This window comes from Elephas maximus, chromosome 3 (assembly GCF_024166365.1).
Source record: "Elephas maximus indicus isolate mEleMax1 chromosome 3, mEleMax1 primary haplotype, whole genome shotgun sequence".
Taxonomy (NCBI): Eukaryota; Metazoa; Chordata; class Mammalia; order Proboscidea; family Elephantidae; genus Elephas; species Elephas maximus.
Genome location: NC_064821.1, coordinates 7,975,727 through 8,039,094, shown reverse-complemented (window position 1 = coordinate 8,039,094; position 63,368 = coordinate 7,975,727). Strand labels below are relative to the sequence as shown.

The following is a 63,368-nucleotide window of genomic DNA, read 5'->3' as shown; positions in this document are numbered from 1 at the left end:
ACCCCCAAGGGCCCCTTGGTCAGCAGAGCCAGAGCCCAGCTCATGACCCCGCCTCATCCTTCACCTGACCAGACAGGCAAAACATGGAGCCAAGAAACATCTAGTGCTGTACCAAGTTTCCCCTCCTGCTTAAGGGTAGGTCCACTACATAAGAAATAAGGATGGCTGAAAAGATACATTTTCTCATGTGTTAAAAAATACATTGGGGGAGAAATTCTAACATTCCATCTGACTCCAAGCAAACTTTGCTAGACACACGTGGGTATTATGTTCCACACTGACACACAGATATATGCAAGTATGCATCCACCAAGACCACAGGTCACGTCTGTTTGCAATGGTGCTAGACAATGTGGCTACTTAAACATTGTATTCAGAAGAAAACAGGGCCCAAAGTGGCATATATAGTCCCACCCTCATTTAGTCCTTCGAATCTAAATATATAAAACAAGTACATGGAAATAATACGGACTTTGGCTTTGCCACATCCTTAGGCAAACCACTTAACCCCTCTGTGCCTCAGTTTCCTCATCTGCAAAATGGCCGCCGCATCATAGGTACCTAACAAACACTGACTCATATACAATAAAACCTGAACAAAGGTACATCAAAATGTTAACCCTCTGGGTGGCAGGATTGTGTGTTTTGACTTTTTCCTTCACATATTCAGTTTCCAAGTTTTCTAAAAGGAACATGCATTCATTTGGTAACCTGGGAGAGGTGGAGGGAAGGAAAAAAAATTTACATTAAAGAGTCAACCAAGAGAATAAAATGTGGAACACCCATACAATAGGAGCCTTGGTGGCATGACGGTTAAACGCTTGACTACTAACCAAAAGGATAGCGGTTCAAACCCACCCAGCAGCTCTGCGGGAGAAAAGACCTGGCGATCTGCTCCTGTAAAGATCAAGCCCAGGAAACCCTATGGGGCAGTTCTACTCTACCACGTGCAGTGGCTGTGACTTGAAATCTACTCAACTGCACCCAGCAGAAACAGCAGCCATACGATGTGATATTATTTAGTCATGAAAACTAATGAAGCACTGATACACGCTACAACACGGAGCAACCTTGAAAACATTATGTCAAGCAAAAGAAGCCAGGCTCAAAAGGCCACATACTGTATGATTCCACTGATATGAAGTGTCCAAACCAGGCAAATCCGCAGAGACAAAGATGAGCGGTTCCCAGAAGCTGGGGGTACGAGGGTGTGGGGAGGGACTGCTGACGGGTACAGGGTTTCTAAAGGGGATGAGAGTGTTCTGGATCAGGGATCGATGATGACTGCACAACCTTGCGAATTTACTAAAAGCCATTGAAGTGTATGCTTTAAATGGGTCAATTACATGGTACGTGAATTACATCTCAATAAGGCTGTTATTAAAAAAAAAAAAACTCAGGGCTGACTCAAGACGGGGAGAGTAAGTGGGAGTAGGGAGTGAGATGTATGTAAACTTATATGTGACAGACTGATTGGATTTGTAAACGTTCACTTGAAGCTTAATAAAAGTTATTATAAAAAAAAAAAAAAAAACTCAGGAAATAAATATGCTCGATATTGTGATTACTTCTGCGTAAGTTTCACAAATACTTAATTAAAAAAAAAAAAGTGGGAAGAAAGACTCTGAATCACTAGAAACAGATTGGCCGACAGTACGATTCTAGAAAGTTCCACATGCCCCATTTTGCAAAGTTAGAGGCTTTTGCTTTTCCTAAGAGCTGGCAGTTTTCACTCTAGACATTATACACCCCATTCGCCAGAACCGCACCAGCCAATACGGAAGCTGCCAGCTACATGTGGCTCCATGAATTTCTCCATCATTGAAGAAAGTTCTACTGGACCGCGCTGCTGGAAAGAGCAGGGGTCAGCAGCCTATGTCTGTAAAGGGCCACAGAGTAAATACATTTAACTTTGTGGGCCAGACGGTTTCTGTCACAACTACTCAACACTGCTGGTTACAGCAGGAAGCAGCCATAAACAATACGTAAATAAATGAGCATGGCTGTGTGCCAATAAAGCTTTACTTACAAAATACGGGCCCAGAACCCAGCGTGGAGCATATGGGCAGTGGAACAAATTTGGCCTTTTGGGCTGTAGTTTGCCGACCCTTGCTCAAAACTGTTAAGGGAAAGGGGAAGGACCAAAATCTCCTGGAGTCCCTCAGTCCCCAGGTGACGTAAATGGCTAATGCACTCAGCTGCTAACCAAAAGGTTGGAAGTTCAAGTCTACCCAGAGGTTCCTCGGAAGAAAGGCCTGAAAGTCTACTTTTGCAAACAGCCACTGAAAACTCTGTGGAGCACAGTTCTACTGTGACAAACACGGGGTCACCGTGAGTCAGAGTTGACTCCGTGGCAACTGGTTTTTTTCAACATGTCCTCAGCTGGCAGTCAGAATGCACTGGCCACGAGCTGTCACCCACCACTTCTGAAGTTCTGGATCTCCGTGTTGTCATCTGTAAAACGGGAGGCAGGAATTTACATGAAAAGAAACGAAATAATGGGTACAAAAGTGCACAGCAAGCTACAAAGCGATCTGCAATGAGAAGACATGAGCAACTGCGTCTGTAAAAGACATTTATTTATTCTGAGGATCTAAAATTCGGACAAAGAATGTTCAACATTTCAGAAAAAGCCTACCCACGATTGCTGTTTTGTTCCCCCCCCCCCCGGATACATTAACAACCTAATCATAAGAAAAATTTAAAAGAAAAAACCTCTTAAAACAATATCGCACTCCAGTTTGTCTGCAGTTATCTGATATTAAAATATCCCTGTTACATGAGGTATAAGCTGCAAACTTTGGTAAAGTTAGAAAAATGAACAAACTATTTCAAAAATTAAAAAATTACACACAACGGCTGAAAACCCTAAGTTATATCTTTCTTGATACATGTACAGTAACTACAAAAAAATTTCATTTAGGAAAAGTATCCCCCCTCCAAAACAAAAACAAAAAAATCCCTCTTGTAATTCCCCATTGCCAAGCTGAAAATTCCATGTCAAACAGTAAAATGCAAACCGTCCCCACACCCTCCCAGCCTCAGGAACAACTGGTCAACCACAGTTTTCGATTGTGATTGGCAATCTCAACATTTCAGTGCTAACAAACAGCCCCCATCTTGGGAAAAAAAAAAAAAGACCCAAAGGCACTTGGACATGGCTTTGTGCGTTCGTCGGCTTCCGAGTGGCTCCGGCTCAGGCGGTGCGGCCAGATGCCCGGCCCCGATGCTAACGGGGGTCCCGCGGAGGTAGTTTCTGTAGTGCCCGACTGTGCGCACTGTGTGTGGACTCCTTACCACAGAAGCAAACCGGTAGGGGATGGCTTCTATAGAAGGCGAGTTTACGCAGGGCTCAATCCCGTGTCTCCTCTTATCCTGAAAGCGACACCCACAGCCACTTCGTGGTGGGCAGCTGGACCACGGCCATGCCCAGGCCCGCCACCAGGAGTCACTGTGCAGGGTTTTGTCCGCTACGACGCTGTCGGGAAGATGCGCTGGACCTTTGGGGCCAAACCCACAAACCTCGAAAAGATTGTTCCAGGCGGCGTGGCCGAGCCACCGTCTTTACTCGGTGGCAGCAGCTTCTGAGAACTTGCTGTTGAGAACGTAGGCACCCTTCGCGAGAAATAATATGCAATGCCATCTTTTAAAAAAAAAAAAAAGTTTTAAAAAAGTTTTTTGGCTGAAAAATTGCAGGCTTTCTGTTTAAAAACAAAATACGGACGAGTCCAACTTTCTTCTTTGAGCCGTAACACATAGATTCCTGAAAATTTATAGATTAAAAAAGGGACGAGGAAGACAAACCTTTTTAGGGGAGTGGAGAAAACTACACGTTTAAGTTAAGCCCACTAAAACCAAAATAAGGGCGAGAAAGTAAGCCCCTGGGCCAGGCCTGGACGGGGACGCGGGGACGCGGGGACGCGGGGCGGAAGTGCTGAGGCATCACCGGCCGCTGCCGTAGCCCGGGAAGAGCTGGCTGAGCACCGCCTGCAGCGGCTGGTTGATCTGCATGGCGTAGTTCCGGCCCAGGTCGCAGCGGCAGGCCGGGCAGCTGAACACCTGTGCCCGGAAGGACCTGTCCAGGCAATCCTGCAAGACAAAGCCGGCAGTGAGAAGCGCCGCCCACGCTGACGTCGCCGCCTGCGTCCCCCGCCTCCGGGTGGGCGCAAGACCCAACCTCTTCCAATGCCCAGGGTCCCCCGCCGCTTGCCGCGCATCGCCAGCCTAGGGGTCGCGGGGTCCCTCGGAGACTCCAGTCTCATCCTGGCCTTGGCACTTGTAGGCTCGTCCACTGGCCACCTCCTCAGAGACCCCTTCCCTGCTCACCCTGGGGTATCTCAAGTGGTCCCGCCCCACCCTGTTGACCTTCATACGGGACCCTTGCACTCTGCAGTCACATTGTTGACGATTGTGTTTACGTGCCGTAGGCCGCATGCGCCCTGACTGTCTTCACTCTCCCATCACCAAGCGTCGTCTTGCTGTTATTAGCTGCCACCTAGCGCCCTCCATTCATGGCGACCGCGTCCACAACAGAACAAAACGCCGCCTGGTCCCGCGCCACCTCCACGATCCCGTGGACCACAACTGTGTGATCCAAAGGGTTTTCACTGGTTGGTTTTGGGAAGGTGATCACCAGGCCTTTCTCCCTAATCTACCTTAACCTGGAAGCTCTGCTGAAACCTGTTCAGCATCCTAGCAACAGGCAAGCTTCCAGGGACAGATGGGTGGTGGCTGCACGTGAGGTGCACTGGCCAGGAATTGAGCCGGGGACCAAGCCAGACACCAAGTCAGACCTCTGGATTTGAACTCATTTCCAAACAGAGGGAAGCCTGAGAGAGAAGGGCCAGGTGGAAACAGAGCTGAGAGACTGTGCGGCCACCATCCCTCAGAGCCTCAACTTCCCAGTCAGAGAAATGGGGGCAACACCACCCACCTGACTGGACAAGGAATGAGACAAGGTACACAGGTAGGTACACACCTGGCACAGGTATGTACACCTGAAGGACATCATCAGGTAACTGGGTCAAGGGGTAATCCCCAACACAGTGAAGAGTGCTGCTGACGCCGAAGCTCCTTCAGGCACTGGACTTAGGCTGTTGCTTTGGGTTTTTATTTTTAAAAACTCCTGAATTATTTTTCAGTGTAAAACCTATCATCTTGATTCCAGAAACAAAGTGTAGTTCTTTCTGGTCAGCACAACTGATTCTGATGCATGCTCAAAACCAAGTTCTGGAACTAAAAGCGGGGCCTCAGACCTCGTACACCAGGGTTCCCTGCAGCACCATTCACAGTACCCGGAAGGTGGAGGCATCCTAAATGTCCGTTAACAAATGATGGATAAACAGCGAGTGGTCCATCCATCCGATGGAGTTTCGCACTTGGCCATAACGAGAAGTGAAGTTCTAACGCGTGCTATGACATGGATGAACCTTGGTTATGCTCAGTGAAAGCCAAGTGCAAAAAGACAAATACTGTATGATCCCACTTCTATGAAATTATCTACAACAGGCAAATGCGAGAGGCAGAAAGTAGACTAGCGGCTGTCAGAGGCTGGGGGACAGGAGAATAGTGAGTTACTGCTGAGCGGGTACAGAGTTTCTGTTTGGGGAGATGCAAACCTTCTGGAAGCGGATAGTGGTGATGGCTGCACAACACGGTGAGTGTAGTTAATGCCACTGAATTGTACACATGAAAATGGTTATGATGACAAATTTTATGTATTATACCACAATTAAAAAAAAAAAAAAACCAGATTTAAAAAAAAAACCAAGCTTTAATTTGGAAGAGGAGGGTGAGAACGGTCACATAACGTGAAGAGCGTAATCAATGTCACTGAATTGTACATGGAGAAACTGGTGAGTTGGTATATGTCTGCTGTGTATAGTCTCAACAACAACAAAAATATATTTTTCTAAAAAATAAAGTTCTGGGGCATGAGCGGAGGGTCAGAGGGTTTTTCCTTCACGCCTCGCACACTGGTCTCTTAATTGTACATGGTGGCAAGGACCAACACATCCATGCCAACTGCCTCGTCTCCCTTGCAACTGGCACTCCCGAACCTCATTTAACGACAGGCACGTGACTGACTCCCCCAAAATCTCGCCTCCCTGAAACCCCACAGATCCTTGTGTTTACAGTGCCAGACCTTTCTCAGACTCTCACCTGCATGGCAGCCCTACACCTGCACACTCACCTGCCCGGCACCTACATCGTGCCAAAAGCTGCCCCTAGGGCCTCTATGTGCGCTTCATCTTTTTGACAACCCTACCGGGGGGGCATAGTTAGGGCCCTTCTCACTGAGGGCAGCTGAGGCTCAGAGCAGTCTCAGGACCTGGTCAAGATCATGGCTTGTAGGGCAAAGCCAGGACCCCCTGTCACCTCTGCACCCCAACCTAACATCACAATGGAGAATCATTAATTGTCTGTCTTCCCTGAAGACCCTGGGTACAGAGCAGAACTGCTCCATAGGGGTTTCACGGCTGTGACCTTTCAGAAGCAGATCGCCAGGCCTTTCTTTTGAAGCGCCTCTGGGTGGGTTCGAACCACCAACCTTTTGGTTACTAGACAGGTACTTAACTGTTTGCGCCACCCAGGGATTCTTACGTTACACTTAATAATCATTAATTCTGCAGCTTCCCTGCAGGCTGCAGGCCAGTTCCCCAGCCCCAGAGAACACAGGGGTGTGTGTGTGTCCATGTGTATAATGTTCCAGAGAAGGAAGAACCAATGGCTGGTGCCCAAGGACGGAACGCCACAGCCTGTGAAAAGAACAGCTGAGAGGCCAGTGTGGCTGGAGGGCACAGAGTCAGGTGACATGGGAGAAGTCGGGGACGAGCGCAGGGGACAGCCAGGCAGCTCTGTGGGCCATGGTGAGGAGTCGGTCTTATTCCTGGACACTGGGGAGGCGTAGGAGGGTTCTGAGCAGGGGTGTGTCAGGATCTGAGGCTGCTGTGACTGAGGCAGCCCAGTAAGCAGCCACGGGGGCCGAGAAGGGCCTGGGGTGTATGGGAGCAGAGCAGGGGGGCGGCAGCAGCGGCAGGGGTGGGACCAGAGCGCCGCCCTCACCTTGCACACGTTGTGCTGGCACATGGTGGTGACCGGGCGGAACACCAGCTCCTGGCAGCAGATGCACTGGAACGTCTCCTCCACCGTGCTCAGGAACTTCTGCGAGGAGAGGAGAGATGGTGTGAAGCCAGCAAACCCTCTGGAGGCCAAAATGAAGAACCACACTTGATGGAATCTTCCAGAAAGAACAGACACCTTGCTAAGCGCCTGTCGTGTAGCAACCAAGATCATCCTCACAAGCTTCGCCCCCGAAGGTAGGAGCTGGCATTATGACCATTTTAAGATGATATAATTAAGGCCTGGGGCGGGGGGGGGGGGGGGGGGCGGAGGCAGGCCTTGACCAAGGTCCCAGCGTTGGTAAGGAGGGAGGGTGGACAAGTCTTCAGGAAGAATAGGCTCAAGGGGTGTGTGTGGGGGCTTGACGGTGGTGAGCAGGATCCAGCTTGGCAAAGCTGCCAACTGCAAGCAAACTTCAGGCTTCAGGGGCAAGACAGGGTTTTAAGAAAGCAACTCTTAAGAGGCATATCTCAATTTGTTAAATAAATAGATGCTAAGCACCTATGGGAAACTCTGGTGGCATAGTGGTTAAGAGCTACAGCTGCTAACCAAAATGTCAGCAGTTCAAATCCACCAGGCACTCCTTAGAAACCCTATGGGGCAGTTCTTCTCTGTCCTGTAGGGTTGCTACAAGTCAGAATTGACTCGAAAGCAATGGATAAGCACCTATGGGATGCCAATGGGGCACTGGGCTCCTGCGGTGAACAAAACAGAAGAAACCCCTGCCCTCTGCGAGCTTGAAACTAAGTAGGAGAGGTAGAAGGTAAACAAATAAAAGACAAAAAATGAAAATACAACTTATCAAAATTTGCAGGATGCAAGGGGTGGAAAGGGAAAGGGGGACAGTGTCAACACAATGTGGAATTTGCAGCCAATGCCATGAAACAATTTGTGTGTAAATTTTTGAATGAAGAACTAATTTGCTCTGTGAACTTTCACCTAAAGCACAATTCAAAAAAAAAATAGAAAAAAAATTTGCAAGATGCAGCCAAAGCAGTACTTAGAGGGAAATTTATAGTACTGAACGCATATAGTAGAAAAGATCTAAAACCAGTAATCTAAGCTTCTACCTTCAAAAACTCAAAAAAGAAGAGCAAATTAAATTTAAATAAGCAAAAGAAATCATAAAAATGAGAACAGAAATCAGTGAAATGAAAACAGAAATAGAAATCAAAAGCTATTAAAAAAAAAAATCAATAAAATTGATAAACCTCTAGCCAGGCTAACCAAGGAAAAAAGAGAGAAGACACAAATTATTAACATCAGAAATGAAAGTACAGCCAGTGCTACTGATCTCATGAACATGAAAAGGATAATAAAGAAATATGATGAACAGCTCTAGGTCCACAAATTTACTAACTTAGATGGAATGGACCAACTCCTTGAAAGACAATCTACCAAAATTTACACAAGGAGAAATAGATCGTCCAAGTAGGCCTGTAGCTAGTTTAAAATTGAATCAATTATTAATAACTTTCCAAAACAAAAAGCACCAGGCCCAGACAGTTTTACCAGTGAATTCTACCAAACATTTAAAAAGGAAATGATACCAATTCCCTACAATCTGTTTCGGAAAATACAAGCAAACACTTCCTAACTTATTCTATGAGGCCAGCATTACCCCAATACCAAAACCAGACAAAGACATCACCAGGAAGGAAAATTACAGACCACTCTCTCTCATGAACACGGATGCAAAAATCTTCAAGTAAAAGAAACGTCACAGCTGGGGTAAGTGTAGTGGAGCACAATGAAGCAGGGAGGCCAGAGGGGCAAGTGCAGAGGCTGTTTTAGAAGGCAGGGGCTCAGAGAAAGCTCCATGGAGAAGGTGACCTAGGAACAGAGACCGGCAGGGTGTGTGGTCAGCTAAATAATGCCACCCTGTCCTCAAGATGAGGTGTCTTAAGCCCCAGAACCTATGCATATGTTACCTTGCATGTCAAGAAAAACTTTGCAAATGGAATTAAGATAGGAATCTTGAGACGGGAAGATTGTTATGGATTGAATTATGTAACCCGAAAACATGTGTTATAAATCCTAACCCCTATACCTGTGGTTGGAGCCTATGGGGCAGTTCTACTCTGTCCTAAAGGCTCCTATGAGTATAAATCAACTTATACCTGTGGCTATAATTCCATTTGGGATGGGTTTTCTTTGTTATGTTAATGAGGCACTATGAGTGTAGACTCTGTCTTAAATCAATCTCTTTAGAGATATAAAAGAGCAGGATGAGCAGAGAAGGAAGCACAGAGGGGGTAGATAGATGCCATGCCACATAAGATCTCCAAGAAATGAAGAAACAGAAGCTAAAGAGGCAGGGACCTTCCACCAGAGCTGACAGGGGAAGAAAGCCTTCTCCTAGAGTCAGTACTCTGAATTTGGATTTCTAGCTTCGTAAACTGTGAGAGAATAAATTTGTTTGCTAAAGCCACCTGCTTGTGGTATTTCTGTTAAGCAGCACTAGATAACTAAGTAAAAGAGCTGAACGGAAGATATCAAATGGTGGCTCAAGAAGACAAAATATTGAAATGACATGTGCAGAGACCTGGAGTTAGAAAACAAAAGGAAAGGACGTGCCCAGCATTTCTCAAGCTGAAAATAATGAAGAAAAATCCAAGCCTCGAGTTGCAGTATTGAAGGATTCTACAGGGAAAACATTGAACGACACAGGAAACAACAAAAGATGGAAGGAATACACAGAGTCACTGCACTAAAAAGAACTGGTCCACACAATCATTTCATGAGGTGGCATATGATCAAGACCCGATGGTACTGAAGGAAGAGGTCCAAGCTGAACTGAAGGAAATGGTGGAAAACAAGGCTCCGGGAATTGACAGAATACCAACTGAGATATTGCAACAAACAGGTGCAGCACTGGAGGTGCTCACTCATCTAAGTCAAGAAATTTGGAAGACAGCTTCCTGGCCAAGCAGCTGGAAGAGGTCCATATTTGTGCCCACTCCAAAGAAAGGTGATTGGACAGAATGCAGAAATTATCAAACAATATCATTACTATCACACACAAGGAATATTTTGCTAAAAATCATTCAGAAGTGGTCGCAGCAGTTCACAGACAAGAACTGCCAAAAGTTCAAGCCAGATTCAGAAGACATGGAATGAGGGCTATCGCTGCTGTTGTCAGACAGATCTCGGCTGAAAGCAGAGAATATCAGAAAGATGCTTACTTCTGTTTTACTGGCTACACAAAGGCACTGGACTGTGTGGATCGTAGCAAATTATGGATAACACTGTGAAGGATGGGAATTTCAGAACAATTAATTGTGCGGAGCCTGTACATAGACCAAGAAGCAGTTGTTCAGACAGAACAAGGGGACGCTGCTTGGTTTAAAGCCAGGCAAGGTGTGCGTCAGGGTTGTAGTCTTTCACCATGCCTATTCAATCTGTATGCTGAGCAAATAATCGTAGAAGCTGGACTATATGAAGAACGGGCATCAGGATTGGAGGAAGACTCATTAACAACCTACGTTATGCGGATGACACAACCTTGCTTGCTGAAAGTGAAGAGGACTTGAAGCACTTACTGATGAAGATCAAAGATCACAGCCTTCAGTATGGATTACGCCTCAACATAAAGAAAACAAAAATCCTCATAACTGGACCGATAAGCAACATAACGATAAACAGAAAAAATTGAGGTTGTCAAAGATTTCATTTTACCTGGATCCACAATCAATGCCCATGGAAGCAGCAGTCAAGAAACCAAATGATGCATTGCGTTGGGCAAATCTGCTGAAAAACACCTTTTTAAAGTGTTGAAAAGCAAGGATGCGACTTTGAGGACTAAGGTGCACCTGACCCAAGCTTCATACGCATGCGAAAGCAGGACAACGAATAAGGAAGACCAAAGAAGAATCAATACCTTTGAATTATGGTATTGACGGAAAATATTGAATATACCATGGATTGCCAGAAAAATTAACAAATCTGACTTAGAAGTACAGCCAGAATGTTCCTTAGAAGCGAGAATGGCAAGACTTTGTCTCATGTACTTCGAACATGTTATCAGGAGGGATCGTTCCCTAGACAAGGACATCGTGCTTGACTAGGGAAAGGCTCAGCGAAAAAGAGGAAGACGCTCAATGAGATGGACTGACACAGTGGCTGCAACAATGGGCTCAAACAGCAACGATTTTGAGCACTGTGCAGGACTGGCAGTGTTTCATTCTATTGTCCACAGGGTCACTATGAGCTGGAACCGACTCAACAGCACCTAACAACAACAGTAAGATAAGAGATTATCCTGGATTACATGGGTGGGCCCAATGTAACCACAAGCGTACTTACAAGAGGAGAGTCAGAAAGAGGAAGACAGAGATGTGACAACGGAGAACTGTGCTCTGTCAGGTTTTTAATGGTTGATTTTTCAGAAGTAGATTGTCAGGTCTTTCTTCCAAGGAGCCTCTGGGTGGGTTCATAGTCAAACACGTTAACTGTTTGTGCCACCCAGGGACTCCCAAGATGTGATAATGAAAGCAGAGACTGGAGTGATATGGTCATGAGCCATGGAATGCAGGTGGCTTCTAGAAGCTGAAAAAGGCAAGGAACCAATTCTCCCTTAGGGCGTCTAGAAGAACACAGCCTTGCCAACCCCTTGAATTTAGTTCCTTAAGGCCCATTTGGAGCCCTGGTGGTGCAGTAGTTAAGATCTCAGCTGCTAGCCAAAAGGTCAGCAGTTCAAATCCACCAGCCGCTCCTTGGAAACTCTATGGGCCAGTTCTACTCTGTCACATGGGGTCGCAGTGAGTCGGAATCGACTCGACAGCATCTACAAAAGGACTGGTTTTGGACTTCTGACCTCCAGGCTGTGCGACAGCACACGTGTCTTGTTTTCAGCCACTACGCTGGAGGTGGTTTATTCAGGGCTCAAGGGGAAGGACGTCCAGGCAGACGACATCAAGAAGCACAGGCTAGAGGAGAGAGGGTGGGGACCCAGGGCGGTGGGCTGCATGGGGGGATTTGAGCTGAGAGTGACCCTCGGAAGCCTGTTTCCACCAGGTGGGACAGCTGCTGGAGGGCGACGGGTCACCAAGGGACAGTGGTCCAGCCACATCACTTGCTGAGCTGAGGGCAGGAAGCTCACCCAGATGCCCTACCCAGCCCCGCTCACCGGCCCGTCCTTGAGGGACTTGAGGATCTCGGCCCACAGCTTGGCATTACTTTTGTCCTCCTTGATGAAGCTGTTCTGCTGAGCCGTGAGGCTGTAGGGCTCCACCTTGGTCTTCTTGGGGACCCCGCGCAGGGGCCTGGAGCTGGCCTCGCTGCCTCCTGAGACAGGGCACAGTGATGTGAGCACGTGCTGGCTGAGTCTGGGGTGGGCAGAGCCGCCCTCCCACGCAGAGACCCACCTGCCGACTTCCGCTTCCGTTTGCCCTTGCCCTTGCCCTTCTTGGGGGACCTCAAGCCCTCGTCTTCCTCCTCCTCCTCCTCCTCCTCATCCTCCTTCTTGCTATTCTCCTTCTCCTTCTCCCTGTTGGCCAGGGCTTCCAGATAGCCTTCCGGATACTGCAAGAGAGAGAAACCGGCCTGAGGGGCTGAAGGCAGGAACGGCCTCCTGGACCCAGACCCTTGAGGTGGCTGGCAGGGACCCCTGTCTGTCCCCATCCTGTCCTGTCTCGGTCTTCCTGCCAGCCTCCCTTCCGTCCCCACTCTTCCTCTCATTCCCACCCCCAGTCCCCGCCCCACATGCTTAGACCCTTCCCCGCCTGATCCCTGAGACACATCCAGGATCACTGCTGAGCCATGAAGAGGCCCCCACTTAGTGAACCGCAGAGCCTCAGGCAATACACATCCTGTCTAATAACCTCGACGGACCACGGCATGGTGGTTACGCTCTCGGCTACTAACCGAAAGGTTGGCAGTTCAAACCCACCCAGCGATCCTGGAAAGATGACAGCCTAGGAAACCCTATGGGGCAGTTCTACTCTGCCACACTGGGTCACTGTGAGTCAGAATCAACTCAACAGCAACCAACAACAAAAACTAACTGAAAAGTTGGAGGTTCAAATCCACCTAAAGACACTGCGGAAGAAAGGCCTGGTGATCTACTTCTGAAAACTCAACCACTGAAAACACTATGATCCAGTTCTACTCTGACACACATGGGCCCGCTGTGAGTCAGAGTCGACACAACGACAACAGGGTTTGTTTTCCTTTTTGGTGATGTCCTAACAGTATTTGATTGTCACCCGGTCCCCCAGGTGCCTGTCATGATGCTCGACTCGCATGTTTCATTGAGAAATCTTCCACCTTCTTTGGCAACGTGAAGTTGCCATGAAAACCCTGTTCCCCCTGGAAGCTGGCGTTCCTGTCCCATCATGACTGTCCTTCCCAATGTCTCAGCTTCTGGAATTCCCTGCTGTACTAATGTTGTGTTCAAAAGACAACCCCGTGTGATCCCAAGAGGGGAGGCGTTCTCAGGCTCTCAACAGTAATTACGACTCCTTAAATAGTCCCAGGCCGATGTTATCTGCTGTAAAGCAAGTCCCCATAACGAACAGCAAACACCCTAATTATAGTGGAGAAAAGCTGTACCCCTGACTAGACAAGCTCTCGGCAGCTTCCGGGGCTACAGAGGTGAGTGGTGGGTTACGGATTCTTCCTCCTCACACTCGCGTCTGCACCTTCTGTATTCTCCTGGCTTTGCTGGTTTGGGTCTGCTTTTTTGGAGGGTTGGGGTGGGGAGCAGAGAAGAAAGAGATGAGCAGGTGCAGGGAAAAAACCAGAATCCCAGCTGATCTGGGTAACCTCTCCTACTGTCATTGATGTTGTTTGTTAGCTGCCACCGAGTCGGTCCCGACTCATGGCGAACCCACGCACAACGGAACCAGATGCTGCCCGGCCCTGCGCCATCCCTAGGATTCTTTGCGTACTGGACCGTTATGACCCATAGGGGTTTCGCTGGCTGCTGCTTGGAAGAGGATCACCAGGCCTTTCTTCCTAGTCCATCTTAGTCTAAAAGCTCCGCCGTTCAGCATCCTAGCGACACATAAGCCCTCCAACAACAGACGGCTGGTGGCTGCACGTGAGATGTACCGGCTGGGAATCGAACCCAGGTTTCCCGCATGAAAGGCAAGAATTCTACCACTAAACCACCACTGACTGCCGCCCAGCTTTTCTGCTAACCCAACTATTACAGGCAAGTCTGCGAAGGCAAAGACGCCGCAGGTAGAGCATTTATGTAACATAGCAGGCAAGGTGTGGCTAACTGGGAGCCAGGTGAAGCTTCCTGTAGACAAGGGCTGTATCTGCTGAGTGTTTACCAAGCGCTGGGTGTTGTCATGCCTGTGAGCTGGCCCGTTATGGCCTCACGGACCAATAAGGAAGACAAGGCCTGAAGCCGAATGTGCAGTAGCCCACAGCAGCCCAGATGTCGAGTGTGAAACCGGTCCCCCAGGGCCAAACGGGACGCACCTGCATGGTCAGCCCCAGCCTCTTGATGCGGTCTTTCCCTTCCTTTGTCCAGGGCCCTGGTTCCTCGTCATCCCTCCGGAGCAGATAGCGCCACACGAGGAAGCCGGACTTGCCCTTCTCGGGCCAGTACCGCACAACCTGCAGGACGAGGGTGACGTCAGTGAAGTCTGAGTCCGAGGCGGCCAGGGAGGGCCTGCGGGCGCACGGCTCACCTTGTAGATGCCATCGTAGCGGTTGCCCTCGGCGGGCGCGTACTTGCTGTGCTTGCCGCCCTTGACGTTGCGCACCACCCGGACTGGCTTCCCCGCCCTCCAGTCCTTGGCCTCGGCCCCGTCCCGGTCGTTGATGGGCGCACTGCAGTTCAGAGCCAGTGCCCTGCAAGGAGAGTGGGACCACAGTAGGGGGTGAATGTGTCCCTCGATGTTCAAGGAACCATGGTGGTACAGCAGTTAAGCGCTCGGCTGCTAACCGAAAGGCTGGTGGTCTGAACTCAGTGGCTCCATGGGAGAAAGACCTGGCGACCTGTTTCTGTCAAGATCACAGCCTAGGAAACCCTATGGGGCGGCTCGACCCCGTCACAGGGGCCGCTATGAGTGGAACCGACCCTATGGGGCTGCTCCACCCCGTCACAGGGGCCGCTATGAATGGAACCGACCCTATGGGGCGGCTCCACCCCGTCACAGGGGCCGCTATGAGTGGAACCGACCCTATGGGGCAGCTCTACCCTGTCACAGGGGCCGCTATGAGTTGGAACCGACCCTATGGGGCGGCTCTACCCTGTCACAGGGGCCGCTCTGAGTTGGAACTGACCCTATGGGGCGGCTCTACCCTGTCACAGGGGCCGCTCTGAGTTGGAACTGACCCTATGGGGCGGCTCTACCCTGTCACAGGGGCCGCTCTGAGTTGGAACTGACCCTATGGGGCGGCTCTACCCTGTCACAGGGGCCACTATGAGTTGGAACTGACTTGACCACATTTAACAACAAGACGGCCACATCCTGACCCCGTACCTGTGAACGTGACCTTGTTTGGAAATTAAGTCTTTGCAGACGTAATTAGTTAAGCTGAGGTCATAGTGAAGGGGGGGGACTACATCCAATGACTGGTATCCTCACAAGAGGAGACACAGACCCAGGGAAGACAGACGTGTGCCAACAGAGACAGCTGGAGTGATGCCTCTGCAAAACAGGGGACACCAGAACCACCGGGAGCCACCAGACGCCGGCAGAGACAAGGCAGGACCCTGCCCTAGAGCCTTCAGAGAGCGCCTGGCCCTGCCCGCCCCCCGATTTCACCCTTGTGGCCTCCAGGACCGTGATCTGACATGACTTTTGTCGTTTTAAACCATCCCGTTTCTGATGCCTTATCATGGCAGCCTCAGGACACTCATACGCTATATGAGGAAGGTGCCGAGGAGAAAAATAGAGGCCTGGGGACACAGAGCCAGGCGCCCTGCCCCCTGCAGGCCATCTCGGGGAAGAGGGCCCAGCACAGGGCTCGGAGCCCCTCAGACCAGAACTCAGACTCCCAGCTGACACCGCGATGTCATCTCCGTGGCTGTCCTGTACGGATAAATGGCACGGACGTTTAGCTGCTGACGTTTTGCCGCTCTGGATAGTGGTACATGAATGCTGTTGCTGTTAGGTGCTACAACGGTGACCTTCAACTCACAGCCAACCAGTCTGACGGAGCAGAACCACCCCACAGGGTTTTCTAGGCTGTCACCAGGCCTTTGTCCTGCAGCACTCCTGGGTGAGTCTGAACCCCCAACCTTTGGCCGGCAGCCAGGCACTTAACCGTTGTGCCACCAGGGCTCCTCACGACAAACATTAACCAAAACCGAACCCGCTGCTGTCCAGTTGACTCTGACTCACAGTCGCCCTACAAGACAGAGCAGAGCCACCCCACAGGGTTTCCGAGGCTATGATCTTTGCAGGAGCGGATCGCCAGGCCTTTCCCCTACGGAGCACCCAGGGGGTTCAAACCGCTGACCTTTCATTTAGCAGCCAAGCACTTAAACGCGGAGCCACCAGGCCTCCTTTTCCATAGAGATTACAGCCAAGAAAACCATAGGGGGCCATCCTGCTCTGTCTCACAGGTTACGATGAGTTGCAATCGACTCAATAGTTTAGTTTTTTGGCTGTTTTCTTTCTATTAACATTTTTTTTTAATTGATTAGCAAAAGCTTTTTATGTAATAAAAGCACCACGTAACACATCTGTTGCAAACTTTTCCCTCAAATAGTCATCTGCCTTTTAATTTTGTTTATGGGATTTATTGACGCAATTTAAAATATTTAGATCGATAAATCTCTCCATCTTTCTACGTACCTCAGGGTACCTTTTATGGTTAAAAAGTCCTTCCCTACCCTGCAAGGGGAATCAGCAAAGTCTGGGGCCCTCCCTGTTTTTGCAAATGAAAGTTTTATTGGCAGATGGTCCCATGTACTCGTTTATGTATGGTCTATGGCTGTTTTTGTGCTATGACGGCTCAGCTGAGTTGTTGTAACAGAGGCCGTGTGGCCTGCAAAGCCAAAAATCTTTGCTATATGGCCTTTTACAGAAAAAGCGTGCTTGAGTCCATCTGAACAGCTCACACATCTTTGGTGAATGGAGAAGGGAAGACGAGAACATTCCCCTCTCTACAGCCCACCACTCTCGTAACAGGGATCTAACTTCCCAGAGACGACAGGCACCCAAACGAAGCCCAGCACTCACGTAGCCACCAGGCGCCCGGAGGAAGCCCGAAGGCAAACGAACCTGTTGGTGTTGGTGAGTTTCTGATCACAAGACTGTTCTGCAGTCCGCTTATTGCCAGAAAGATCTCGACCGCCGCTCCCTGTGTACGTGAAAGAGTTCCCATTGTCCTGAAACAGAGAAGGGCAGGCTGAACACTCCGCACCCCACCTGCGCGTCCGCGTCCCCCTGCCCCGCGCTGCGCCGCCCCCACGCACGCACTCACCACGTCGTCCTCGTAACCTCCTGCCAGGACCAAGGAGTAGGCCCCGTCATTGCTGCGGCCATGGATGCCCGCCACGTGGGGCCGATGGACACCCGACTCGCTGACCTGTGGAACCCCAGGGGACAAATGGCACCCTTGGGAACAGCTGGCGTGGACATACTCAACTCCACCCTCCCTTCCCTGCCTCTGGAGCCTGTAGTCTGAGTTTTACACTCTATGTGCAACGTGCCCCAGTCACTGCATCACGCCTGTTAGGAGAACCTTCCCCCAAGATGGCCCAGCCCCGAGCTGCACCCTGGGAGGAGTTGGCTTTGATGGCAGCCCATCCACACCAGTACCTGGACTCGGAACCGCCACATGGTGCCCACGGGGATGCCTGGGATGGGTCCGTAGTGGTTGGACGGGACAATGGTGCACACCTTCGTGCGGCCCACACATGCCATGCCCTGTCGTTCCAGACACAGAAAGAAAGCACTATGAGCACTTGTGGAAGAGGAGGGCCAACTGGTAGGTCACGGGCAAACAGGCCTCTCCTCACCTTGCCCCAATCCCGCTGCGAGGACGAGGTGGCTGACGCCATCTTTGCTTTCTTCTTGCTCTCTTTCAGCTTCTCTCCTGCCAACACCACCTCGCTGGCATCATTCCGACACTCGGGGCAATACCTGGAACGACTCGGGGGTCACTGGCTGCAGAGCCCTGGAAGCCCCTGCCCTCTGCCCACTGCACTGCTTCACACCCCATGCTGCAGGCACGGCAGCCTCCTTCCGGCCGCAATAGTTCTACACGGTCCTAACAGGGTCACTTGCCACACGTGGCTAGTTACGTTTATTAAAATTAAATAAGACAAAAAAATCCAGTTTCTCAGTTGCACCAGCCACATTTGAAGGACTCAGTGGCCATGTGGGGGCCAGTGGCAAATGTTATCAGACAGCGTAGTTCTAGAACATTCCATCATGGCGAAACATTCTACTGGAGAACAGAATCTGGCTCTCTCCTGCTCAGAATTCAGGGTTCCTCATAACACTGACAGTAAATCCAACTGCCACGCAGGAAAGGCAAGGCGGGGCGCTCCAAGTCAGGGAGCTCCAGGTGGCGAGCTCCAGGCGGGGCGCTCCAGGCGGGGAGCTCCAAGGCAGGGAGCTCCAGGTGTGCCTTCTTGCCATGCAGCTGGGTTTCCCCGCCTCCACAAGGACCGCAGCAGCGCCCCCTCAGAGTCAGGGTGAGGAGCAAACCCGTGAACCCACGCAGGGCCCCTCGTCTAGGGCCTGGTCTTTCCGTAACCTGGACACAACAGCAGCTATCATTACGAGCGCCCAGACGTACTAGCTAGAAGCCCTGCATCTTGGGGAAGGTGAGGACCCAATTCTCGGCGGCTGACCTGCAGGGTCTCCGTTTCCTCCTTGCGTGACTGAGCTTCCTGCTCCATGTGACCCTGAGGCCCATGGAGAACTCAGAAGGTTCTCCTGCCTGGTCTTTCGTCACTGCCCCTTCTGGGTTTATGACATGGCAAGAAGCTTGGTGGGTCTCACCTGAGGTGCTTCTGCCCCCAGGGGACACTTGGCCATGTCTGGGGACATTTGTGGTTGTCACAACTGGGGGGGTGCTATGCCATCGAGTGGCTGGAGGCCAGGGATGCGGCTCAACACCCTACAGTGCACAGGATGGCCCACCCCAGAGAAGGATCCAGCCCCCAGGTCAGCAATGCCAGGGCGGGGAGACCCTACATTAATTATTTGGAAAACAGTTGACCTCTATTCCTAGCTCACACTTAGTATCATGACAAACTCCCACTGGGTGAGATGGTGTAAATCAGGGTGACTGTCATGGATTGAACTGTGTCCCCCCAAAATGCGTGTCAACTTGGCTAGGCCAGGATTCCCAGTATTGTGTGGTTGTCCTCCATTTTGTGATCTGATGTGATTATCCTATGTGTTGTGAATCCTAACCTCTGGGTGTGGTTACTGAGACAAGATTAGGTTATGTTAAGGAAGATTAGGGTGGGATGCAACACCTTCACTCAGCTCACAGCCCTGATCCATGTAAGGGGAGTTTCCCTGGGGTGTGGCCTCCGTCACCTTTCTCTTACAAGAGATGAAAGGAGACAGAAGCAAGCAGAGAGATGGGACTTTGTACCTATCCAATCTGTATGCTGAGCAAATAATCGGAGAAGCTGGACTATATGAAGAAGAACAGGGCATCAGAATTGGAGGAAGACTCATTAACAACCTGTGTTATGCAGATGACACAACCTTGCTTGCTGAAAGTGAAGAGGACTTGAAGCACTTACTGATGAAGATCAAAGACCACAGCCTTCAGTATGGATTACACCTCAACACAAAGAAAACAAAAATCCTCACAACTGGACCAATAAGCAACATCATGACAAATGGGGAAAAGATTGAAGTTGTCAAGGATTTCATTTTACTTAGATCCAGAATCAATGCCCATGGAAGCAGCAGTCAAGAAATCAAACGATACATTGCATTGGGCAAATCTGCTGCAAAAGACCTCTTTAAAGTGTTAAAAAGCAAAGACATCACTTTGAGGACAAAGGTGCGCCTGACCCAAGCCATGGTGTTTTCAACCACCTCATATGCATGCACAAGCTGGACAATGAATAAGGAGGACCAAAGAATTGATGCCTTTCAATTGTGGTGCTGGCAAAGAATACTGAATATACCACGGACTGCCAAAAGAAAGAACAAATCTGTCTTAGAAGTACAGCGAGAATGCTCCTTGGAAGCAAAGATGGCGAGACTACGTCTCACATACTTTGGGTATTTTATTAGGAGGGATCTGTCCCTGGAGAAGGACATCATGCTTGGTAAAGTAGAAAATCAGAGAAAAAGAGGGAGATCCTCGACGAGATGGATTGACACACTGGCTGCAACAATAGCCTCAAGCATAACGACAACTGTGAGGATGGTGCAGGACCAGGCAGTGTTTCGTTCTGTTGTACACAGGGTCGCTAGGAGTCGGAACCGGCTCGATGGCACCTAACAACAACGACAGCCACCAAGCAAGAAGAGCGAGGAGCAGGGCACGTCCTTTAGACCTGGGGTCCCTGTGCTGAGAAGCTCCTAGACCAGGGAAAGAAAGATGACAAGGACTTCCCCTACAGCTGACAGAGAAAGAAAGCCTTCCCTAGAGCTAGCACCCCGATTTCAGACTTCTAGCCTCCTAAGCTGTAAGAGACTAAATTTCTATTAAAGCCGTTCACTTGTTACAGTAGCACTAGGTAACTAAGACAGTGACCCCCCCCGCCAGCTCCTGTGATTTCCCCCCTCTCCTCCCCACCCAGCGTGTGGACTTAAACGTGGGCAGCGTCCTAGGACGTCAGCAGGCCAGATGATTATGGGACATAGTGTCTTGGAGATCAGCGGAAGCCCCTAATCCAGGGGTCTTCACCCAGGTGATTTTGCCCCCCAGGGGACACTGGGCACTGTCTGGGGATATCTGTGGTTGTCATGACTGGGGCGACTGCTACTGGCACTGAGTGCGCAGAGGCCAGTGATGCTGCTCAACACCCTCCAGTGTACAGGCTGGCCCCACCCCAAAGAAGGAGCTGGCCTGGCCCCGCGGGCCACCCTCCTCCTAGCTGCCAGCCCCGCCACGCTCACCACTCGTCCTCGTCGGGGATGCTGCTGAGCGGCGGGCACAGGCAGTAGATGTGGAAGGCCATGTCACACTCATCACACATGATCTGTTTGCCGGGGTCCTGCTTGCCCCCGCACAGGTGGCAGGCGCACACACGGCAGGTCTTGCTCTCATCATCCTTGCAGTGTTTGCAGGAGGGCCCGCTCTTCCCTGTGCACATGAGCAGGCAGGGCCGGGTCAGCCAGGGCCAGTGAGGCAGGAGACCCCGACCCAACCACCGCCCACAGCCCCCGGAGCCAGGACTCACGTCGTATGGGGTTTTCCACCACAGGGCTCCCTTCTCCTGGGCGCTCGATCTTAAAGACTTCGTCCACGAAGATGATGCGGCAGTCGTTGATGGAATCATCCCTGTGTGAGAGGGGCTGTTAGAAGGTTCCGGCTGCCCAGCCCTGTTGGGGCAAGCAGAGGATTCTGCCACCTAGCACTTCTCAAACATTTTGACAGCACTGGTCCTAATTACAAGCTCCCTGGGTGGCTTGCACTCGACTACAAACCAAAAGGTTGGTAGTTCAGTGCCACCTAGCCGAGCCACGAAAGGAAGGCCTGGTAATCTCCTTCCCTAAAGATTACAGCCAAGAAAACCTTATGTGGCAGTTTTACTCTATAACACATGGCGTTGCCGTGAGTCAGGGTCAACTCCATGGCACAACGAGCTTGTTGGTTTTTTTTGAGGGGGAGGAAGGTTCTAGTTATGTCCTAGAAGAGGCTCTGTAGAAAGAAACAACACACACAGCATCAGAATTGTGCTATGGAAACCTGTCTTGGCTCTTAATGTCAGAGGTGGGGTCACAAGGGTCAGTTTATTATAATACTTGATAGAGAACCTAGAAACACATGCATTTTAGTGAGGGCAATGGTGGTTCCGTGGAAGAATTCCTGCCTTCCACGCAGGAGATCCGGGTTCAGTTCCCAGCCAATGCACCTCACGTGCAGCCACCACCCAGCTTGCATGCTGCTAGGATGCTTGAACAGGTTTCAGCAGAACTTCCAGACTCAGATGGACTAGGAAGAAAGGCCGGGCGACCGACTTCCACAACTCAGCAAATGAAAACCCTATGGAGCACAATGGTCCAATCCCATCGTGCATCGGGTCGCCCTACGTCAGGGCTAACTTGACAGCAGCTAGCAATAACAAAACTTTTTCAAGTATCTTAAATTATACAAAACTATAATGTATTCACTAAAAATAAACTTAATTTTAAAAAATTAAGTAAATAAACTTAATTCTATATCCAGCAAAGCTATCCTTCAGAAAGGAAAGGGAAAAAGACATTCCCGGGCAAAGGAAGACTAAACAGATGTGTCGATAGTGGACCTAGCCTTTGAGAGTAACTAAAAAAAAAAAATTTTTTTTTTTTTAATGAAGTGCTTCAAAGGGAAAATTACAAAGGAAAGGAAGAAAAACCCACAGAAAGAGCAGAAATACGGTACGTATGATAGACTACCCTCTCCATGAGCTTTGTAAATCATATGTGATGACTAAAAGTGATGACTGAATCTGCTACCCAGGACAGTGATAAGCGAGGAAAGTAGAAGAGCCTAAAAGGAAGAAAAATTTCTGCACTTCACTCAAAGCGGAAGCACTCTGATACCAAACCATACCAAACCCGTTGCTGTCGAGTCAATTCAGACTCATAGCAACCCTAGCGGACACAGCAGAACTGCCCCATGGGGTTTCCAAGTAGCAGCTGGTGGATTCAGACTGCCAACCTTTTGGTTAGCTGCCGTAACTCTTAACCACCGCGCCACCAGGGCTCCATATATATGTAAACCCATTGCCCTAGAGTCAATTCCAACTCATAGCGACCCTATAGGACAGATCAGAACTGCCTCACAAGGTTTCCAAGGAGAGCCTGGTGGATTCGAACTGCTGCCCTTTTGGGTAGCAGCCAAGCACTTAACCACTGCGCCTGACATAAATGTATAATATTCAGGGAAACCACTAAGAAATCTACAAAGCAATACACTCAAAAATTATATGTCAATACAGAACCCTAGAAGATAATCGTGTATCCCACAGGAAGGCAAGAAAGAGAAGAGGCAGAAACAGAACATAATCAGACTTAAATCTGAACACATCAATAATACCTTAAATGTAAACGGCCTAAGCACTTCAAGTAAAAGGCAAAGACTGGAATAGATTAAAAAAAAAAAAAATGTACAGCCCAACTACAGGAAACTCGATTCACTTCAAAAATCAATAAGTTGGATGTAAAAGAACTGAAACGATATACTACACAAATATTCATTAAAAAAAGAAAACAGGAGTGATACATATATGTGTGCCCATATACATACTGTATACACATGTATATGTATGTACACACACACACACACACACACACACACACACACACACACACACAGAGAACCCTGATGGCACAGTGGTTCAGCCACTCCAGGAGAAAAGGCTGTGCCTTGGAAACCCTGTGGGCCAGTTCTACTCTGTAGGTAAGAGCTGGAAGTCACTCGACGGCAGCGGGTTTTGGTACGTGCGTGTGTGTGTATACACAGGTATATATACACACACGCATAGATATACAAAGGACTCCCCGGGTGGTACGAACGGTTAATGTGTTCGGCTCCTAACCAAGAGATTAGTGGTTTGAGTACACCCAGAAGGGCCCCAGGAGAAAGGCCTGGAGATCTCTTTATAAAAACAAACAACCCAATTAAAAAATGGACAAAAGACCTGAACAGACACCTCACCCAAGAAGATATACAGATGGCAAAGAAACAAATGAAGAGATGCTCAACGTCACAAGTCACTAGGAATCACAAACAATGACACACCACTTCACACCTATGATGATGGCTAAATCCAGAACACTGACAGCAAATGCTGGGGAGGATGCAGAGAACCTGGACCTCCATCCACTGGCGGCCGGAATGTACAATGGTGCAGCCGCTGCGGGAAGCACTTTGGCAGTTTCTGGTAAAACTACCTCGGCGCTTACCTACAACCCAGCAATCGCCCTCCTGGGCATTTACCCCTGAGAAATGAAGACTTACGTTCACACAAAACCCTGAACATAAATGATTATAGCAGCTTTATTTATAACGGCCAAGAGCCGGAGCCAACGCAGATGTCCTTCAGTGGGTGAAAGGTTAATAAACTACAGTCCATCCATACCATGGAATGTTCCGTTGTTAGCCGCCACTGAGTAGCCCCCGACTCCTGGCAACCCTACGTACAAAAGGGATAGACAGTTGTAACCCATAGGGTTTTTCATGGCTGATTTTCAGACGTAGATTTCCAGGCCTTTCTTCCTCATCTCTCTTAGTCTGGAAGTTCCACTGAAACCTGTTCAGCATCTTGGCAACACGTTCACTGACACAGAAGGCGAGAATTCTACCCCGAACCACCACTGTCCTCTACCACCATATACTTACCAGCAATAAAAACGAACTATTGAAAAATTTTATTGATACATGGAACAACTTAGATGAATCTCCGGAGAATTATGCTGAGTAAAAAAAAAGCCAGTCCAAAGATTACACTCTGTCTGAATCTCATTTAAATAACGTTCTTGAGACTACAAAATTATACAGGAAGAGAACAGACTAGTGGTTTGCCTGGGGTCGGGGTCTGGGGTGGGGGGAGCGGAGGTAGGCATGGGGGAATAGGACAGACCCCTCTGGAAATGGAAAGGTTCTGCACTTTTTACTGTATCTGTGTCAATTTTCTGGTTGTGATACTGACTATAGTTTTATAAGATGTTGCCACCGGGGGCAACTGGATAAAGGGTACAGGAGATTTCTCTGTATTATTTCTTAAAACTGCAAGTGAATCTATAATCATCTCCAAATAAAGTTTAATTAAAGCTAACAACCACCACCCATCTGTCGGTGTGTCGTCTGGTGGCTTGTGTTGCTGTGCTGCTGGAAGCTGTGCCACTGATATTTTAAATATGAGCAAGGTCACTTATGGTGGACAGATTTCAGCAGAGCTTCGAGACTAAGACTAGGAAGAAAGGCCTGGGGATCTACTTTCAAAAATTAGCCAATGAAAACCCTATGGAACACAACAGAATATTGTCCTAGAGTGCTGGAAGATGAGCACCCTAGGTTAGAAGGCACTCAAAATACAGAGTGGCTGCAATCACGGACTCAAGCAGACCAACGATCGTGAAGATGGCACAGGACCAGGCAATGTTTCGTTCTGTCGTACATGCTGTCACCACAAGTCAGAGCTGACTCAACAACAACAAAGTGAAAGAACGAGTGAGTCTAACACAGTACCCTGTGGGTTCTTACAACCCAGTGAGTCTGAACGACTACCCCAACGGTGCGCAGCTGAGAACAGAGCCCGGCCACCTCTTCCAGCGTGTCTCTCAGAGAAAGCATCTTGCCTGCATTTTGCAGGCCTGTCTGCTGCCCCGGAAGAGAGCAATCTACTTCTGGAAACCCAGCCACAGAAAACCTTATGGAGCGCAGTTCTGCTCTGACAAACCTGAGTGGCCGAGTCGGGGTTGCCAGTTGGTTACAGAAGAGGCAGCTGAGCTTCCGGTAGGGCAGGGCCCGGCGCCCGCATCAGATTTTCAAATGTTTAAAATAATTGCATCAATCACCCATCTCTAAAACTCCAGTTCCAGAGAACAGTTCTAATTGTCTGCTTCTCTCAGAAAACTGAAGGCTGACAGTCCCCGGAACAGCAGCTGCTCTCAGTGGGACATGCACTGTCCCCACCAGCTCTGCCCAGCCTCCTTGAGCGTCTACACTTGGCACCCTGATCCTGGCCAGCCCTGGCTGTGCAATCGGGGAACCTGAGCCTAGAGAGCCGGAGTGACTCAAAGCCACTCAGTAGTGTCACCAAGTGCAAACTGAGTGTTATGGGTAGAACTGTGTCCCCAAAACATGAATGCTGAAGCTCTCACCCCTGTAGCTGTCAATGTGACCTAGTTTGGAAACAGGGTCTTTACAGATGTTATCACGTAATAGGATGTCATAGTGGAGTAGGGTGGGTCCGAATCCCAGATGACTGGGTGGTGGTGGTGTTGGGTGCTGTGCAGTCGATTCCAACTCATAGTGACCCCACGTGACAGAGCAGAACTGCCCCATAGGGTTTTCTAGGACATAATCTTTCTCCCTTGGAGTGACTGGTTCAAGCCACCACTGTTTGGTTAGCAGCCGAATGCTTAACTGTTGAGTCACCAGGACTCCCCTCTCCTGGGTAAGATGGGCCCTGATCCAATATGACTGGTGCCCTTATGAAAAAGAAGAGATACAGAGACAGACACAGGGAAGGTGGCCATGTGAAGTTGGAGGCAGACTGGAGTGATGTGGCCACAAGCCAAAGAACGCCTGGGGACACCAGAAGCTGGAAGAGACAAGGAGGGACCCTCTCCTAGAGCCTTCAGAGGGAGCCTAGCTCTGCTGACACCTTGATTCTAGACCTCTGGCCTCCAGGGCTGTGAGAAAATAAATGTCTGTTCTTCTGAGCCAGCTGGATTTTGTCTCAGCAGCCCTGAGGAACTAATACACTGAGCCTTTGCCTTCTAACTCCCACACCGGCCCTACCCCGCACTCGGCCTTAAGAGCACAGGTGCCCCCCCAAAACTGCGGCCCTGACGTAGTCTTTAAAGTGGCAACCAAAACTATCCCCTGAAGTCTTCTTAAAACCAAACAACAGTTTAGCTTAACTAGTACAGAATGTCTGCCTTGAGCACTGCGTTCGTTAAAAGAACTATCTAAAGAGATCAAACTGACAACAGCAACTCGAAAGTTTAGACGGGAAGCGTAGGGGGCGGTGAGTTTATGTTAATGGAGGGGGAACAACTTGGAAAAGGAGGGTGAGAATGGCTGCACAATTTGAGGGATGTAATCAGTTGTTGGACTGGTGGATGTTTTCCTCTGTATATTCTCAACAACTTCAAAATATATAATAAATTATTTATGAAAAAAAATACCGACGCCAATGCCTTCAAGGGCCTGGGCTTCTGCGAAGCGGCCCATTTTGCCCTTGCACGTGCTCAGGCGAAGCAGGCGGGTCGGAGACACAGTGTTCAGAGACATTCGGCGTAAATCACTCTTTCGGAAGCAGCTGAGCCTTTCCTTGGCCATCACAATCAAAATCCTGTGGACACACGGCGAGGGTGACCCCACAGGACAAGGAAGAGGAAGGGCCCTCCTCACTTCTATCTCCAGGTTGGTTTTCGGGCCAAACAGCTGGAAGCAAGATCCCAAGTGAGGTTTGGGATTTTTTATTCTGTGTGGTTTTTTTTAAAACAGCTTTGTTGTTGTTGCTAGCTGCTATCGAGCTGGCCCTGACTCACGGCGATCCCGCACACGATGGAAAGAAACACTGCCCCGTCCTGCGCCATCGCCACTATCAGCTGCAGGTCAGACCCTTGAGACCCGTGGGGTTTTCGTGGGCTGCTCTTCTTTGTTGTAGTTATTTTTTTTCTTATTGTACTTTAGATGAAGGTTTATAGAGCAAATTAGTTTCTCATTAAACAATACACACATTGTTTTGTGACACTGGCTGCCAACCCCATGACATGTCAACACTCTCCCTTTTTCGACCTTGGGTTCCTATTACCAGCTTTCCTGTCCCCTCCTGCCTTCTTGTCTTTGCCCTTGGGCTGGTGTGCCCATTTAGTCTCGTTTTGTTTTATGGGCCTGTCCAATCTTTGGCTGAAGGGTGAAACTCAGGAGTGACTGCAATACTAAGTTAAAAGCATGTTAGGGGTCCATACTCTCAGGGTTTTCATGGGCTGATTTTCTGATGTAGATTGCCAGGCCTTTCCTCCTAGTCTAGAGACTGCTGAAACCTGTTCAGCATCATAGCAGCATGCGAGCTTCCAATGACAGGCAGGCGGTAGCTGTACATGAGGTGCCTCGGCCGGGAGTCCAGTTAGGGTCTCAGGTCTCCCACACGAGAGGTGAAAATTCTAGCACTGAACCGGCACTGCCTCTTCGTTAAGGGAGAGGGGAAGGTTAATAACAAGGTTGTCACAAATCAGTTCACACTGTTGCCAGTTCTCTTAGTGACATCCCCTACAGAGCTGATATCTTACAGTAGTGCCCTGGCTTAGAAAATACTTTCATATGTTTATATATCTCTGCTCTCCCACGTGTCTTGAATCTTTTCAGCGCTGAACAATACAGCTAACAGAAGCTTATCAGTCACTATCTATGTATTCAGAATATTCAGAACAGGAGTCTGGCAAACTATGGCCAGTAGGCCAAATGCGGCCCACCACTTGTTTTTGTAAATAAAGTTTTATTGGCATACGCCATTCCCGTTTGTTTACATGCTGTCTCTGGCTGCTTTCACCCTGAAACTAGAGAGTTGAGTGGTTATGCTAGAGACCACCTGGCTGGCAAAGTGGAAAAGATTTACTATCTGACCTTTTAGAGGAAAAGTCTGCCATCCCGATTTAGACGACCTCTGCACTTGTACACAGCTCCCTAGGTGGCACAATTTGGCACTCAGCTGCTGACCAAAAGGTTGGCAGTTCAAATCTACCCAGGGGTATATCGGAAGAAAGGCCTAGTGATCTACTTCCAAAAAATCAGCCACTGAAAACCCTATGGAGCGCAGTTCTACTCTTACACACATGGAGTCACTGTGAGTCAGGATCAGCTTAGTAATCGGTGGGTTAGTTGGTTACACAAGGACCAATGACACACAAAGCAAGCAGAGTACGTCATTAGGCGGTAGGTCCCTAGCAGCCGGGGGGTCCTGATTTCAGGGTCTGCCTCTCTCCGTTCTGATCACTCAGAAGGAGACAGCCCCGCAGATTCCCCGGTGCTGGGGCTCCGGGTGGTAAGCCTCTCAAGGAGAGGTCCTGGACTCTGAGGGTCCTAATTGAGCTGCCGGCATCAGGAGAGGCCTCGGCTGCCTTGGAAGGCATCAGGGACATCACCGCAGCGTGGCCCAAGCTCAGGACCTAGCACCTCCCAGCCACAGCAGCCTTCTCCCTGGCCTCCCTGCTGCCCGTTCCCTGCTAGCAGCCACAGCAATGAGTTTTAATCACAGCTCCGAGCCTGATACTCCCAGTAGCTGGCTGCCCATAACAGAACAAAGACCAATCCCTTACCATGTCCTGTCCACGGTGGTGCTAATGGTGAACGTACCCAGCTGCTAACCAGAGGTTAGAGGTTCAAGTCCACCCAGGGGCACCTCAGAAGGAACGCTTGACAATCTACTTCTGAAAACTCATGCCACTGGAAACCCTGGGGAGCACAGTTCTACCCTGACACGCATGGGGTCACCCAAGGTCAGAGTCAACTCGACAGCAACCGGTAGCAGTCTGCAATCAGCTGCCAGCCCAGAGGTTAGCGGTTCGAACCTACCCAGCAGCACAGCAAAAGATAAGCCCAGAAATCTGCTTCCATTCAGGTGACCGCAAAGAAACCCCTGTGGAGCACAGTTCTACCCTGTAACACACGGGGTCGCCACGAATCGGGAGCCAACTTGACAGCAGCTAACAACAAATTAAGCCCTGACTGTCCGGATGCCTGGCAGCTTCCACGGCCTTGCCTCCTTGCTTCCTCCAGGCACAGCCCTGCCCCAGGCCCTTTGCACTGGCTGTGCTCTGTGCTGGGGACGCTGTTCCCAGACATTTACGCGGCTTACTCTCTCACCTCCTCCTGGTCTCTGTTCTGGTGCTGAGGCTGTCCCTCAGCTTTGCCCACCCAGGCGTCCCAGCACCCTCCCCTGCTCCCTGCGTTTTTTCTTCCTCGCCGCACTCACTACAACCAGGCACTGTGGTGTGTTTGTGTGCTGCCAAGTGGCCTGGCCACCCCACGAGCCAAGGATTTGGTTTTTCCACAGCTGCAACCCCCCTGGTTCTCAGCCAGGGGTAACTGTGCACCCCCAAAACGCTTGGCGATGGGTGGGGATGTTTTTGGTTGACATGACTGGGGAGGGGGGAAGGATCCAGTCCCCGTGTCAGCAGTGAGTGCTGAGGGGGAGGAATCCTGATCACAGCAAACGGGACAGGGAGAGATACTGCCACCTAGAGGTATTCAGCAATGTCTGCGGACATTTTTGTTACAACTGGGTAGTGTTATTGGCATGGAGTGGGTGGAGGCCAGGAATGATGCTCCACACCCTACAGTGCACAGGTCGCCCCCAGCGCAGAAAAGGATCCGGCCCCCGTGTCAGCAGTCCTGAGGTTGAGCAAAATGGCTCTGCTATAGCCTCGTGCCTAGAACAGGCCTGGGCTCACAGCAGACACTCAACGAGGAGCTCCGGTGCTGCAATGGTTAAGCACTAGACTGCTAACCAAAAGGTGGTAGTTCAAACTCCCCCAGTGGCTTTGCAGAAGAAAGGCTTGGCAATCTGCTCTCATAAAGGTGACAGCCTAGAAGACCCTGTGGGGCAGTTCTCCCCATCACGTGGAGTTATTATGAGTTGGAATCCACTCAACAGCAACTAACAACAACAAAAAGCGCTGGATAAATATGTACGCGGATGCCTCTGCCTTCGGGGCTTTGAAGACAACAGAGACCCCTTGGCCCTCATCCCGCGGGGTGAACTCCCTGCCTAGAAGTACACCCTCCACCGACGATTCCCGCGCCCGTCCCTTCCAGGAGCCCAGGCCGACAGAGAAAGGCAAGGGGCCACAGGGCAGCTTGTGCCTGCTCCTGGGACAGGAGGCAGGAAGGTGCAGAGAGGGACGAAGCCTGAGCCGAGCTCTTCCAGAAGGGTAGTGTGGGAGTACAGGGAGCAAGCGCAGGATGAGGGGCACATGAGGTGGATGGCGAAGCTGGCCAGGGAGGCCAGGCCAGCTCTTCCCCGCCGGGGCCCCATCCTGTGAGGCCCAGATTTTAATGGCCAAGGGGTAGAAGATAAGTTTAATGAGCGAAATGACAAAAGCGTGTGTGGACTTTTCCCAGAGCATTGCTCAGGATAGGAAACATATATGTCAGGGAAAAGGAGCAGTCAATGTACCCCTCAGAAAGAATAGAACAACGGAATACTACTCTGCAATAAAAATATAAAGGGAATCGCACCAGTCACCCAACGGCAGACAGGCAGACAGGCTTCAAACACAGTACACTTCCTGAAAAAGTTCAACACAGAGTTACTATGTGACCCAGCAATTCCGCTCCTAGGTACATACCCAAAAGAACTCAAACAGATCCTGTAAACCAGTGTTCATGGCAGCACAATTCACAATCACCACAAGGTGGAAACTACCCAAGCTGAATGGGCAAGCAAAACGTGGTGCCATCCATGCAATGGAACCTTACGCAGCCATGAAGGGAAAGGAAGTCCTGATACATGGCTCGACATGGACGGACCCTGAAAACATCATGCCCGGTGAAATAAGCCAGACACAAAAGGGTAAGTGCTGTACAAGCCCACTTCTATCTGGAATAGGCAAATCCAGAGACCAAAGTTCATTAGTGGTTACCAGTGACAGGGGAGGGAAAAACGAACTCATTGCTTGGGGGCACTGGGCTTCTGTGAAGGGTGATGGAAACATTTGGAAACAGATAATGGTGATGGTTGTACAACATAATGAAAATAATCAATGTCATGAAATTGTACACAAAATATGTTGAAATGGCAAATGTTTACATATATATGTGTGTGTACATACATACTCATAACCATAAAAAAGTAGTTAAAACGGCAAATGTTTTATTATACATAGTTTACCACAATTTAGAAAAAATAAAAACATATATTTTTTCTTAATTGTGGTAAACTATGAATACATATACATGCCAAGTGAAAGAAGCCAGGCTCAAAAGACCACAGAGCATATAATTCCAAGTATGTGAAATTTCTAGAAAAGGCAAATCTACAGAGAGAAAAAGCAGAGTAGGGTTGCGGGGGCGGGGGGGGTAGAAATGGGAAGGAAGAGGAAATGCAGATGGCTGCAGGGAACTTCCGGTGGGGATGGAAGTGCTTTAAATCTGCACCATGATGGTGGTTGTACAACTGTATACATTCACTTCTTGTTCCTGGGTGCTGTCGAGTTGATTTCGACTCATAGTGATCCCAAATGACAGAGCAGAGCTGCCCCAAACGGTTTCCTAGGCTGTAATCTTTATGGGAGCAGATCACCAGGTTAGCAGCCGAGTGCTTAATCGTTGTACCACCAGGGGTCCTTATAGACGTTGACTACAACTCATGCAACAGTGCCCTGAGAATCCGTAGATTGTCATATGTAAACTATATCTCAATAATGCCACTTTGGAAACTATATGTATATGTACTCACGTGCAAAAAAAAAAAGAAGGAAAGGATGCTTGGGAAAGCAGGAAATGAAGGATTATGAAAGCATTTTAGATATGGAAATGGATCAACCATGGAGATATACCATTAATTACAAAATAATGGTATATCTGGTATATATACCATTATTGGTAAACTTTCTGGAAAGGGCCAGAAAGTAAACATTTTCAGCTTCATGAGCAACAGAGTCTCTGTTGTTGACTACTCGACTTTGCCGCTATAGCATCAAACAGCCACACACAATATATAAACAGATGTGCACGGCTATGTGCCAATAAAACTTTATTTACAGAAACAGGCAGGGGGCCAGATCTGACCCCACAGACTGCAGTTTACTGACCCGATAGAGAGTGTACCCTGATTTGTGTTGTCTGTGCACGTATACGCGTATATGTGTACATGTATACATACACATACGTACACATACTAGCTTACACACAGAATATTCCGGGAAGGAAGAAACCGGTAACAGTGATGCCTTCCGAAATCGGAACTGGGTGGCCAGGTGACAAGGAAGTGGGGATAATATTCACTCTGCAATCACTGGTACTTTTGGAATTCTGAATCATCTGAACGTATCACCTATTCGCCAGAATTAAAACAACAAACAAAAGAAGCCTGAACACCCCACCTGCCAGGGCGCCGTCCCTGGGCAGGGGCGTGAGGTGCTCAGATGCATCTTAGGAAGGTGATCACCACCCTGAGCTAATCTTTGAACCTTAAACCCAAACTATCTCCTGAACTCTTCTTAAAACCAGACAAACAACACTTCGGCTTAACTGCTAACGAACGTCTGCCTTGAGCACCGTGCTCTTTTTGGACTAGCTATATGGGATCAGAGTGACAAGGGCAACTGGAAAGGTTAGACAGGAAGTTTAGGGGGCAGTGAGTTTATGTTAATTGGAGGGAACAATTTGGAAAAGGTGAGAATGGTTGCACAACTCGAAGAATGTGACCAACGTCACTGAATCATAACACAGAGACTGTTGAATTGGTATGTGTTCTGCTGTATATATTCTCAACGACAAAAAAGAAATTAAAAAAAAAGAAAGTGAGCAGTGAGCAGGGAGGAAAGTGGGGTGCTAGAGGGGAGGCAGGAGGCTGGGGTGGAGGCTGTGGCAACGGGCCAACCCCTGAGGGCCTCGCACAGTCTCAGAGCTGGCCTGAGGCCCCGGGAGGGGATGGGGATAGGAAGGAGAGTGGCCCAGTGGCGTCTACTCTTTGGCTACGCCCAGCGGCGCATCGCTCACCCGAGCATGACGTTGGCATACAGCTCCCGCACAGTCCTGGTCTCGCGCTTCCGCAGGATCTCAGCGTCGTACCAGAAGCCGCGCTCCTTGGGGTTGTCGGGGTTGTAGTTGAGCATGACCACCTGGCCCACCTCCAGCTCCTGCCACGGGAGGATGGTGCGGGCGCGTGCGCGGACGTCGCGGGAGCTCATCTGGACCACGCCATTCTCTGGGTAGCTGAGGAAGAGCCCGGGATGTTCATCACCAGCAGAGCCCACGGCAGTGGGCAACAGGCCACGGGGAAAGAGGCCACGCACAGCACGGGGCAGCATGATCCTCCTCGTAGCGGTACCCAGTCCCTTCCCTGACCATCTCACGTGCTGCTGCGGTGTCCAAAATAGCGGTGCGAACGTTTAACGCACTCAGCTGTTAACAAAAAACTGGCGACTGAAGTCCACCCAGAGGCGCCTCAGAAGACAGGCCTTCAGAAAACTCAGTCACAGGCCTACTGTGACACACACGGGGTTACCATGAGCCAGATTCACTCCACAGCAACGGTTTGACTCCTCGGGTGGTGTAAGTGGTTAATGTGCTCAGCTGCTAATGGAAAGGTTATGGTTCAAATCCACCCGGAGGTGCCTCGAAAGAAAGCCCTGGCAATCTACTTTCAAAAGGTCACAGCCACTGAAAGCCCTATGGAACACAGTTCTACTCTGACACACGTGGGGTCACCGTGAGTCAGAATCAACTCAACAGCAACCGATTTTTTGAGAGAGAGAGAGATAGGCAGGGAGGAAGGTCGATAACCCCTTAGAGCTAAGTCTCACTTCGCCAGGCACTGTTCTAAGCAGTAAGGACCCAGCAGGGAAGCAGATTAAGACCCTGGGCCCCCAAGACATAAGCTCTACACATGGGCCCCCCCGGACATAAGCTCTACACAGACAGGCATGTTTGCCCTGTGTTCCCCAATGTGTGTGCCATGGGCCTACCACACAATTAAAAAAAAAAAAACCCATTGCCGTCAAGTCAGTTCTGACTCGTAGAGACCCCATGTGTTACAGAGTAGAACTGTGCTCTGTAGGGTTTTCTTCACAGAAGCAGACTGCCAGGCCTTTCTTCCACAGCACCATTAAAACAAAAAACAAACTCACTGCCGTCGGGTAGATTCTAACTCATACTGACCCTCTAGGACAGAGCAGAACTGCCCCACAGGGTTTCCAGTGAGCGGCTGGTCCATAGCTCTTAGCCACTACGCCACCAGGGCTCCTAAAGCACTGTGAGTGGCTTCAGACTGCCAACAGGCACAAACCCCACGTGCCGGCCAGGGACCTTGGCACACAGTAGGCGCTCAGCAAATACTCTCACAGTGAATGGACCTTCACATTCCAGTAGGTGAGAGACAACAAAGCTAAAGTGACTTCACGTGGTAATAAGTGGTACGAATAAGACAAGACATGAAAATCGGGGGTGGGGGGAACACAATTCCGGCTGGGTGACGAAGACCGAGTTCCCTGGGACCGACAAGGGGCCAGCATGGCTTGGGGCCAGCATGCTGCTCCTCTGGGGGGGTGGTCTCATGGGTTGTTTGGAGACACGAGGGGCAGGGTACCCAGACGCTCATCACCCCCCAGACGGTACTAATCTCCAGGCCTGGAGACGCTGAGCGAAGGACACCTTCCGAAGATGAACTGCCCCAGGTACCGTCACCAGCCCTGGGCCAGGCGACACTCACTCGTCGTATTTCACATGGTAGATGACATCATCCTCCGGGGCCGGGCTGGAGGTGGAGCTGCAGGGCTCCTCTGGTGAGGGCCCCTTCCTGGTCACTCTGACCACCTGTGCCTCGAACCACGCACCCATGTTCGTGTCACGAGCGTCGATGTATTCATTGACCTGCAATCAAGCAAGGAACATGGATCAGTAAAACTCACACGGGCCCATCATGGTCTCTGGGATGAAGGTCCCAGAGTATGGGGAGGGCTCAGAGCTGGTTGCAAACTCAACCACCTACAACACAGCTTCCCAGCCTTCATACTGCTGACAGGGGGGCTAGATCAGCCTCTGGGGCGGGGCCGTCCTGTGAACTGTAGGGTGATGGGCAGCACCCCTGGCCTCCACCCACTGCATGCCAGGAGCATCTCCCCCCCCCCCCGCATCGTGACAATCACAAATGTCCCCAGACACTGCCCAGTATCCCTTGAGGGCAGAATCACCCCTCAGTGAGAACTTCTGGGTTAGGGGCTTCCACTGACCCCCAAGAGAATCTGCGTCCCATAATCATCAGACCTACTGGCGTCGTAGGACGCTGCCCACATTTAAATCCGCACACAGAGTGGGGAGAGGAGAGGAGTGGAATCACAGGAGCTGGAGGGTCACCCTGGTTTACACCATCTGACCCATCGGGAGTTTATTCTGTTGTATGGTGTAAGTTAGGGACTGAACTCAATTTTTCCCAATAATTAACGTAGGGCTTCTTCCCCTCAGCACTGCTGACACAGGGCTCAGGTCCTTCTCTGCTGAGGGGCCATCCTGTGCACTGCAGGGTGAGGGGCAGCATCCCTGGCCTCCATCTACTCAATGCTGGGGGCAGGGGTTGCCAAGTGGCCCCCCTGGTGAGAACCCCTAGCCTCTAAGTAAAGGGTGAAGCAGGCCCTGTTGCTGAACTTGCACACTAGGAATGCTGACGTGACAAACGATGTCACGTATCTATTTACCACCCACCCACTGCCATCGAGTGGATTCTGACTCATAGCATCCCCACGTGACAGAGTAGAGCTGTCTAGGGTTTACAAGGCATAGCTTTCTCCTGCAGAGTGGACAATGGGTTCGAAGCACCGAGCGCTTAACCACTGTACCACCAGGACTCCTTTGTATTTACCACAACTAAAAAAAAAATTGTTTTTTAAAAAAAAAGGAATCAAAGGAAGACCATGCTTCTCAAAATTATTTCTCATGGTTAAATACTTGCACCCTGAAGTGTCCCTTATGGGGTGCTGGGTAAATGAATAGTGGAGTCACTCAGCAGAACTCTCTGTTGTTACCGGGTTGGGAAAGACTGCTGTCTGCTAACAGGAGATGCCCTTCACCATACATTAAGTGAGAAAAAATGGCTTATAGTTTAGAAAAAGGAGGCCTGGTGACACAACGGGTAAACACTTGGCTGTTAACCAAAATGGTGGCAGGTCAAACCCACCCAGGGGCTCCAGCTCCAAGGGAGAAAGACCTGGCAATCTGCTTCCATAAAGATTGTTGCTGTTAGGTGCCGTCAAGCTGACTATGACTCATGGTGACCCCATGTGACAGAGAACTACCCCATAGGGTTTTCTAGGCTGTGATCTTTACAAGAGCAGGTGGCTAGGTCTTTTCTCCCATAAAGATTACAGCCTAGAAAACCCTGTGGGGCAGCTCTCCTTTTGTCATATGCGGGGGGGGCGGGGAGGGGTCACCAGGTGTCAAAAATCGACAACAGCACCCAACAACGATGTGTACCCTAGAAAAAAACTTTTAGAACAAGCAGGAAGCGGTTCCCCCAAGGCCAGCGGGGGACTGGAGGGCAGGCGCGTTATCTTAACCGAGGCCTCTGCCGCTCGGCTCCGGCCCCGCAGCAGGAACAGCAGCCCAGGGAGGCCAGAACTGCCCATGTTTTCAGAAGGCAGAAATCTGGATTTCTACGTGACATTTCCTTATGCTTAGGTGGTAGCAGTGAATTCAGATACCTTACAGCCACAGCAAAGCCCCAAGAGAGGACATCTGCCGGCCTCCGACACAGAACTTTGCCTTCCAGGGTCACAAAAGAATCCCTAGATTCCAGCGTGACCCCATGTTCACCGTGGCACTGCTCACAATCGCCACAGATGGAGACGACCCACGGGACCGTCACCAGGCGAGTGGATTACCGCAGCGTGGTCGGTCGGCTGCAGAGTAGACTATTGCTCAGCCACCAAGAGAGACGAAGCCCTGACGTGTGCCACGCCATGGATGAGCCTTGGAGACGTTATGCTGAATGGAGTAAGTCACGAAGGGACAAATATCATATGATCCCCCTTGTATGAATACCTAGAACACTGGCATGTAAGTAAATGCGCAGACAGGAAGTAGATTAGTGGCTGCTGAAGGGCAAGGGGGAGTTCTTGGATCACGCGAATGGTTACGCACTTGGCTACTAACTGAAAGGTTGCTGGTTTGAATTCACTCAGAGATGCCTCAGAAGAAAGGCCTGCTGTGGGGACCGTGATCTCAAGGAAACATCTCGCTTAACGGGCATAACACAGTTTATGAAGAAAACGTTCTACATTCTACTGTGGTGAGGAGCGTCTGGGGTCCTAAAAGCCTGTGAGTGGCCATCTAGGATGCTCCACTGGTCTCACCCTTCGGGAGCAACTAAAGACACACGGGAAAGATTAGCCCAAAGGACTAAAAGACCACATCTACCACAGCCTCCACCAGACTGAGTCCAACACAACGAGATGGTGCCCGGCTACCACCACTGACTGCTCGGGCAGGGATCACAATAGAGGGTCCTGGAGAGAAACAGAGAACAAAATTCTAACTCCAAAGGAAAGACCAGACTTGCTGGCCTGACAGAGAATGGAAAAATCCGACAGTATGGCCCCTGGACACCCTTTCAGCTCAGTAATGAGGTCACTCCTGAGGTTCACCCTTCAGCAAAAGACTGAACAACAGGCCCATGGAACAAAAGAAGACTAAATGGGCACACTGGCCCCAGGGCAGCAATTAGAAGGCAAGAGGGAACAGGAAAGCTAGTAATACAGAACTCAGGGTTAAGAAGGGAGAGTGCTGACACGTCATGGGGTTGTTAACCAATGTCATACAACAATGTGTGTACTAACTGTTTGATAAGAAACTAGTTTGTTCTGTAAACCTTCATCTAAAGTACAATAAAAAATTAAAACAACAAGAACAAAAACATCTTTAAAAGAAGAAGAAGAAAGGCCTGGCAATCTATTTCCAAAAAATCAGTCACTGAAAATCCTGTAAAGCACAGCTCCACTCGGACACTCATGGGGTCGCCAAGAGTCAAAGTCAACTCTAGTCAACTCTACGGCAACAGGCTTTGTTTTCTGTTTTTTTAGGAGCTGAGGGAAAGGGTAACCAGAAACGACTGCTAACGAGTATGGGGTATGTACTGCGGAGGAAAAATTGTCCTACAACTGCACTGTGAGGATGGTCACGCAGCTCGGTGAACCTACTAAAAAAATCACTGAATCGCACACTTTAAAAGGATGAATTGTGTGGTGTGTGAATTAAACCACTATAAAGGGGCCTTTATTTTAAATTAGCGGAAAGGTGACACAGTGGTTGACAGCTCAGCTGATAACCAAAAGGTTGGCGGTTCAAACCCACCAGCTGCTCATTGCAAACCCCGTGCAGCAGTCCTACTCTGTCCTAGAGTGTCACTAGGAGTCGGAATCAACTCCACAGCAATAGGTTTGGTTTGGGGGGGTTTTTGGAATCAGGAAGGAGGGGGCTGACTGCTCAATGGGTCCCCGTTCCTAGTTGCCATTGAGTCAGCTCTGACTCCCAGCACTCCCACACACGTCAGAGTGGAGCTGTGCTCCAAAGGCTTGTCAATGGCTGGTTTTTCACGAGTAGATCTCCAGGCCTTTCTTCCGAGGAGCCTCTGGGTGGACTCAAACCTCCAACCTTTTGGTTAGCAGCCAAGCATGTTAACCGTCTCTACCACCCAGGGCCTCCACTCAGTAGGTAAAGGGTCTCCTTCTGAGGTGATCAAAACGATCCGAAACATAGGGGAAGGCTCACTCCTTTTGACAGGGTCTTCCCAAAAGAACACAGAGACCCCAAAAAGGGGTTTGGGATAGTAGGCTGGAAGGAAGTCATCCTGGCCATCTGTGGGATAGGGAAGGGAAGGGGGTGGGCACAGTCAGTGAGAGCGCAGAAACAGGTTTGCTGGGAGCAGCCAGACCTCGGTGAAGGCAGATGGGATCTGTGAGCTGGATCCGGTCAGCTCAGCTCTGGAATTTCTCAGCTCCACTTGGGAGCTGGGAATGGGAATGAAGAGCCTCGGTGGGAGGAACACCCAGGGGCAGGGGGCGTACACCGTGGTCGCCATTCAGGGCAGCAGCTGCCAGGCTGGGGTGGATGGTGTAACAGGTTAAATAACAGCACTCCAAAACAGACACATCCGTGTCCTATCCCCGTACCTGTGAATGTGGCCTTATAAGGAAATGTGGTCTTTGCAGATGTAATAAAGTTAAGGATCTCGAGATAAGATCATTCTGGATTTGAGTAGGCCCCAAATCCAATGAAGTCATCCTTAAGAGAGAAAGGAGAGGGAGGTATGACACACAGAGACACAGAGGGAAACGCCATGCGAGGATGACGGCAGACTGGAGGGCAGCCACAAGCCAAGAAACGCCAAGGATCCCCAGCTGGGGAGAAGCAGGAAGTTCATCCTCCCTCGGAGCCTCCAGAAGGAAGCAGGGCTGCCAACACCTTCACTTCACACTTCTGGCTTCCCCAACTGTGAGAGAATAAATTTCTGTTGTTTTAAATCCCCCCAAAAAGTTTTGGAACTAGTTACGGTGATGGTTACACAAACACTGTGAATGTAGTAAATGCCAGTGAACTGTATATTCTAAACTGGTTGATTCTATATTATACGAATTTGACCTAAAAAAACAATTCCTACAAGGAACCTTCTGGAAACTTACTGTGGGCTGTTTTCCCTGCAGGATGGAGGCTGCCCAGGCCCCAGCGATGAAGAGGGAGCTGGCCTGCATTCAGCGAGCTTCTGGCCAGGCAGATGGCGGGGCCAGAGACGCCGGCAGGGAGTGGGGCGCGCTCCCCTAGCCAGGCAGGAGGAGGCCGCCCCCTAGCCTGCTTACCTTGTAGAGGCCGAGCTCCGTCTCGTCCCACACGTCCTCGCCTGCTAAGCCGGCCTTCCCGTCGGTCTCTGAGGCTGCCTCACCGTGGTTGGACGACTTGTCTGACTCGCTCTGGCCCAAGCAGCAGCCTGAGTCGGTGTCGGACAGCTCGGAGTCACGCTCCTTGCTGCTGGGGGGCAGCACGAGGCTCTGGCGGACCAGCAGCTGGATGGTGTCGTTCAGGCGGACATCATAGTCGAAGAGAGTGTGGCCGTCTTCCATCTGCAGGGACAGGGAGGAGGAAGTCACCAGACACGTACTGAGCGTTTGCTGGCCACCAGCGGGCCTAGTCCAGGCACCGCAAATACAGGCAGGAGAAAACTACCGAGTCTCGAACTAGAGCAGGTTAAAACCAAATAAACCAAGTCTGTTCCTGTCAAGTCCATTCCAAACCACAGTGACCCCATGGGTTACAGAGCAGAACTGTTCCACAGGGTTTCCTAGGGTGCAATCTTTACGGAAAGGAGCCCTGGTGGTGCAGTGGTTAAAGCACTCGGCTGCTAACTGAAAGGTAGGTGGTTCTAACCCACCAGCCACTCTGTGGGAGAAAGATGTGGCAGTCTGCTCCCGTAAAGATCACAACCTTGGAAACCCTATGGGGTAGTCTGGCAGTCCTACAGGGTCGCTACAAGTCAGAATTGAGGGCAATGGGTTAATCTTTATAGAAGTTGCCAGGGCTTTCTTCCAAGGCTCCTCTCAGTGGACTCAAACCACCAACCTTTCGGTTAGCAGCTGAGCTCTTAACCGTTTGCACCACCCAGGGCCTCCCGAGGTCAGGCAGTGGGACAATAAAAGCCGCTCTACACCTGCGTGGTGCACCCTGCTCAGCAGCACCGCCACACCCTTCCCCAGGTCCCTAAGGCCCTCTCTAAGGAGGTGGGGAGAGGGCTCCTAGTGTTAGGCGCCAAGTGCCTCCGTGCACACACACAACATTATCCCAACCTGTGCCAGGGTGCACGTGGGGCTTCAGGGGAGTTTTTCTTAGGACGTGATGTGGTTTGCAGCTGTTTCTTACAGCAAACACGCAATGACAGAGAATCAGCCCTTATCACCAAGCCTCAATCAGGGGCAATTCTGCCCCCAGGACACTGGCTGGAGATACCTGTGGTCGTCATGACTGGGGGCGCTACTGGCACTGAGTGGGTGGAGGCCAGGGATGCTGCTCAACACCCTACATGGCACAGGGCAGCCCCAACCCAGAGAATGACCCAGCCCCAAATGTCAACAGTACAGAGGTTGAAAGACCCTTAACCGTATGAACCTAAACCAAACCCAACCAAACTCTTTGCCGTGGAGTCAGTTGTGAGTCATATGACCCTACAGGACAGAGAAGAACTACCCCTCAGGGTTTACAAGGCTGTAATCTTTATGGAAGCTGACTGCCACACCTTTTTCCTATGGAGTGGCTGGTAAATTCAAACCACGGACCTTTAGGTTAGCAGCCAAGCTTTTAACTACCACGGCACCAGGGCTCCTTATACAGACCGAAGGAGACCTAAAATCCCAAGATGCATTTACTCTTTAAGGCTCTTGCTCAAGTCTTATCCACCCCAGGACAGCTTCTCTGATCCATTAGCCCCATCCATCACTATTCATTCCTGTACCCTAATTTCTCCCCACTGAAATCCCTGGGTGGTACAAATGGTTAACATTCTTGCTGCTAACCAAAAGTTTGGAGGTTTGAGTCCACCCAGAGTCACCTCAGAAGAAAGGCCTGGCAACCTACTTCTGAAAACAGCCACTGAAAACCCTATGGAACACAGTCCTACTCTGACATGGGGTCACTATGAGTTGGAGTCAACTCAATGGCAAAGGGAACATCTTGCTTTCCCCTTCCTGTTCACCCAGGGCATGACGAGCCTCCCAGGTGCCCGGGACCATGCCAGGTACCACATGGAGGCCAGAGCAAGGGAGACCCAGTGCCAGCTTCCAACTCAGGACCAGGGGAGAGCTGTGTCACCAGGCAGAGATGAGGCTGCTATGTGTCAAAAATCAACTCGACAGCACACACCACCACCATCGAGTTTCTAACGTGGTACAAAACGGCAGACAGAAGCCACATGAACAAACGACCTCTGGGGTCCTCAATCGTTTTGAAGTGTTTAAGGAGGTCTCAAGACCAAAGTTTGAAAACTGCTGCCCTAGGAAAGCCCTTGTAACAAAGTGCACCAGGAGACCTATTCAAGAATATTCTGCTACTCTGTCCGATAGGGTCACTATGAGTCGCAATTGACTCGACAGCAATGGGTTTTTTGTACAGCTCCTAACAGGAAAACCTGCACACGACAAGCAGAGTCTAGAGCCTGGATCAAAGCACTGACGTGTAATTGGGAAACTATGGAAAGCAAGAGAGATCTAAGTAAAGTTTTATGGGCACACAGTCACACCTATTTGTTCATGTTGTCGGCTACTTGGTCCTAGAAAGGCACATTTGAGCAGTCCAGAGACAGTAACGGCCTGCAAAGGCACAATATTTACTGGTTATTGTTAGGTGCCGTCAAGTCGATTCTGACTCATAACAACCCTACGGGACAGAGTAGAGCTGCCCCAGAGGGTTTCCCAGGGCATAGTTGCTATAAATCCGAATCGACTCGAAAGCAACGGGTTTGGTTTTTTGGTTAACCTTTACAGAAGCAGACTGCCAGGTCTTTTTCCCACAGAGCCATTGGGTGGGTTCGAATCTTTGGGTTAGCAGCCATCAGAGCTGTTTTAAATATTTACTATAGGCCTTTCCAGAAACACTTTGCTGACTTTTGGCTTGGGGAGGAGGGCCACAGTGCAAGGACCCTGGTCGCGGGCCCCTCCCTCACACGGCCTGCAGCACAGACCTCTGAGGGACAGCCATCAAATTTGCAGCCTGGCCCTCCCCTCCAGGCACACAGAAAGGCCAGTCCAGCAGGAACATTCAGTGTGCCACTGTGATGCAAAGGACCCTTACACAGCCATTCCCAGGCCACTGGTTCGGCTGACCTGTCAGACTGACCTGAGCGTGGTCTATGGGGCAGGCGTGCCCCGTTTGGCTATTTCCCTCATGCAAACTATCTACTAAACAGGTACTTCTCAGCCAGGGTGATTCGTCTCCCGGGGGACATCTGTGATTGTCACAACTTGAGGGGGTGCTACTGGTATCGAGGGGTGGAGGCCTGGGATGCTGCTCAACGCCCTACAGTGTCCAGGACAGCCCCACCCCAGAGAGGGCTCCAGCCACTGTGTCAGCAGTGCCAAGGGAGTGGGGAGAAACTCAGTTAAGTGACTTATTGAGCCTTGACTGCGAGCCAGGCTCGGGCTCAGCCCTTCATGTACACGCCACACTGAACTGTCACAGCCCCGTCATGTGGCAGGTCCTGAATTAGCCCCATGTGAAAGGTGAGGAGGCCATGGAGGCAGAGAGCGAGGCGCTGGGAGAAGCATGACCAGCCTTGAGATTCCGTACAGTGCACAGCATTGTACCTGAACGCGTTAAAGAAGTCATAAATGACAGCTATTGTCACTGCCATGGGCAGCCAAAAAAAAAAAAAAGGCACCAGATGCCTCCCGCCTTTGCCCAGGCTGGGCCTGCGGCCTAAGTCCCTTCCCCCACGTGCCTCCTCACATTTCCGCCAATCAAGCAACAGAACCACCAGCCTACTCAGCCGAGGTAAGACTACCTCGAACCCTTCCACATCCCGAAGACTCAACCGTGTTCCCTGACAACCTCGCTGCTGACCTCGTACTGCTATGCAATATTGCTTTAAAAAAAAAGAAAAATTGTGAACTCTCTAGAACATTCTATAAAAATAAGTCACTTCCCACCCACTAGAAATCGCACGGCTTTGTATCTGCTAGTAGTCCGGCTTCCGTGCAGACTTTACCCGCTGCAATGTGCCGCTCTGTGCCTTTGTCCCCACCCTCCCATCTCCGTCCACACTTGCGAAGGGCCATGGCGCTTACAAAGCCGTGCAACCTTGAGGAAATTGCATCACAGCTCTGGAGCCTGGTTTTCTTACCCAGGAAACAGAAACTGCACATTCCTCACACGGGGAGGCGTCGGGGCCTCCACAGGGATCGGGAGGCACCCTCACAAAGCCGCCATGTGGGGAAGGAACGTCAGGGAAGGGGGATAAAAGGCAGTTATACTGGCTCCAGAGTCCCTGGGTGGTATAAACAGTTAAAGCACTCAGCTGCTGACTGAAAGGTTGGCGGTTCAAGTCCACCCCCAGGCACCTTCGGAAGAAAACCCATTGCTATCAAGTCGATTCCAGCGACCCTATAGGACAGAACTGCCCCATAGAGGTGCCAAGGAGTGGCTGGTGGACTCAAACTGCCAACCTTTTGGTTAGAAGCTTGAGCACTTAACCACTGTGCCACCAGGGCCCAATGTGGAAGAAAGGCCTTGCGACCTATTTCTGAAAAGCCAGCCATTGAAAAGCCTATGGAGAGTCAATGTCATAAATGGTACATGGAGAAACTGTTGAACCGGTGTATGTTTTCCTGTATATATTCTCAACAACAACAAAATAAATAAAATTAAAAAAAAAAAGCCTATAGAGTCCAGTTCTACTCTGACACACATGCGATCACCATGAGTCAGCATCGACTTGACGGCAACTAGTTTAAAATCTAAAGGGAGGGAGTTTAGGTGTTGGTGTTTCTTTCAACTTTTCTGTCTGTTTGAAATCTTTCATCGTAAGTATGGAGGGTGGTAAGAGAGAAGGCATAAAAATTAAAATACGGACACACAGAAGGCACTCAGAGAGATCTGCTCCCTTTTTAAAAGGGCTCATGTCTAACCCACCTGTTATCAGTTGACTTGGATTTCCTCAGAAAGGTACGTTTAAGTCCTAAACCCCAAGACCTATGAATGTGACCCTTGTTTGGAAATAGGGTCTCTACAGATGTAACTGGTTAACATCAGGTCATACTGGAGAAGCCCAATCCCAGCTGCTGGCGAGTCGACCCGACTCATGGGGACCCTATGTGTGTAGAACAGAGCTGTGCTCCATAGGGTTTTCACCGGCTGATTTTTCAGAAATCTATCTCCTGGCCTCTGTCCTCAAAAATGAAGACACAGACCGAAAAGGCAGTGGGCAGACAGCAGCAGAGCCTGGAGTAACGGTGCTTACATGAGCCCAGGAACACCAGGGACCACCCAAAACTAGAGGACACAAGAAAAGGATCCTCCCCAGAGCTTCAGGTGGAGAACGGCCTGCCAAGACTCTGAATTCGGGCTCCTGGCCTCCAGAACGTTGAGACCTTAAATGTCTGTTGTTTTAAGCCACCCAGTTTGTGGTATTTTGGTCCAGCTGCCCTAGGAAATGAATATACCGAACTCAGCAGCCACACACAGGGGGTTTTCCAAAATGATCTGTTAACTGCAGGCCCCTGCACTGAATAAGCAAACTGAGTGGCAAACAGAAGTCAGTTTGGATGGAACAAAACTGAGCTGCTGTCACAGAAGACGAGGGAGAAGAAAGAAGGAAGAGGAGGGAAAAGAAGAGGAGGAGGAAGACAAAGAGGAGGAGGAGGAGGAGGAAGAAGAGGATAAAGAGGAAGAAGAGGTGGAGGAGGAGGAGCAAGAGGAGGGATAAAGCAAGTCCTGGAGCTCCACGCCACTCCCAACCAGCTTTCTCCCCACACCTATCTCCAGAGCGGCGGAATTCAAAAGCCACATGGTTGCAGTCAAATCTTCAGGTTCCCAGGGCAGGCAGGGCGGGTTAACGCAAATTCTTAAGGCCTTCAAATCATTGCCTCGTTTACAGGAAGGAGGCTAAAGAAGGCCTCCCAGGGGACCACAAGCCCAAGAAATTAATCATCACGTCTCATTTCAAGTCAGCACCCAGGATCCTCCCAACCCCCAGAAACCCGGGCCAAGCTCACCCGCGTTTGCTCTTCAATCCAGACGCCAGATGGCAGCAGTGACCAGCGCGAGATGCCACAACAACAGGAGTGGGACTCCAAGGCGCGCCAATTGACTACTTTTAAGCCCGAACGATATCTGCGCCCGTCCCCAGGGTCCATTTGACTCCCAGAGGGCTCTAGCAGACAGACCAACACTTTCTGCCATGCCGTCTTATCCCACCCGGGAAATCTCACTCACGGTATGCCCCGCTGTCCTCCAAAGACACCAGGAGCAACAGAAACCCCCAGGGGGCCTGGGTAAAGTGTCCAGAATGGGAGCAGCTGTTAGAGCAGGAGTGGCCATTTTAAATGCTACCACAGCCTGAGGAAAGAATAAGACTGGGGACCAGCAGGCCCCGCGCCCTTGCTGAGAGCACAGCCGCCATTCCCGGCTTCTTGTTGTTGCTGGGTGCGTGGAGTCGATTCCGACTCATAGCAACCCCGTGTGACACAGTATAACTGCCCCATAGGGTTTTCTACGCTGTAATCTTAATGGGAGCAGATCGCCAGGTAGCCAGCTAAAAAGCGGCCCCAGAGTGGTAGAGATTCCTGATTCGTAAGCACCCCTTTGAGAAAACCAATCCACATTTCTAGAAAACAGACCCTGTGAAACCAAACGCTAAATAGGTACATAACTTGGAGAGTATGCTTTAGAGAAAATCCCTATCCCTTCTGCCCAGTCTGAGTGATGATTCTAGATCTTTCCTCTAAATTCATCCGCACCCTGTTGGCCACCTCCAACTTCTGGAAATGCTTTTCGGGGGAGCTTAAAAAACAAAAAAGGCGTTTAAAAGCCCAAACCCTACAACTGCCGGCCCAGCGTGTCAATCTGCAAGCCAGGCCTTTGTTCCCCAGCCGGCATTTGAGGCTTCTGTGGACTTCTCCTTCCGGGAGACGTGAAGCGGACCGGATGAGGGGGGGAGAAGGTGTCTGCCAGTGGCGGCTGAGGCGCGGTGCCTGGACCAGGCTGAGAACAAAGGTGCCGGGCAGCGGGCGGCCTCCAGGGCAGGTTTACCTGCTTGCCCCTGTAGAAGAGCCTCTGCAGGCCAGGCTCCACGTGGAACAGCTCCTGGATCTTCCGCCGCAGCTCCTCCACCTTGGTCAACCTGGACAGCGAGTCCACAGAGTGGGCCTCCTTGCCGTCCATGGTACGCACTTGGATCCACATGGTGTCGGGGCTAAGAAAGGGAGAAAGCAGGATATGGGGCGGTCAGTTCCGCCGCCACTAAGCCATACTCCGGCCAGCGTTGCTTTTGTCTAGTCGGTGGGCACCAGGAAACTTCCAGAACGCCCTCCCACCCGCTCTGGGCCCCATAGATGGCCAGACCTGGGGCAGGGCCAGGCTGAGGGAATTAAGGAATGAATGCATTAATGAATGGCCGGGGAGAGGAAGTTAAGGGAGGACCAAGGAGGTCCCGGACCACCCAGTCCCACCCAAGCCCTCTGCACAGAGGAAAACATCAACGTCCAGGGAAGGTGGACCGGCCAAAGGAGCCCAGCCAAACAGCGAGTTGCCAAGTTCGTTCGTTCATTCATTGCTCCGATTCATATTTCGGAAGAGGTAATTCCAAAAGTCCGGCACCGGCTGAAACTTCCAAACTCCTCCAAGAACTCAGTGAAGGGGGCCTGGGCGTAGGCCCCCACCTGAGCCCCGCTGGCCCCGGGACCCCTCGGTGTCCCCCCCAGGCGCGTGCGCGCCCGGCCCCGCGGTGGCCATGGCAACGGGGCGCCCCGTCCCGGCCGCCCCCGCGCTTGCCGCCACTCACCTCAGCCCGGCGGCGGCGGCCGGGCTCGCTGGCAGGTTCCCGCGCGCCGGCTCGCACACCCGGGACCCTCGACCCCGACCGCGGTCTCCTCCTGCCCGCGCGGGCCGCGCCAGCGAGCCCACGCCCACCCCCACCTCGGGGACCGGCCAAGGGGGCCCCACTCGCCAAGGCCCGCCCCTTCACTTGAGCCGCCTCGTTTATTGGCTCCGCCTTGTCCGGCCGCCCCGCCCCACTCGGTCTTCATTGGTCCAGACGCGCCCGGGGAACGCAGGGCGCGCGAAATCAGGCTCGGGCGCGACAATTGAATCGCGGGGCGCCCGGCGCGCAGGCGCGGAGCCTGACATCCTCCCCCGCGGCCCTCCCCCACCTGGCCCGCGCGACCCCCGGCGGGATCCTGGAACGCTCGGCTCCTTCCGCCGGGCTTGGAGTCCCCGGGCGCGGCCCTCAGGGCTGGCCGGGGAGGTCCCGGGACGCATGCAGCCCAGAGCAGGCACCCGTGCGCCCCATGCTGGCCGCGCGTCCCGGCCGCTCGGGGAAGTTCTGCAAAGTCCCCGAGGCCGGTGCACCGCGCGCCCCCCGACCCAGGCTGGCTCCGGGGCCTGCCATGCCGCTCACCTCGCCTGCCGGCCGTATCCTCTCGCCTGCTTGCGCGCCTGACCCAGCTGGGGGTGGCGTGGACCCGCGTGCGTGGCCCGATCCTCGCGCGAACGTGCCTGTGATCCGGAGCGCGCGGACGGCCACCACTGCCCGCCGCGCTGCCAGCCACTCTGATTTTTTTCCCGCGAAAACTCGGCGTTTGGGAGTTGCAGGGCCGCGGGAGGCCGCTCCGGGGGCGGGCGCCTGCGTAGTGATTGGCCGCCACAGTGGCGGGAAGAGAGAAAGAGGGTGGGGGACGCCCCCGCCTCTGCCCACCCCCCTCCGCCGCGCCCCGCCCAGCCCTGAGCGCTCTGCTGGGCGCGCCCAGCGTGCAACGGGCCCTGTGGCAGCCCCTGACCCCCCCATGTGCCCCCCCTGAACTTCTAAGGATCCCCCAGGGTAGGGACCTCCTGACCTTTTAAGTCCGTTCTCGTAGCCCCCTCCCTGGGCACGCATTGACCAGTAGGGCCAGGAAGGCCGAAATCACGTCTAAATACTGCGGAAGAATTAGGGGCCCCCCTACAAGACCACCTGCACCCGATGGCCCGTCTGATGGCCCCCAGCCCCACTTTCTTGCGGCAAGGTCCGCCAGCACTCCCCACCGGACCCACCCGCAGGGCTTGTTTGCTGGGTTTTCCCGCCTTGTTTTCCCGCCTTCTGGGGCTGTCCAGGCGGGCAGGGCGGCCCTGCCCCCTCCGCCCTGCCTGCTTCTCTCTGGCCAGTCCAGGCGGGCACACAGTGACCCATGCCGGACACCTACAGCGGCCAGACAGGGTTCTCGGGGCTGGGAGTGTTGCTCCACAGAGGGTGGCGGGGAAGGCAGACCCGGTCAGTAATCTCAGGGAGGGGAAATTCTGTCTGGGGAGGCCAGCAAGAAGTAATGAGTAAAGCAGATAATTTCAGCAAATAACCCATGCTAAGAAGACAGGACAATGGCTGGCGAGTGACCGTTGTCCACGTGGCAGGGAGGGAGGATATTCTGGTTGGGGTGGACCAGTGGGCCTCTCTGAGTAGGTGACATTTGAGCTGTGATCTGAGATGAGAAGCCACAGACAGATTGGACGAGGAGGGAAGGGCAAATTCAGTGGCCAGAAAAGGCTTAGAGGTGTTGAGGTGAATTGAGCAAAGGGGAGGGCAGGAGGGGACAAGGCCAGCGGGATGTCCTGGAAGACCTCACAGGCCACAGAGAGGACTTTGGTCTTTCTCCCGAAAACAGTGCACACCACGGGAGGGCCGTGAGCAGGAAGGGATGAGTTTTGACGTAGCTTATTACAGGCTCCCTCTGGCCGTGGGCTAAGTCCCTTCTATTTTGGCCCTGGTGCTCTGGTCTCATTTCCCCAAGTGGTTGGCAGAATAATGGCCCCCAACAATGTCCAGTCCTACTCCCTGGGACCTGTGAATGGGTTACCTTCCATGATAAAAGGAACCCTGGCGCCGTAAAGGTTAAGCACTTGGCTGCTAACTGAAAGGCTGGCGGTTTGAACCCACCAGCTGCTCTGCAGGAGAAAAGACCTATAAAGATTTGTTGTTGTTGTTGTAGTTAGGTGCTGTTGAGTTAGTACTGACTCATAACAACCCTATGCACAACAGAACAAAACACTGCCCTGCCCGGTCCTGCACCATCCTTACAGTCGTTGCTTACTTAAGCCCATTGTTACAGCCACTGTGTCAATTCATCTCGTTGAGGGTCTTCCTCTTTTTCCTCTGACCCTCTACTTTGCACTCATAGCGACCCTATATGACAAAATGGAACTGTCTCAAAGGGTTTTCTAGGCTGTAATCGTGACATGTTTTCACCTGTAGGGATTACAGCCTAGAAAACCCTATGAGACCTGTAAAGATTAAAAAAAAATTACAGCCTAGAAAACCCTATGAGACAGTTCTACTCTGTCCTATAGGGTCACTATGAGTCGAAATTGACTAGGCGGTACCTAACAGCATGGCAAAAGGGACTTTGGAAATGGGATGAAATCAAGGATATTGAGATGGGGAGAGTATCCCGAATTATCTGGGTGCTCCTGTCATTGCAAGTGTCTTTATTAGAAGGGAGGCAGAAGAGTCAGAGAAGGAGATGAGATGGCAGAAGCACAGATTGGAATGAAGTTGCCACAGGGCAAGGAATATGGGAAGCATTTCCTGTGAGTTGCTGTTGAGTCAGTTCCGACTCATAGCGATCCCATGTGTGCAGCGTAGAGCTGCTCCAAGGGGTTTTCAAGCTGTGATCTTTCAAAAGCAGATCTCTAGGGCTGTCTTCCAAGGTGCCTCTGGATGGGTTCTAACCACCAATCTTTCGACTAGTAGTCAACCACTTAACCATTTGCGCCAAGAAATGGATTCTCCCTTAGACTCAATCTCCAGATGTAATGCAGCTCTGCCAACACTTTGATTTTAGCTTGTAACAGCCATTTTAGACTTTTGGCCTTCAGAGCTATAAGATAATACATTTGAGTTGTTTTAAGTTACTGTGTTTGTGGACATTTGTTATAGCAGCAATAGGAGACTAATACACTCCCAACTATGATGTCTAGATGCAGAGACAGCTGTTAACTTTCTCCAACTTCAGGTCTTGGTCAACGCCACTGAATGCATTTCTGGACCCTCAGCCATCAGCCCTGTATAGACAATGTAATGAGTGTGAGCAAGTATCAAGGAGGCCTACCTGAGTTTGTGAGGCAAGCTATTGTCGTTAGGTGCCATCAAGTCGGTCCCAACTCATAGCAACTCTATGTGCAACAGAACGAAACACTGCCTGGTCCTGTGCCATTCTTAGAATCGTTGCTGTGCTTGAGCCCACTGTTGCAGCCACTGTGTCAATCCATCTCATTGACGGTCTTCCTCTTTTTCACTGACCCTCTACTTTACCAAGCATGATGTCCTTCTCCAGGGACTGGTCCCTCCTGATAACATGTCCAAAGTTAGGGCTTCCATATCAAGAACGCCTGCTGCAGGAACCTGGCATTTTCCTGTTTGTGTCTGGTGTTGCAAAAACTCAACATGGCAGAAAGGGAATAAAATTCTTCATGTATACTTCAGAGTGGAGGGGTGGCCAGCCCAGGTCCCTTTGGTATATGAAGTTAAATAATGTAGAGAGAGATGTGTGGATTTTCCTGAAGAAAAGTCGTTGAGGCCAGGCAATGTAGGGTCCCATTTCTCTAATCATTCAAAAAAAATTGGCGAGGTGAACCAATGGTCCTCTCTGAGTAGGTGACATTTGAGAGGTGAGCCTCAGAAGGGTTGCTCACGTTAATAATTAATAAACACATATAAGAGACTATGCCTGGGAAGTAGTTTGACAATTTTCAAAAAGTTAAACATAGAATTACCATTGTTTTTGTTGTTAGTTACCATCAAGTTGATTCCAACTCATTGCAACCCTATATGTGCAGAGTAGAATTGTCTTCCATAGGGTTTCAAGGCTGTGACTTTTCAGAAGCAGACAGCCAGGCCTGTCTTCCAAGGCACCTCGGTTGTTAGGAACTGCCAACCTTTTGGCTAGTAGTCCAGCATTTAACCATTTCCGCCACCCAGGGACCCCAGAGTTACCATGTTGTTGATGTCTGCCATCGAGTTGATTCTGACTCATAGCAACCCTATAGGACAGAGTAAAACCATCCCATAGAGTTTCCAAGACTGTAATCTTTATGGAAGCAGATTGCCGTATCTTTCTCCTGCACAGCAGCTGGTAGGTTCGAACTGCCAACCTGTCAGTTAGCAGCTAAGCACTTTAACCGCTGTGCCATGTGGTGTTGTTGTTGTTAGGTGCTGTCAGGTTGGTTCCCACTCATAGCGACCCTATGTACCAGAGAACGAAACACTGCCTGATCCTGGGCCATGATCTCAATCATGGTTGCGCTTGAGCCCGTTGTTGCAGCCACTGTGTCAATCTACCTCCATGAGGGTCTTCCTCGTTTCTGCTGACCTTCCTCTTTTCTGATGTCCTTCTCCAGGAACTGATCCCTCCTGACAACATGTCCAAAGTATGTAAGACACAGTCTCGCCATCCTTGCTTCTAAGAAGCGTTCTGGTTGTACTTCTTCCAAGACAGATTTGTTCATTCTTTTGGCAGTCCATGGTATATTCAATATTCTTCGCCAACACCACAATTCAAAGGCGTCAGTTCTTCTTCGGTCTTTCTTATCCATTGTCCAGCTTTTACATGCATATGACACAACTGAAAATATCATGGCTTGGGTCAGGCACACCTTAGTCTTCAAGGTGACATCTTTGCTTTTTAACACTTTAAAGAGGTTTTTTGCAGCCAATTTGTCCAATGCAATGTGTCTTTTGATTTCTTGACTGCTGCTTCCACGGGCGTTGATTGTGGATCCAAGTAAAATGAAATCCTTGACAACTTCAATCTTTTCTCCGTTTATCATGATGTTGCTCGTTGGTCCAGTTGTGAGGATTTTTGTTTTCTTTATGTTGAGGCGTAATCCATACTGAAGGTTGTGGTCCTTGATCTTCATCAGTAAGTGCTTCAAGTCCTCTTCACTTTCAGCAAGCAAGATTGTGTCATCTGCATAAGGCAGGTTGTTCATGAGTCTTCCTCCAATCCTGATGCCCCGTTCTTCTTCATATAGTCCAGCTTCTAGGGTTATTTGCTCAGCATACAGACTGAATAGGTATGGTGAAAGGATACAACCCTGACCCACACCTTTCCTGACTTTAAACCATGCAGTATCCCTTTGTTCTGTCCAAACAACTGCCTCTTGATCTATGTATAGGTTCCTCATGAGCACAATTAAGTGTTCTGGAATTCCCACTCTTCACAATGTTATCCATGATTTGTTATGATCCACACAGTCGAATGCCTTTGCATAGTCAATAAAACACAGGTAAACATCCTTCCGGTATTCTCTGCTTTCAGCCAGGATCCATCTGACATCAGCAATGATATCCTTGGTTCCATGTTTCTTCTGAATCCGGCCTGAATTTCTGGCAGTTCCCTGTCAATATACTGCTGCAGCCGCTTTTGAATAATCTTCAGCAAAATTTTACTTGTGTGTGATGTTAATATTTTTTTTAATTTTTATTGTGCTTTAAGTGCAAGTTTACAAATCAAGTCAATCTCTTATACAAAAATTTATATACACCTTGCTGTATAATCCCAGTTGCTCTCTCCCTAATGAGACAGCACACTCCTTCCCTCCACTCTCTCTTTTCGTGTCCATTCGGTCAGCTTCCAACCCCCTCTGCCCTCTCATCCCCCCTCCAGACAGGAGATGCCCACATAGTCTTATGTGTCTACTTGATCCAAGAAACTCACTCTTGACCGGTATTATCGATATTGTTTGATAATTTCCACATTCGGTTGGATCACCTTTCTTTAGAATAGGCATAAATATGGATCTCCTCCAGTCGGTTGGCCCGGTAGCTGTCTTCCAGATTTCTTGGCATAGATGAGTGAGCACTTCCAGCACTGCATCCATTTGTTGAAACATCTCAATTGATATTCTGTCAGTTCCTGGAGCCTTATTTTTTTGCCTATGTCTCCAGTGCAGCTTGGACTTCTTCCTTCAGTTCCATTGGTTCCTGACCATACGCTACCTCTTGAAATGGTTGAACATCAACCAGTTCTTTTTGGTATAATGAGTCTGTGTATTCCTTCCATCTTCTTTTGATGCTTCCTGCGTCATTTAGTATTTTCCTCATAGAATCCTTCACTGTTGCGACTCAAGGCTTGAATTTTTCTTCAGTTCTTTCAGCTTGAGAAGTGCCAAGCGTGTTTTTCCCTTTTGGTTTTCTATCTCCAGCTCTTTGCACATGACATTATAACACTTTACTTTGTCTTCTCAAGCCATGTATGACCTAGCAATTCCACTCCTGGCATATATCCAAAAGATTTAGAAGCAGGGACTCAAACAGGTACTCATATAGCAGTGTTCATAGCAGCAGGATTCACCGTAGCCAAAAGGTGGAAACTACCCAAGCGTCCATGAATAGGTAAATGGATAAACCAAATGCAGTATATCCATACCATGCAATATTAGTTACCACAAAAAGGAGCGAAGCACTGATACATGCTACAAAAAACAAACACATGGATAAACCTTAAAGACATTACGCTAGGTGAAAGAAACCAGACACAAAAGGACAGATATTGTATGATTCCACTCAAGTGGAGTATCTTTGTTGTTGTTACGTTAGTTGCTGTCAAGTTGGCTTCAACTCGTAGACCTTTTGTGTAACAGAGCAAAATGTTGTGCCATCTTTATGATCAGTTGCTATCCATAAGGTTTTCATTGGCTAATTTTTGGAAGTAGATTGCCAGGCCATTCTTCCTCCTCTGTCTTAGCCTGGCAGCTCTGCTGAAACTTGTCTACCATGGGTCACCCTGCTGGTATTTGAAATACCAGTGGCAAAGCTCCCGGCATCATCTAGATAAGGCAAATTCATAGAGACAGAAAGTAGAATAGAAGTTACCAGGGAGAGGAGGCAATGGGGAGGTGTTATTTAATGAGTATAGAGTTTCTGTCTGGGATGAGACAAAAGACCTGGAAATAGAGGTGATGGCCGCACAACATTGTGAACGTACTCAATACACTCAAAAATGGTTAAAATGTTCAACCAGAAGTATACGCCTTGAAGTCTTCTTTAAACTAAAAATAGCTTAGTTTAACCTGTAAAGAATGTCTGCCATGAGCACTGTGCTTTTAAACAACTATCTCTAGGGGATCAAATCGACAACAGCAACTCCAAAGGTTAGAGAAGAAACTTAGAGGGCAGTGCGTTCATGTTAACGGGGGAGGAAGAACTCAGAAAGGAAGGTGAGAAGCGTTGCACAACTTGAAGCATGCAAGCAATATCACTGAATTGTACGTGACGAAATTACTGGGTTGGTGTATGTTTTGCTGGGTATATTCTGAACAACAACAAAATATTGTTGTTGTTAGGTGCCGTCAGGTCGGTTCCGACTCATAGCGACCCTCTGCACAACAGAACGAAACACCGCCTAGTTCTGGGCCATCCTCACAATCCTTGTTATGCTTGAGCTCATTGTTGCAGCCACTGTGACGGTCTTCCTCTTTTCCGCTGACCTTGTACTTTACCAAGCATGATGTCCTTCTCCAGGGACTGATCCCTCCTGACAACATGTCCAAAGTATGTAAGACGCAGTCTCGGCATCCTTGCCTCTAAAGGGGCATTCTGGTTATACTTTTTCCAAGACGGATTTGTTCGTTCTTTTGGCAGTCCGTGGTATATTCACTATTCTTCGCCAACACCACAATTCAAAGGCGTCAACTCTTCTTCTTCGGTCTTCCATATTCATTGTCCAGCTTTCACATGCATATGATGCAATTGAAAACACCATGGCTTGGGTCAGGCGCACCTTAGTCTTCAAGGTGACATCTTTGCTTTTTAACACCTTAAAGAGGTCTTTCGCAGCAGATTTACCCAATGCAATGCGTCTTTTGATTTCTTGACTGCTGCTTCCATGGCTGTTGATTGTGGATCCAAGTAAAATGAAATCCTTGACAACTTCAATTTTTTCTCCGTTTATCACGATGTTGCTCATTGGTCCAGTTGTGAGGATTTTTGTTTTCTTTATGTTGAGAGGCAATCCATAATGAAGGCTGGCTAAAATGGTAAATTTTATGTTATATATGTCTTATGGCAATAAAAGATAAATAAGACAGACTATGTCTGGCTTTCAGAAAGGAGCTCACTAACCAGTTAAGGAGACAAGATATCAACATCCACAAAAGAACTGCCCCATAGGTTTCCAAGGAGTGCCTGGTGGATTCGAACTGCCAACCTTCTGGTTAGCAGCTGTAGCTCTTAATCACTACACCACCAGGGTTGCCAAATAAATAAAAGAGAGAGACTATGTCTGGCATTTCAGAGAGGAGCTCGCTAATGAGTTAAGGAGAAAAGATATCAATGTCCACAAAAGATATCACATAAGATGCAGCAAGTTGCAACAAAAAGACAATGAATGAGGGTTGCCAGACCCTTTAGAAGGGACACTTCCTAGCACCTCTTCTGCTTCCATATTCTTCCCACTAGGCATGGGCCCATGCCCAAATCAGGTACCAGGAATACCCACTTAAGTGCAATGGGGCTTGGTTTCCCTTTTGCAAAATGATACACTCTAGAAGGTCATTTAGTCATTAAATCAACTTTTATTGAACTCCCTGTTTGAGTCAGGCAGACTGGTGGACACGGCTTACTGTGACAACGTCCCACCTGGCAGAGGCTTCCCATCCCATGGGAGAGATGCACACATAAAGAGAAATGTCAGGAGCAGAGGGAGAGTGTGCTCCCTGATGGAGTCAAGGGTCAGGTTGAGCACACGATGCTTTGAACCACTTCAGTCCAAATCAGGCTTGGTGGACTGTCCATTATGCTTTTTTCTAATACAGACTGGCATAAGTATGTGGTTATTGTTAGCTGCAGTTCAGTCAGCCCCCGACTCATGGCCACCCCATGTGTTACAGAGTAGAACCGCTCCAGAGAGTTTTCTTGCCTATAATCTTTACAGAAGCAAACTGCCCGGCCTTTCTTCCACAGTGCCGCTGGGTAGGTTCAAACCACCCAACTTTAGGTTAGGGGTTGTCGTTGTGACTCTTAGCAACCCCGTAGGATAGAGTGGAACTGTCCCACAGAGTTTCCTAGGCTGTCATCTTTATAGAAACAGGTGGCCAGGCCTTTCTTCTGCAGCACTGCTGGAAGGATTCAAACAGCCAGCCTTTCAGTCCAAACGGTTCCCACCACTCAGGGACCTATAGAATAAATATAGGACCATTAAAATAAAAGTGATTACAATCTTACAAATAAAAAAATAAAAGCGATTGTGTACAATCCAAAATCAATGTGTGGACTCCAGGAAGTACACATAACACACTGGGGACCATCTGATAAAAACAGAAAATACCTTCAAGCTCACCCCAGTGCCTCTTTTTCCTCATCTGTAAACAGAGCTAATAATACCTGCTTCACCAGAGTGGTTGGGAGAATTTTCCAAGAGGCCCCATAACCCCTGGCAGGAGTGGTGGAGTTTTATTTTTGTTATTCCCTAGGAAAAAGTGGTCAACCTACCATTACATGAACCAGTAAGGAACAAGAGATCTCTAAGTGGCTGCCTCACCCAAACAACGGCCTTCCATAGCTCTGGGTGGGCGTGAATTGCCACCCAGGGTGTCTTTTGTTGGCTGTTGTTGTTGTTGTTAGGTGCCATCAAGTCAATTCTGACTCATAGCAACCCTACAGGACACAGGAGAACTGCCCTGTAGGGTTTCTAAGGCTGTAATCTTTACAGAAGCAGACTGCCACATCTTTTTCTTGAGGAGTCGTTTGTGGGTTTGAACCGCCTACCTTCCGGTTAGCAGCCGAGTGCTTAACTACTGCATCGCCAGGGCTCCTTTTGTTTGCTAGGACTTGTGAATTTTGGCCTTGGGCTGGTCCCTTCCCATATCTGACCCTTGGCTTCCTCATTTGTAAGATACAGATTAAATGCTCCTGTTGTTGGTAGGTGCCATCGAGTCAGTTCTAACACATAGCTACCCCATATGACAGAGTAGAACTGCCCCATAGAGTTTCCTAGGCTGTAATCTTTACAGGAGCAAATCACTGGCAGAGCCACTGGTGGGGTCAAACAGGCTACCTTTTGTTTAGCAGCCAGTCACCAGGGCTCCTTGTTATAATGTTAGAGATTAAAACAATGTTAGGAACATTTACTATTTGTAGAGGGTCAGCAAAAGAGAGGAAGACCCTCAACAAGATGGATTGACACAGTGGCTGCAATAATGGGCTCAAGCAAACAACAATTGTGAAGATGGCGCAGGACCGGGCAGTGTTTTGTTTTGTTGTGCATAGGGTCGCTATGGGTGAGAACCATCCTCACAATCACTGTGCCCAACAATATCATAATTGTAAGAAAATTGGCTAAATCACTTAATAGCATGATAACCTTAGAGAGTAGTAGATGAGCAGTAAAAGAATTACACAGAGTAAAGGTTTTTAACTGGTTAAAATTAAAGGCGATAAATAGGAACCTCAGGGGGCAGCGAATTTATGTTACTTGGGGAGGAACAACTGGGAAAAGGAGGGTGAGAATGGTTGCACAGCTCCAAGAATATAATTAATGTCACTGAATTGTACATGTAAAAATTGTTGAATTGGTATATGTTCTGCTGTGTATATTCTCAACAATAACAACAACAAAAAAATTTAATCATTAAAAAAATGAAAGGTAAGGCCGTTGTTGATATTGTAAATAGCCTTCCCTCCTCTTCCGGCTATTGGGATCCCTGTTTCCGGAACCCTGGCTGGGGTGATGTCACAGATGGGTGACCTCACTTCAGGCAAGGAACCGGGACTCTCAGTGGCATGGGGGAGTGGGGAGGATGTTTCTCTACTACCCCAACCCCCCATGTCTGTGGTGAAGTCGATCGAATTAGTGCTGCCCAAGGATGCCATCTACCTGGCCGGCTCCAGCCTAAAAGGGCAGGTGATTTTAACCTTGAACAGCACCCTGGTAGACCCCATAGTGAAAGTGGAGCTCGTGGGAAGAGGTTATGTCGAGTGGAACGAAGAAATCGGGGCATCCCGCGATTATAGCAGAGATGTGATTTGCAACAACAAGGCAGACTATGTGCATAAGACAAAGACATTTCCAGTGGCGGGTAAGGATGAGGCCAGCTCCCAACGCTAGCCATAATAGGAATCTGGGTCTGGAAGGTAAACACATCTGATAGTCAATCAATAAACACCACCCCCCTCCAAATATCAGAAATGGGCAGAGGCCTGGTGGTTCCCTAGGCAGGAAGTCATGTAAAACAATGACCATCACATACATGAAAATAACAAGACTGGCTTTCACAAGTAGCTGATCAGAACCTGGGTATTCAAAACGAGGATTCAAAGTAGTCCCCTTGGAAAATGCTATGCTTATTCCATTGACTGCCCTTGGGAGGCCCATAAGAAATCTATCTTGTTATTTTACAGCTAAATCTCCCTCTGGGCAGTGAAACTCTAAGGAGACAAAATTAGGGCTCTTGTGATCAGCAAAGACAGTGGCTTGTGACAGAGCATGGGGAAGACCTTTCCAGTTCCACCAGGGTCAGATCTTTCATCTGGACAGACGTCAGGGAGTCTGAACCATTGGGGAACTATGTCCCTTCTAAAGTATTCACGGGGATGTTTCCAGATAGCCCACCATCAAGCAGGTCTGGCCAGCACTTGGCTCAACAAAGTTTAAATTTAGACTTTTTAATTTTAGACAGGGTGGTCAGGGAAGGACTCTTCAAGGAGATTAACAACTGAGCACAGTTTTGAGTGATGAGAGGGACAGCAGCCATGCAGACATCTGGGGGGCAAATGTCAACAGATAAGACCGTTAACACTCGGCAATCATGCCACCGCTTTGTGTTCCAGTTAGCCCATTTGTAAAATGGGAACAATAAGAGGTCCTACCTCATAAGGTTGTTTTGATGACTTCATGATTTAATGGCATATAACGGGCTTAGAATAGTCCTGAGCATACAGTAAGTGCTCAGTAAGTGTTAGCTGTTCTGATTTTTACCAAAATACTACCCCCAGCATTCCATATCACCCTTTCATATTCCCAAGCAACTGAATGTCCCCTCAAAAGCATCAGCCTGAATCCTGTAATGGACTCATTCAGCTCATTATTGAGCACCTACTCTGTGTGTACAAACACCAGGTGGGATGCAGCAGTGACCAAAACTGGTGTCTTTGGGATTGCTATATGGTGGTGGGGGTAGACAATAAACTCATGATCAGTTAAGAGGCTTTCAGAGAAACTCAAGAAAGGAAATAAAGTATAGGAGGTCAGAGAAATCAAGATAGCATTAGAGGATGCTCCTCAGTCCTCAGGGGTCACTCAACAATTATTAAGTGCCTACTGTATACCATGTACTGAAGGCCAAGCTTCTTGAGGGTAGGGAGTTTTGTCTGCCTTGCTTACTGCTGTAAACAGCCTGCAACTTCACCTGGCATACAGTAGACGCTTAGTACATGTTTGCTGAATTGAATGTATGACTGAATCCTGAGGGCTCGACCTCAAGTTTCTCAGGCCCAGTGGTTTGGGGTGACCACCGCCAGCCTCGTTCACCCCTCTCAAGCCCAGCCGAAGCCTAATATGAAGTGTCTCTAAAGCAGCGCAGAACCCCTGGGAGATGCAGATGGTTAACACGCTCGCCTGCTAACCGAAAGGTTGGCAGTTCAAGTCCACCCAGAGGCACCTCGGAAGAAAGGCCTGATGGTCTACTTCCAAAAACACAGCCACTGAAAACCCTATGGAGCACAGTTCTATTCTGACACACATGGGGTCACCATGAGTCAAAATCAACTCAACAGCAAATGGTTTACTGGAAAAACCAGAGAACTCAGCCTTGCTCAGGGACAGAGGACGAGCTGGGAACCCAACACCTCACAAAACAATAAACGAATTAAGGAAGAAAGAATTTTAAAAATTGCCCCAAGAAAGAAAGAAAGAAGGAAGGAGATTCCAGAACCTTCTGATGGCATCGTTGGTGTGTTTTGCTTTCAGATAATTGGTTAGGTGCAGGCAGCCACACCTTTGACTTCCATTTCAACTTGCCTCCCAGGCTCCCTTCTACCTTCACCAGCAAAATCGGCCACGTCTTCTACTACGTACAAGCTTCCTGCAGGGGCCGGGAGTTCATTTTAGCCAAGACGAGGACGTATTTATTGGTTCAAGGGACTTCGGACTTCCACAAAGAAAGCCCATTCCAGGTACTGATGGGGAGGGTCAGCTGTGGGGAGTATCCTCGAAGCCCCAAGGAGGAAGGGGAACGTGGCCAGGCAGGGGACCAGGAAGGACCCAGCTAGGAAGAAGAAAAACATGTTGGCGGCTCTTCAGGCCCAGCAACTTCACAATCGATGAGTCAGAAACCAGGGTGGGAACTCAGCTAGTGGCTCTACACTGGGAGAAATGTTGCCCCCAAGGGGATATTGGCAATGTCCGTCCGGAGACATCTGTGGTTGTCACAACTTGGGAGGGGATGGCTCAAGTGGGTGGAGGCCAGGGATGCTGCTCAACACCCTACAGTGCACAGGACAGCCCCACCTCAGACAATGTTCCAGCCGAATGTCAGCAGTGCTGACAGGGAGAGACCCTGTGTTAATCATCTGGAAAAACTTTAGTTCGATCCCTGTTCACACCGTACACCAGAATAAATTCCCAATGAGATAGACGGTGTAAACCCGGGTGACCCTCCAGCTTCTGTAATTCCCCTCCTCTCTCTCCCCTACTCGGTGTGTGGATTTAAATGCGGGCAGTGTCCCAGGACATTACAAGGTCAGACGATTATGGGACTCAGAGTGTCTTGGGGGTCAGTGGGATCCCCTAACCCAGGGGTCCTCACCTGGGGCGATTCTGCCCCCAGGGGACACTGGGCGCTGTCTGGGGACATTCGTGGTTGTCACGACTTGGGGAGGATGCTACCGGCACCGAGTGGGTGGAGGCCAGGGGTGCTGCTCAACACCCTACAGCGCATAGGACGGCCCTGCCCCAGAGAAAGATGGGGGCACGATGTCAGCAGTGCCAAGGCGGAGGGACCTTGCAGTAAGCAGGTCCTGCTGTAAACGTCTCAGTGACAAAGGGGCCTGGATACTCTTGGGTGGCTCTTGAGGGGCTTTGGACCCTTAGACAATGAAAATAGTGCCCCCCAAGAGGCCAGGGAAGGAGGCCTCAGTCCCAGGGAAAGAAAGGGCTGTGTCACCTCTGTCAGCCTGAGCAGAGGAGGTGTTCTGGGCGCCTCCGGAGACCAGGTGCAGATGCGGAAGTCGGGGCGAGTGGAGCAACGTTGGCCAAGGTCACTTCCCCTCCCCGGGGCTCGTCCGTCAGCAGAGGGTGGTGGCTGAGAGGGCTGGCATTTCATTATCAAGGCTGGGGTTAAAATCCCAGCACCCTAGCTACCTGCTGTGTGATCTTTTGCAAGTGACTTTGCCTCTTTGTGCCTCTGTTTCCCCACCTGTCAAACTGGCATAGAAATAATGCCCACCTCCTAGGTTGCTGAAGGACCAGTGAGTGGACTTCATGGAAGTCCAGGGCTTCACACAGTTTGTTGAGTCGATTCCAATTCATGGTGACCCCATGTGTGTCAAGAGTAGAACTGAGCTCTATAGGGTTTACAATGGCTGTTTTTTTTTTTAAGAAGTAGATTGCCAGGACTTTCTTCCCAGGTACCTCTGGGTGGACTCAAACCTCCAACCTTTGGGTTAGCAGCTGTGCACTAGCCATTTCCACTGCCCAGGGACTCCTAGCCCTAGACAACCACGAATCTACTTTCTGTAGCTAAGGATTTGCCTATTCTGGACATTTCATATAAACGGAAGTATACACTATGTAAGGAGGCCTGGTGGCACGGTGGCTACACACTCACCTGCTAGCTGAAAGGCCGGCAGTTCGAACCCACCAGCAGCTCGGTTGGAGAAAGATGTGGCGGTCTGCTCCACGGGAGATAGTTGTGGCAATCTGCTCCCATAAAGACTGCAGCTTAAGAAACTCTATGAGGCAGTTCTACACCGCACACATGGGGTTGCTATGAGTCAGACTCTACTTGACAGCACACACAACACAGCAACAACCATCTAT

General features: G+C 49.9%; 2 protein-coding genes across 4 annotated transcripts in view; one reads left to right on the top strand and one right to left on the bottom strand.

Annotated features, from left to right (window-relative positions):
• Positions 1 to 2,706: 2,706 nt before the first annotated feature.
• On the bottom strand, positions 2,707 to 48,912 carry UHRF1 (ubiquitin like with PHD and ring finger domains 1). Of its 3 annotated transcripts, none has more exons than XM_049876483.1 (17): positions 48,764 to 48,912; positions 47,398 to 47,560; positions 40,467 to 40,727; positions 35,333 to 35,493; positions 33,622 to 33,837; positions 21,419 to 21,519; positions 21,135 to 21,321; positions 18,053 to 18,176; positions 17,853 to 17,960; positions 17,515 to 17,619; positions 17,313 to 17,419; positions 14,766 to 14,928; positions 14,554 to 14,691; positions 12,489 to 12,645; positions 12,251 to 12,408; positions 7,066 to 7,164; positions 2,709 to 4,089 (listed from the first exon to the last, which is right to left on the bottom strand). In XM_049876483.1, exons 2-17 carry the CDS (start codon positions 47,548 to 47,550, stop codon positions 3,943 to 3,945), a joined length of 2,385 nt encoding a protein of 794 aa, XP_049732440.1. In that variant the 5' UTR covers positions 47,551 to 47,560; positions 48,764 to 48,912; the 3' UTR covers positions 2,709 to 3,942. The 3 variants fall into 3 exon arrangements, with proteins under 3 accessions (XP_049732438.1, XP_049732440.1, XP_049732439.1); XM_049876482.1 differs by lacking the exon at positions 48,764 to 48,912 and adding an exon at positions 48,149 to 48,323; XM_049876481.1 differs by lacking the exons at positions 47,398 to 47,560; positions 48,764 to 48,912 and adding an exon at positions 46,362 to 46,541 and having other exon boundaries at positions 2,707 to 4,089.
• A 10,238-nt stretch (positions 48,913 to 59,150) lies between these two features.
• Positions 59,151 to 63,368, top strand: part of ARRDC5 (arrestin domain containing 5) — a 6,386-nt gene continuing 2,168 nt past the window's right edge. The window contains exons 1-2 of the mRNA XM_049881343.1: positions 59,151 to 59,409; positions 61,299 to 61,504. Coding sequence (XP_049737300.1) covers positions 59,157 to 59,409; positions 61,299 to 61,504 — 459 coding nt within the window. The 5' untranslated portion in view covers positions 59,151 to 59,156. The remainder of the gene's footprint in view (positions 59,410 to 61,298; positions 61,505 to 63,368) is intronic.

Coding starts and splice junctions, on each gene's coding strand:
- UHRF1 (XM_049876483.1), bottom strand. CDS start 47,550: ATGTGGATCCAAGTGCGTACCATGGACGGCAAGGAGGCCCACTCTGTG. Junction 12,409..12,488: donor ACGGAAGCGGAAGTCGGCAG/GTGGGTCTCTGC, acceptor GCCCTGTCTCAG/GAGGCAGCGAGGCCAGCTCC. Junction 7,165..12,250: donor AGTCCCTCAAGGACGGGCCG/GTGAGCGGGGCT, acceptor CTCTCCTCGCAG/AAGTTCCTGAGCACGGTGGA.